The 51,553-nt window shown below is 36.2% G+C and overlaps 7 protein-coding genes across 9 annotated transcripts; 3 read left to right on the top strand and 4 right to left on the bottom strand.

The window, feature by feature from the left end:
- The first annotated feature begins 316 nt into the window (after positions 1-316).
- On the top strand, positions 317-1,831 carry LOC103324073 (uncharacterized). The gene is made up of 2 exons (XM_008226108.3): positions 317-604; positions 1,489-1,831. Exons 1-2 carry the CDS (start codon positions 461-463, stop codon positions 1,720-1,722), a joined length of 378 nt encoding a protein of 125 aa, XP_008224330.1. The 5' UTR covers positions 317-460; the 3' UTR covers positions 1,723-1,831.
- A 13,864-nt stretch (positions 1,832-15,695) lies between these two features.
- On the top strand, positions 15,696-18,744 carry GLTP1 (glycolipid transfer protein 1). Its single transcript, XM_008226107.2, has 8 exons — positions 15,696-15,865; positions 15,988-16,040; positions 16,265-16,394; positions 16,627-16,682; positions 16,977-17,107; positions 17,218-17,353; positions 17,931-18,062; positions 18,527-18,744. Exons 3-8 carry the CDS (start codon positions 16,277-16,279, stop codon positions 18,560-18,562), a joined length of 609 nt encoding a protein of 202 aa, XP_008224329.1. The 5' UTR covers positions 15,696-15,865; positions 15,988-16,040; positions 16,265-16,276; the 3' UTR covers positions 18,563-18,744.
- A 1,423-nt stretch (positions 18,745-20,167) lies between these two features.
- On the top strand, positions 20,168-22,665 carry RIC5 (ROP-interactive CRIB motif-containing protein 5). 2 transcript variants are annotated; one of them, XM_008226105.3, is made up of 5 exons: positions 20,168-20,534; positions 20,738-20,922; positions 21,215-21,315; positions 21,412-21,484; positions 21,702-22,665. In XM_008226105.3, the coding sequence occupies exons 2-5, from the start codon at positions 20,865-20,867 to the stop codon at positions 22,175-22,177; spliced, it is 708 nt and encodes a 235-aa protein (XP_008224327.1). In that variant the 5' UTR covers positions 20,168-20,534; positions 20,738-20,864; the 3' UTR covers positions 22,178-22,665. The 2 variants fall into 2 exon arrangements, with proteins under 2 accessions (XP_008224327.1, XP_008224328.1); XM_008226106.3 differs by having other exon boundaries at positions 20,778-20,922.
- Positions 22,666-22,876: 211 nt separating this feature from the next.
- Positions 22,877-24,680, bottom strand: LOC103324203 (polyubiquitin-like). 2 transcript variants are annotated; one of them, XM_089047456.1, is made up of 2 exons: positions 24,073-24,680; positions 22,877-23,924 (listed from the first exon to the last, which is right to left on the bottom strand). In XM_089047456.1, the coding sequence occupies exons 1-2, from the start codon at positions 24,154-24,156 to the stop codon at positions 23,049-23,051; spliced, it is 960 nt and encodes a 319-aa protein (XP_088903582.1). In that variant the 5' UTR covers positions 24,157-24,680; the 3' UTR covers positions 22,877-23,048. The 2 variants fall into 2 exon arrangements, with proteins under 2 accessions (XP_088903582.1, XP_008224465.2); XM_008226243.2 differs by having other exon boundaries at positions 22,877-23,927.
- A 142-nt stretch (positions 24,681-24,822) lies between these two features.
- On the bottom strand, positions 24,823-27,238 carry LOC103324202 (polyubiquitin-like). The gene is made up of 2 exons (XM_008226242.2): positions 27,055-27,238; positions 24,823-25,962 (listed from the first exon to the last, which is right to left on the bottom strand). The coding sequence occupies exons 1-2, from the start codon at positions 27,133-27,135 to the stop codon at positions 25,051-25,053; spliced, it is 993 nt and encodes a 330-aa protein (XP_008224464.2). The 5' UTR covers positions 27,136-27,238; the 3' UTR covers positions 24,823-25,050.
- A 1,665-nt stretch (positions 27,239-28,903) lies between these two features.
- LOC103324201 (polyubiquitin-like) lies at positions 28,904-32,042 on the bottom strand. Its single transcript, XM_089045862.1, has 2 exons — positions 31,335-32,042; positions 28,904-30,178 (listed from the first exon to the last, which is right to left on the bottom strand). The coding sequence occupies exons 1-2, from the start codon at positions 31,413-31,415 to the stop codon at positions 29,264-29,266; spliced, it is 996 nt and encodes a 331-aa protein (XP_088901988.1). The 5' UTR covers positions 31,416-32,042; the 3' UTR covers positions 28,904-29,263.
- Positions 32,043-36,698: 4,656 nt separating this feature from the next.
- On the bottom strand, positions 36,699-41,233 carry LOC103324199 (P-loop containing nucleoside triphosphate hydrolases superfamily protein). Its single transcript, XM_089045864.1, has 6 exons — positions 40,419-41,233; positions 39,294-39,449; positions 39,098-39,205; positions 38,889-38,999; positions 37,355-38,788; positions 36,699-37,172 (listed from the first exon to the last, which is right to left on the bottom strand). Exons 1-6 carry the CDS (start codon positions 41,058-41,060, stop codon positions 36,888-36,890), a joined length of 2,736 nt encoding a protein of 911 aa, XP_088901990.1. The 5' UTR covers positions 41,061-41,233; the 3' UTR covers positions 36,699-36,887.
- Between the last annotated feature and the right edge of the window lie 10,320 nt (positions 41,234-51,553).

Raw genomic sequence — 51,553 nt, forward strand, 5'->3', positions numbered from 1 at the left:
AAAATCTTAGGTGCAGTGATAAACGTTTTTAATCACTTGAGTAGTAAGTCTCTTACACGATATCATTGCATTTTGAGTCAAGGGGAATGAATCACTTCTGAGCTACCTAATCCTTCTAGTGGTTGGAACACTAAATGAATAACCATCTCATCCTTAATGGTTTGTGATTTAAACATGAAATCCATGGTAACTAATGATGGAATGTTCTCATCTAATTTTATGCATTAAAGTTGGGTCATTGCACAGTGGAGGGCAGTAAGGAATCTCTTGTATAGACCATATATGAGGACTGAGGACTGAGGGGCGGCATTTTATGACTTTTCATCCTTTCCTTTCAATTTTATTTGCATATTAGATACTTATTCCTTAAAAAGATAAGGAGAAAAAATCTAGTAATCCTTTTAAAAGCTATAAGATGCCCCCTCTTCTCTCCATGCAAAACCCAAATACATACTGAAAAATGGGAGAAGGAGAAGAGATTCATGTAGCTGAAGATGAGAGAGTGAACATTAGTCTTAAGGACCTCTCTAAGAAGCTTGAGGAATTTGCCAAGGCCAGAGATTGGGAGAAATACCACAGTCCCAGAAATCTACTCCTTGCCATGGTAAATAATCTTCCTCACTACTTCTCCCTGAACATATATATATATATATATATATTCTCCGATGCGGACTTTCATACGTTATTACCGTGCAGACATCATATATTTTCTACTACCTCTCCCTGTTTACAAACTATAACATCCGCACAGTAATAATGTGCAGACACCATATGAGATGTTTTTGTTAACCATGGCTTTATGTCTCTTCTATGTCGTTTTTGCACAAAAGGGTCATGCAATCTTCTCTATATTGTTCCATTTGTTGGATCTCTTTGTAGATAAAGACACATTTTTTTTAGACATGTATGAAGGGTCTCTTGTTGGTATAAGCTACATGAATTACCTTTCATGAAAGTCCAGACTCAGAATTTTAACGAGCAGTAAACTGTAGCTACAAACTTGGCAGGTCTGCCAAAACTTCGATGGCAGATATATTAAAGCAACTAGTTTGGGCTGCTTGCACCTGCTGCCATGTTCATCCACATATGGCTGCTGCTAAGGTTGTGCTTTAACAGTTTCTGCAAGATGAAACTGGGTTTGCAACTTCAGTTTTGCATCAAAGCTAAATGGTTCTTCAATGTGCCACGCACTTTGGTGCAATATTCTTTGGCATAATAAACATTTGGTAGGCTAAGGCATATGGGGGGTTACAAATTACAACTTACATGTGCGCCCAAGGTTTGGAAAAGCTCTTTCATGTCATCTTGTTTATGAAAGCAACACTTTTAGCAAGATTTGATTGCATAGAATCATACAAATCCAAGGCATTCATGTATATGAGTGGATGAAAATATATACAAACTAAAAATTAAAAATAATAATAAATTCATGGTTGATATACATTGATTCTTGATGATGCCAAATAATATATGGTGATGTGGTGGTAGGTGGGAGAGGTAGGAGAGCTATCAGAAATATTCCAATGGAGGGGAGAGGTGGACAAAGGGTTGCCAAATTGGGAGGAATCAGATAAGGAGCATCTGGGAGAAGAGCTATCTGATGTGCTTCTATACCTCATCAGGTTGGCTGATATATGCGGCGTTGATCTTGGTGATGCTGCCTCCAAAAAGATTGTCAAGAATGCAATCAAATACCCACCCAAACCCAAACTCTCCTTCTAATTCCCCCAACCAAAAAAGAAGAAGAAGATGATGACTTGTATTTGTCTATTTTGCTTGATGAGCTTTACCTTGGATTTTAATAAAATCTTCGTATGAATTTAGAATGGAATATTTTATTTTCCTCCTTATTTTTCTCATTGGCTGATGGGGTTTTATGTTTGAATGATTCAACAGATCTATCAATACCTTTTTTGTTTTTAATTTTTTTTTCCTTTCTTCTTTTTGGGTTTAGGGAGTGTGCATGAAACTATGGAAACAAAAAGGAAAACAAAGAAGAGATTTTTAATTTCCTTACATGAGATGATAGGCAAACTAAGCAAGTTAATTGGTCTATCATTAGCTCAAATAGTAAAGAATATTTACCCTTGCAGTTAAGGCTCTAGATTCAATTCCCTCTCGCTTCGCTAGTATCGGTTGTATCCCTAATATTGGTTGTATCAAAAAGCTAGTTAGTGAAAAATGAAATATGGTTGCAAAATAAATAAAGGGTAAAGTGCCGAAAATCCCCATAAACTATAATGCTTGTCGAAATGTCCACCATGAATTATTTTTTCAGCCAATTTAGCCCTTATAATAAATTGTATTGCCAATTTAACACCTACCATCAAGTTTCTACACTTCCATCCAATTTTCCATCAATTATAAGGGTAAGTTTGTCATTTTACAAAGTACAATATTAATAAAAATGTAAAAAAATGTAAAAACAAAAACAAACAAAATTCAAAATAGAAAAAAGAAGAAGAAAAGTAAACCAACATATCACTAACACCACCCCCCTTCTCCTCCTTTACAAGAAACTCAATTTAGCATGTAACCTTTGAAACTCAAATCACCCAACCTAGCTGATGCCGTTGCAGACCATCAAGCCATGGTTTGTAAATTTCTAGACTCAAAACCCAGAAAAAGGAAGGAGAAGAAATCCCTAAGAAAGCAAATAGTTTGAAAAATTAGAAAAAAAAAAACTCAACTTTATTAAAGAGATGGAGGCCAACCATACCCTCAATACACTGCATCCCCATTCTGATTAATTCCTTCATAAAACCTCAGCTTAGCTTCTCTAGCCTTCCCTCATCATCCCACATCCCATCATAATTCACATCATCATCATCATAGTAATCCTCCAATTCACCAGCCACAAATTCCCAGGCCAAATACTCAAAAGCATCCGAGAATAAGAGGCCCTAAAACCTTCAATTTTGGGTACTTTTCCTTGAGGAACTTGTCCTCAAGTTGAACATCCCAACACCCTCTCAAATCCAAAAACTCGAGCTCGGTGCATCTTGAGAGTATTTAAATAGCGTTTTTTATGCTGATAAGATGGTATGCCATATCAAGGTGCTTAAGCCTAGGCATTGTGGTGGCAATGGCATGAACCTTCTCATCCATCAACACCACCCCACCTTCTCCTGCTTTATTAGAAACTCAATTTCGCCCCCAACCTTTGAAACTCAAATCACCCAACCCAGCTGATGCTGTTGTAGACCATCAAGCCATGGTTTGTAAATTTGTAAACCCAAAACCCAGAAAAAGGAAGGAGAAGAAATCCTTAAATGTAACATCCCGACCCAAAATATCTTTATCCGTTAATTTAATTAATTTATTAAGTTTTGAAATTACAATTTTGCCCATGGGGGTAGGGGTAATTTGGTCACTTACTAATCCAAAAGGATTTGGGGGAAATGACTGGTACCATTATGTAGATCATGTTGATATGAGCCCGTAGACACGTAGTGGGCTTGAATCAGAGTTGTAACGAAGAAGTTATGACCAAAACAAAAGTAATGGCATAACTGTAAATAATTCAAAAAGAGTTTGATAAAAATATGAAATTCTCTCTCTCTCTCTCTCTCTCTCTCTCTCTCTCTCTCACTCCACACGGCTCAACCACCACTGCCACAAGATACGCTGAAAATTAAGAAAAATAGCAGGATTTTACGTAAATTTTCCAACGCTCATTTCGAACAATTCTGGGCACCAAATCTTATGATCTAGGTATTCTTTTCCATTCTCTCAATTTGATCTAGTTGCTGGTTGGGATATTTAGGATCAATTTATGCATTTTGGTTGGTCAAATAAGAGATAGAAGTTTTGGCCATTTTTGGCCCCTTGATTCAGGCCACCTCCGGCCACTTTTTGGGGTTGGTCTAAGAACAAAAATTGCTCCACTCAATGTCCTGATCATGTAGGTATAAGTCCTGACCGATGGTTTGGAGATTTTCCAATTGCCAGAATCGCTTTAGACACCCATGCGATGCCGGCCCTATGGTGGGGTGTGGGCACTATTTTGGTGTCCCTCTTGGTCCTAAAATAATCCTCATATCGTCCCGAGCATGAAGGTGTGCTCGGATTTGAATTCGGTTATCCTTCGACCGTCGATTGGATATTGCATATTAGGCGTTATCTGGTTCGACATGTTCAAACCGTTGGATCAACGTCAATTTCATATATGTTGATATAGGAATCCCTAGAATTGTGTAGAATTTCACGGATCATGAATCGAAGAATCGGATATTCCAATTCAATAACTTATGGCCTGTTTGGGAGTGCTTCATGAACAATTAAAAGCGTTTTCGATAACCAAAAGCGCTTCTTAAAGCGCTTGATGAAAAGTTTAGAAGCGTTTTGGGCCATTGAAGCGCTTTCGAGAAATACATGTCATGTGCTTCTTCAGGAAGCACTCCCAAGTGCTTTTCCAAGAAGCACTTCGATTTCTTATGAAAATTTCAACGCTTTTATAATAAAAGCTCTTTTTGTAGAAGCATTTATAAGTAGAAGTGCTTCCTAGAGAAGTAGTCCCAAACGAGCCCTTAAAGTTTGTGTTAAACGATAACCGTCCGATTGTGCGAACTTACAAGATGTGTATTCTAAACCTTGTGGAACCCATAGGAACTTCCGGATAGAAAATCGAAGGTCTTAGCCTTATGGGCCTGGTTGACCCAATTTGGAAAGTTTGACCGCTCGGTTGACTGAGCATCTTCCGAGGCTATCCCATCATCCAAAACATGTAGTTAGACTTTAGGAATGTCTCGTTCCTCGTGCACTTACTTGAAACCTGAGAAACTAGGATTTTAATTTAAAGTTCCCATTCAAAGCGTTTTATATTAATCTCGATCTTGTATTCTGAAATAGGTACTCTGACCACTCCTACACAGCGGAACCCTCTCGGGTCAGGCAGCGTGGGACTATTTGTGAGTGTGACTTTGTTTTCAAATAATAAGCATTGTTTTATGATGGAAAAACTACGCATATTGATTTAATGGTTTATTGAATATATTATATATTCAATTATGGAATTTAATATTTTTTTAAAGTATTGGCATTATATTTGGGTTTTGACATATTTGAGTATCTTGAGTTTATATATTTGGATTTTTAGAATTTCTATCTATGTTTGGCTATGTGTGGGGTACGTGGGGTGTTGATGTGAGATTATGGAAAGAAAGTGGGTTTTAGTATGCAAGTTGAAGTGCTATACGCACTACCCTATGTACCTCCCCGGTTACGAAAATTATGGAATGGAATTGGAATGTTGAGATACTTTGATATGTTGGAACCCGGGCACCCTTGGCGAGGTGTTTCATAGACTCTTAGTGGGGTTAATCTACTCGCGTAGGACTTGTCACATGCGTACGAGTATTGAGGATTCTGGTGTACATGCTGGTGAGCTTAGTCCCAATTGGACGACTCGTTCCCTAGCCACATGGTCAATTGATGATTCTTCCATGTGGACTAGTCAAACAATCCCCCGGTTGGATTGGTTCCCAAGTACAAACTAGATGGTATCTTACTTATATATATATATATATAACTATTTATTCATTATTATTTATCGGTGAGGATACTTCCTCGCTCGCCATGCCAACATGCACGTTTCTCAAGAGAATGGTTTGGGTATATTGAAAAGGTTTGATTGGGTTGAGATACCTTTATGGGATTTCGGATCTCATTATGGTTTTGATTCAACTATTTATACATATATGGCTATTTTGGTTTTGAATGCATATGGTTTCAGCATTGTTTTCTAAACGGTGGGATTATACTATGTTGGTTTCAACTGTGAACTAAACTTGTTTTTGTCCACGCAACACTTTTCTGTTTTACGCCCCCTAGACAGTAGCTATATTCAAATCGAGCAACCGAGCCGAGATGTCTACTTCAACTCGAGCTTCTGTAGGGCTCGTTTATTCATTTTATTTCCGTTGAACTTTGCTTTCTGTTGTAATTTGAACTCAGTTAGATATGCTCTGTTATTACCATGTTAGGGTTTGATTTGTGAGGCCGAAGGCCTTTGTTGTAAATGGTTTAATTGTTTATGATGCATGCTGCCTGTTGGGATATTAATTGTGTTTTTAACAGGTTGAGAAATTTGGGAAATGTCCAATTTTTAGGGGAGACTGCAGAATTTTTGGTAGAAAGTATCTGCCTTTAGTAAGTGGGCCCGCCATTGGTATGATGTAGGAAATATCACCGGACTCGTCCCGAATTCCGAGGAATTTGGGGCGGGTCCTGTCACTAAACCCAAATTGGTTTGTTTGAGAACATTGCAAATTGGTTTGCTTAGAAAAACATAGCAATGTCCATGGCAGTGTTGTAGAGGTGGGTATATCTTCAAGACCTCTTTCTCCACCTCCATTGTTGCTCTTTCACTAGAAAAACCTTGCAGATATGGAATTGTAGAGAGAGGGTCTGGGGGATGGGGTGGGGAAGACGTTGATTGCTAGGGTTTTTTTATATTTTTTATATTTTTTGCTTTTTTAGTTTTTAAAGATTTAATTATTTTTAACAAAAAATTGGATGAAACTATATGGAAACTAATGGCAGGGGCTAAATTGACCATTTAAAATAGTCTGATGGTTAAATTGGCTGAAAAAAAATAATTTATGATGGACATTTCGACAAGCGTTATAGTTCATAGGAGTTTTCAGCAGTTTACCCATAAATAAATAATGCTCCAAAGCTTCCATTTGAGCTGGAGCAAACATGGTCTTTGCCGCTTGCCAGCCTGCTTTCTGATATTGATGAAAGTCAATGGGCTGGAAAATACTTGTCTTAATCATTTGTTGCAAGTCTATTAAGTAGAGCCATTCACTTTGCCCACATCTATCATTGGCCCAAATCCTCTCTCTCTCTCTCTCTCTCTCTCTCTCTCTCTCTCTCTCTCCCTTCTTTACTTTTTTTTATTTTGGGGAAGGGGTTTTCTTACAAACTGTCATTGTGTCATTGGGGTTCGAATTTAAGAATACTGGTTTGCAAATTAATGCCAATTTTTACTGGGCTAGACCTAATAAACTCACAATTCCTCAATTGCCAATGCTTATTATTTTGATTCAAAAAATGAAGTTTAACATATAAGCTCTTTCTCTTTTTCAACTCCCATCTTTCTACAACTTTAACACATACAATAAAATTGTGATACTTTATTAAATTTTCCTCACTAAAGTTCGTTTCTTCTTAGGGTTGAACTTACTAGAAGTTTTATTGACCACAAGGCCCAAGGTAAGATCATTGTAGACCCTACATATATTTTGATCTAAGGGGAATCTAATTTGGGGAGCTTCTATAAGAGCAACTCCACCCATTTGCCCTTAGCCATGGCAAAGGGGGAGCTAGGGCAGCCACTATTCACGTGAATAGTGGTTGCCCTTGCAAATAATATTTTGTGTTTCCACCCATTGCCATGGCTAAGGGCAATTACTTCATTTTTTTTGTTTTTTTCACAAATTTTTTTACCTCAATAATTAATTTGGATAATATTTTCGGATAAGATTTCCGGGTTTCTACGTGTCATGACTATTCATAATCGATAAAAAATTTCTGAATAAGATTTTTGGGTTCAAATTTCGGATGAAATTCAAAATTCAAAATTCAAATAAATTTTTGGGTTCAAATTTCGAATGAATTTCAAAATTCAAAATTCAGATAAATTTGGGTTCAAATTTCAGATAAGATTTTCATCCAATCAAATCAAGCCACGTGACATGTCTATCTTGCCAAAATTTTCTATAAAACAAGAGGCTCAGCTTATACCTCTCACAACACATCTTTCTACATTTTCATTTATTATAGTTTAGAATTCATACTCCATTCATTCTCAATGGAAGATTTTAGGAGATGCTTGGAGAGGCAAGAGCGAGAAACAAATGAGAGAAACTGTAGAGCAGATGAAATCAATGAGCTGCAGAGACAAGTCGATGAACAAGTTGTCATAGTAGTGGCTTTGCAAGATGAAGAGAACCAAGGTAGCCGCCATGGTTCACAAGTCGGTCGCCGCCCGAATGTGGACAGACATATGCATTCTCGAGGTAAAAATCTTTTGGAAGATTATTTTATCCCAACTTCTTTGTACTCTGATGTTGATTTTCGAAGGCGATTTAGAATGCAACATCATTTGTTCAATAAAGTCATGCATAATATTTGCAATTATGATGCATACTTTGTTCAAAAGTGTGATGCTACTGGAGTTTTGGGCTTCTTCCTGAGCAAAAGCTTACATTGTTATATGAATGTTGGCGTATGGAGCATCTGCTGATCAGGTAGATAAGATTGCCCGGATGGGGAAGTCCACTACGTTAGAGGCTTTGGTAAGATTTTGTGATGCAGTTGAAACTCTGTACACTAGGGACTACCTGCGTAGACCTACTCCTAGGGACCTCCAACGGCTTCTACAAAAAGCCAAAGCTCGAGGATTTTCAGGAATGATTGGTAGCATCGACTGCATGCACTGGCAATGGAAGAATTGCCCAATTGCCTTGCAAGGTGATTACGGAAATAGAAAATGCCAAAAAAGTATCATCCTGGAAGCCGTTGCTGGCTTCGACACATGGGTTTGACATGCCTTCTTTGGAGTTGCCGGATCCCAAAATGACCTCAACGTGTGGGTCAATCCCCAGTCTTCAATGATGTATTAAGAGGCCAAGACCCCAATATCACCTATCAAGTCAACAATACAATCTACCAGACGGGGTATTATCTAGCTGCGGCTCGTATGTTTGATGAGGAGATCCTCAGAAGCATTATGATGACTTGCATCATCCTTCATAATATGATTGTGGAGGATGAGTACAGTTATGATGCTTTATAGGTCTATGAACCGGATCTAATGAACACGGCCTTGACACGGATTTATGAAAGGCCCATAAGGCCAAGTGGAGAACCGTTTGAGCCAGAACCGTTGGTGAGGGATGGTCGTTTCATGACCCGGATGATAGATCGATATACAGAGATGCAATCTTCGTATATTCATGAAAGGCGTCAAGTTGAATTGATGGAGCATCTATGGGCTGTGAAAGGCAATGAAGATGAATGATGGAGCATGGATGCTTTGGTTATGTTTTATTTAGTTTATGGTTTGGTTGTGTTGTTTTTTATTTATTATGGTTTGGTTGTGGTTTGTTATTATTATTGTGCCTTGTTTGTAGTTTTTTTTATTTTAATTTTGTTTTGTTTGATGTATGGAATATGTTGAATAAAAAGGTATTTTATTGAATGCCTTGTTTATTAAATAAAGAAATCCAATACAAGTCATTAAGAATTACTACAACTAAAATAAAATACATGAATTACAACAACTTTAATAGAAAACATGAAAAATACAAATACATAAAAGGTATGCCAACTAATTTAATGGTTTTCATCATTTAACCAATCCGTGTTGTTAGGCCCATCATCCCGGAAAAGTCTTCTTCTCATAATATACCTTCGTTCTAGCTTCCAAAATTATTTTGTTTTAGGGGAAATATGGCTTGTATCCATCGCCATGATTTCCCGATCCGTCTTGTCCATATCTTTTTTGCGCAAATACTCCATTTCTCGTGCATACTAGGCTTGAATTGCCATCTCGTTATCTTGGTCTTTCTGCTCCATTTCAATTCTTATGTCGTTCTGCTTTGCAATGTCCTCCAAAAACTTTGAATTATTATTGCTTGAATTACCCGCTTTCTTTGCCTCTGCAGCCTTTTGGCTAATGGGCCTCAGGTCATTTTCGATAGGTGAGTCTTGACTCATAGGGGAATCGAGAGGTGAATCTGATGTCGTTGAATCACGGAGTGGCGTTTCGTTTAACACAACGGCAGGACCCGTGGGAATAATTATGAAGCGTTTGCAATATTTCACCACCTCCCAACATTCATGATGGTTGAAACTTTTTTTGCCACCACTGGTTGCACCGAACCACATCTGTGCTTGAATCATCTATTTAACAAAAAAAAGGAAATGCAAGAAATATTTAAAATATATTGGATATGCAAGTAACAAAAAAAGAAGAATGGAAATGCAATTAACCTTACAAATAAATTGGAAGTGCAAGAAATATTAAGAAACAATTGGAAATGCAAGAAATATTAACAACATATTGAAAATGCATGAAATATTAACAACATATTGGAAATGCAAGAAATATTAACAAAATATTGAAAATGCAATAAATATTAACAAAATATATATATTAGGATATTAAACTTAATAAAACGAAAATTACAAAATACTTATCTCGTTAGTACGATTTTCCCCGCTTCTATACTTGTCATCGCTTTTGCCAAGGCATCTCTCCATTTTCCCAACTCTTTATTGAGAATTTTCCACATACTAGACAATGTCATTTCCGTAAGAGTTCGACCCCAGAATTTTTTCACAAAATTCGGCATGAATTTTTTTCCACATATGAAAAAATTTCATCTCATTGCCTTACACGGGACAATGACAAACTTGGAGCCAAGCCTCACATAAGGAAACATCTTCCATGATGCTCCACGCCCTTCCGGTTTCGATAGAAGAAGCCATAAAAATAAGAAATAAAAATACAAGGTGAAATAGAGGAAAATGTTGAGTAAATAGTGAATAATAGTAGAAGTAGAATAAAATGTATGAGGATTGGTGTTGAAGGTAAAGGGTATTAATAGGTATTTATAATTAAAAAAAAATCAGAATTTTTTAGTATTTTTTTTAAAAAAAATTCTATTTTTTTTTCATAATTTTATTGCCAAAAAATGGCAATCGTTGGATTGGATTGGAGAAGCGATCATAGCGGGGCGTGACACGTGGCTTCTTCTCGTTGGAGATTGCGCAGCGCTAACGTCGGCTACGTCGCATGATGTCACAACACGCGGGCTCGACCTCGAATCGCCTTGGGCAGCCCGACGTGGGACCCACTCCCGGCCGGACTTGGGCTCACCCGAATGACATTTTTTTCCCAGCCTTTGGCTCAGTTGGCCGGTGGAATGCTTTAACGAGGGGGATTTGGGTGAGAGGGTTCAATGTGGGGTTCAATTCAACCATTCAATCATTAAAAAAGTTTAACTCTAATATTTTCTCTCTCTTGTTGGATAGTGAAATTGAAGTTTGAACCCTTCCCACAACCCCTCACCCACAAACCCTTCATCATAACATTTCTGTCTAACTTGATACATTGATCAACTAACGATTTGTAGGTATAGGCTTGAACCGATCCACCACCCCACTTTGATCGGTTTATCCGACCTAATCTAAATCATTCAGGATCTTAATATTCATGATTATGCAAAGGTAACTTCAATTGGAGAGGTTATGACTTATGAGGAAGATAAGAAACGCTTTTAAGGGCTTTGATGTGGCTCCAGTTGGAAGGGCAGGTGGTTTAAGTCTTTGGTGGGACACGTCCGTAGAGGTAGAGATTTTATCTTCCTTGTCAAATGTTATATGCTCTCAATTTCAAGTTATGAACACAGGGGACAAGGCCCACTTCACTTGGGTGTATGGAACACCATACAGAGAAGAAAAGAATGCTTTTTGGCACTGGATGGAGAATTCTCTGATCCCAACCACGATGCCCTGGTTCTGTGGAGGGGATTTCAATGAATATTTGTGGTCTCATGAGAAGCGAGGTGGAATTGTTGCCTCTCACAACCGACCTAGATTCCTCCACAATTTCATGACCAAAATGTCTTTATTTGATCTTGGTTTCAATGGCCCAAGCTTCACTTGGAGAGGCAGAGCTCGAAATGGGGATCTTATCCAGGAAAGGATTAATCGTGCCTTGGCAAATGCCACATGGCAATCAGTTTGGCCTAACACAATTGTATCTCATGGTGCGGTTCTAGGCTCAGATCATTGCCCTCTAATCATCAACACTGATCCCAAGAGATACATATGCAAAAAACTCTTCAAATTTGAGGCTTATTGGGCTAAAGAGGATGAGAGTTATGATCTTGTAGAAAGAAGCTGGCAAACATCTATAACGGGTCCTTGGATTCGGTTGTGGCAGCACAAGTTGAACAATTGTAGGAACCAACTCCAGCAGTGGAGCAAACAGAAATTTCAAAAAGACCATCTGGAGGTGCAGCAGCTCATTCCTCCACTTGAGATTTTGCAAGAGAACTGGGAGGATAATGTCATAGAGATCCAACATCTCACAGCAAGGATCAATGACTTGTTGGAGAATGAGGAATCCTACTGGAAACAACGCTCTCGCATAAAATGGCTCATGGAAGGTGATGCCAATACAGCTTTTTTTCATCAAACAACTATCCAAAGAAGGCGTATGAATCACATACACCGGATAAAAAACAGCGATGGCCTTTGGGTGGAGACTCCAATCTTGGTTAGACACGTGGTGGATAATTATTTCAAAGACCTTTTCACCTCAGGAGGCACTCGTGATTGGGGGGACATTCTCAACTGTGTTATTCCAGTGGTAAGTGATGAAGCAAATGTGGAATTATGTTCACAAATTACTGATCAAGAAGTTAAAGATGCTGTTTTTCAAATGGGAGGAACAAAGGCACCTGGGCCTGATGGTTTTCCTGGTATTTTCTATCACTCTTATTGGGAAACGATCTGCAATGATGTTCAGGGGATTGCTGCTGATTTCTTGAGGGGAACTTCCTCCCCAATGCCTTTAAACCTCACCCACATTGCCTTGATCCCTAAGATTCCCAACCCTGAGTCTGTTTCTCAATTCAGGCCTATTGGCTTGTGTAATTTCTCTTATAAAATATTGTCCAAAGTCATGGCAAATAGACTTCAACCTCACATGGCTACCATTATTTCCTATAGCCAAAATGCATTCATACCAGGGAGACAAATACAGGACAACCTCATTATTGCCCATGAGATTTTCCATTATCTGAAACTTAAAAAGTCAAAGAAGCATTTCGACTTGGGGGTGAAATTAGACATGAATAAAGCATATGACAGGGTGGAATGGGACTTCCTTGAAGCAGTGATGCTAAAAATGGGTTTTGCGGAATCTTGGGTTAATCTTATCATGAGTTGTGTGAGATCAGTTGAGCTCTCTGTGCTTATTAATGGGCAGCCAGGCCACAAGTTCAAACCATCCAGAGGTCTAAGGCAATGAGACCCAATCTCGCCTTATCTCTTTTTGATTGTAAGTGATGTTCTTTCCTCATTGATACGAAGTGCTGTTTCTAATGAGCTCTTGCAGGGTATTAAGATGGGTAATAGGGCCCCCACTTTATCCCACCTTATGTTTGCGGATGATACATTGATTTTCCTAAAGGCCTCCACACAGAATTGCAGAAATTTGGTCATGCTCCTCAACGCCTATTGTTATGCATCCGGACAGCAGGTGAATTTCTCCAAATCCACCCTCTTTTCAGTCCTCATACTCTTATGCATTTGCGTGAGAGCTTGTGTAATATCTTTGGCATGCCTGAGGTTGAGGATCCTGGAAATTACCTTGGCTTGCCAACCGTTTGGGGGAGGGCCAAGAAAAATGCATTATCCTACATAAAAGATCGGATTCTTTGCAAAGTTGATAGGTGGAAGCAACAACTCCTCTCACAAGCTGGTCGAGAAGTCTTAATAAAAGCTGTGGCACATGTCCCTACATATCCAATGAATATCTTCTTGTTCCCCCTCACTTTTTGCAAGGAGATTGATTCAATTCTTGCAAGATTTTGGTGGGGTCAAACTGGTGACAGACGACGGGTTCACTGGATGAGTTGGGAATCTCTTGGTAAATCAAGAAGGGATGGCGGCTTGGGTTTCAGAAATACTCATGAGTTCAACCTAGCCCTGATTGCAAAACAATGTTGGAGATTAGTACATGATCCTGATTCTTTGTGGGCTCAAACTCTTAAAGCTAGATATTTTCCTAATACTACTTTTCTTGAAGCAAAAAAAGGGGGACGTGCCTCTTGGGCTTGGGCAAGCTTATTGCAAGGGAGAGATTTGATAAAGAACGAGGCTCTCTGGCAGGTTTCGAATGGTGGTTCTGTTAAGATTTGGGAAGATAATTGGATACCATCTACTCTCAACATGCGTCTTACTCCAAGAACTAATTCTCCGGTGGATGCTAATCAGCGGGTTCAACATATCATCAACCCCCAAACAAACACTTGGGACTGGGGCTGATTCGGCACTTAATCACTGACAATGAAGCACATGCTATTCAAAAGATTCGCCTTACTCCTTCTGGTGAAGATGATCGCTTGGTCTGGCCTAAAACAAAAACAGGGGATTATACAAAGTAAAATCTGGGTACCACACACTTCATGAAACTTCTTGCAAAAGGCGACCTCGAAATCCTTCTTCTTCTTTGTCCTGTGATAAAGATGTCCGAAGCTAATCTGGAATTTAATTGCTCCCCCACAAATAAAAATTTTCTTTGGCGAGCCTTGAGGAACTGTCTTGCTACAAAGGCTAATCTCTTCCGGAGGAAAATTGGGACGTCTCCTTGTTGCCCCATATGTGGTGACAAAAGCGAATTTGTTGAACATTTGTTGCTTCTTTGTAACTGGGTAGAGCCTATCTGGTTTGGCAGCTATCTAAATTTGCGAATTGACAAAGGAACTATCACCACTTTTGATAAATGGCTTTTATCCCTCTCCTTGAGTTTGAAGGAAAATTCGGGTGACAAGGACAACATCATGACTAGTGTTGGTTACATGTGCTGGTACATTTGGAAAATGCGATGCAAGATGGCTATCGAATCTCACCCACTATCACCAATGGCGGTAATCTATGAATCTCAGGCCGCTTGCAGGAGCTACCTTAATGCTCAAGCCTTGAAAAACGCAACTCGCAGATCCCCTGTTCTTGTGGCTCAACCCCCCCAATTTTGGTCCCCTCCTGCTAATGGTGTCGTAAAAATTAATGTGGATGCTTCTTGGAAACCAGAGCTTCATTTGGCAGGTATTGGAGTGGTATTACGTGATTCTAGTGGAGCTTTTGCTGCTGGCCTTGCTTGCTCTGTTGAAGCAGAATGTACCATCGAAGCGGAGACTCTGGCTATTATGGAAGGGTGTAATTTTGCCATCCAACAAGGGCACACTAGAGTAGTCATTGAATCTGATTCCAAGGAGGCCATATCTTGCCTAAATCGTTCAATCCCAAGAGGTAGGTGGCAGCTCTATCCAATCCTTCGTAGCATCAGGAACTCTTGCTCTACCTTTCGGGATTGTAACTGGTCATGGGTCCCTAGGACCGTAAACTTGGCAGCAGATCACTTAGCCAAGTTAGCTTTGTCAAGGATGAGCCTTTCTATTTGGGTCAACCGACCCCCATCCTCTTTGATTGGAATCTTGGACAAAGATGGTCTTCCTTGCCCCCCAATTCACAGCACTTGAGGAATGCTAGATTAGATTTCGACGTCCTCTGCCCATCTATGGCACCGTCTGTTTCTTTTCTTTATCTGGCATTTCTGCTTTATCTTGTATCTTAATTGGTCTTTGGTTGTGATGTATGCGTGCTTGTAGTCCCCTCCTAATTGGACTCCTGCTTCCGTATTTGCTTGCGCTTTTTGCGCCTTGGTATTGATTTCCAGCTTCCAAAAAAAAAAAAAAAGATAATTTCATCGGGAAGAAGGAAAAAAAGATGCAACAAAAAGCAGCAACAGTACCAGTAACAGTAAAAGTCTACAGATAAAAAAATTAAAAATAAAACATCATAACGGCCACAAAGCCCTCTGGCGTACAACATGTCGTATGCCAGATGCCGCGGATTCGCGCAATTCACTCACCCAAATCACCAAACGACACAGTCCCAGCAGTCAATTAGTCAAATCCTTTCCCTTCAATCACTTGAGGTTTTAAAAATTGTTCACTTCCCAAAAGGAATTCAATTTCAATCCTGATCCCAATCCCACCACCACCATTTCTCAAGTCATAGAAGAATTCGATTCTCTCGTAATTTCTCCAATTCCGCGAAGGTTTCCCATTTTCGGAATATCGAATCCAACCCACATTTCCTTCCTCTTTTTTGATTCGTTTATCATCATTTTTATTGTTGTTTTTGGTTTTGATCTTCACCATTTTCTGTGATCTTACTCAGATCCAAGCCATCCGAAGCTACCCAACTCTGCAAATTGTAACAGCAGCTTGCTTGTAAGCTCCGATCTTTTTCTCACTCTCTTTGAATTATACATGCGATGATCAAGTTATGTTGTAAATTTGGATACAGTGTATGTTCATCTGGAACTTGTTTTAAAATCATTGGTTTTAGTTGAAATGTTTTGATTAAGCTGTTTATTGATAAAGATTGGAGCTTGCTTGCAAAATTTACTTATTTTTTTGGTATGTGAATTTGAAATGATGATGTGGGTACGCAGTGAATTGGGAAGATGGAGGGGACTGTGTTCGCTCCTGCCTTGGAAGGATTCAAGACTGTCAAGTCTGATGCAGGAGAGATTCTGACCAAGCCTTTCTTGGAAGTGTGCAAGCAGATTCTGCCTGTTATAGGTTCATCATTTCTCTCCTCCCTGTTTTGTTTCGATCCCAAATTGCTTTAACCTCTTTGATTCCAAAACTTTGAACCAGTTTTCAGTTTCCACAATGCATGCCTGTCGCTTGTACATGATTTTTAAGCATAATGTTTTCTACCCATTTGTTATTTTTACAATACGAGCTTTGTGCTTTGGATCTGGGCATGACCCTTTGACTTAACAAGTGCAATTACAAATTCTGATGCCAGATAAGTTTGGAGCTGCTATGACCCTTGTTAAATCGGACATAGGTGGTAATATAACGGTAAGATATGTTTCTTTTACATGTATTTTTCACCATTCGTGTTCGTTGCCAGTTTAGTACTTCTTCCTGCTTTTGTGATTCTCGGTTAACTTGAATTATTTGTTTTTAGTAGTCATAGATATGCTTTGTCTTGTCTGACTTGGATATGGCAATGCTAATCTACCCATTTATGCATCAATTTGCTTAGAACATCTTGTAGGTGATATATTTGTTGAAAGTAAGATAATTTTTTTTTTGTTCATTGAGTTTGAATGCCCATCAGTATTCTCACTTTCTTCAATTTTGGCTGTGTAGAGATTGGAATCTAAATATTCATCGAATCCTTCCAAGTTCAACTACTTGTACAGCTTGGTGCAACTTGAGGTTGAAACAAAAACTGCAAAAGCATCATCCAGCTGCACCAACGGTCTTCTTTGGCTGACAAGGTGAACACTATATATAATCATTAACTCGTGTTTTTCTCAATTTTATGCCTTTGCACATTGTTGAAATGCAATACCTTATATATATGATACTATTCTTGATTTATTTTCAGAGCCATGGATTTCTTGGTGGAGCTGTTTCGGAACTTACTGGATCATCCAGATTGGACAATGTCACAGGCTTGTACAGATTCCTATGGCAAGACCCTGAAAAAATGGCATGGATGGCTTGCTAGTTCAAGTTTCAGTGTAAATGTCTTTGATGCCCCTTCAATTATTTGATGTGCAACCATTTTTCATACTGGCTTTATCCTTTGACTGTCTCATGCTGGACTCTAATAGAATTATGGTGATTATATTCTAAAGTAGATTGCTTCCCTTTCTAAATGCTTTACTGCTTAACTTTAGCATTGTTAATTATTTGGCCCTGGATGCATTTTTATATACTTCTCATGATCACCATCTTTCCTAGCTACGCTTTGATGCTAGTTTCTAATTCAAGAATTTAGCATGTAAAAAATACAGAACTCATCTGAAAGCATGAAGCTATTGTATTTATTAAACCTGAAAGCATTTCTGTGTTTCCCATATTAGAGAAAAACCTGCTCTTTAGTATAGTTTCACTGTTTTGATAAAGGATATTTTTGAATACCTAAGTACCAGCAAAGTTCACTTAGCTTATCCACTGATTCATAATTACTTGTACTCTATGATTTAATTAATATTCAGTATCCCCGCCTTTTTCTTTACTGAAAGTCTGAAAGAAATTGCAAACAAGAACTTCATTTTTGTTGAAATTTGGACTTATTAGTCTCTGTAATGATAGGTTGCCATGAAGCTTGCTCCTGACAGGAAGAAGTTCATGGAGGTGATAGGAGGCAATGGTGATATCATGGGTGATATAGAGAAATTTTGTACTACCTTTACGCCTTTACTTAAAGAGAATCACAAGTTTTTGGTAAGATAATTTATTATGTTGCAGAATTTAGTGAGATCGTTACCTCTTTAACATCCTTGTTGAGTTTTGAGATTGAAGGTTGCCATATATTGACCACAATAGTTGGGTTTAATGACTGATAGATGTTTAAGAGGAGAAGTTGAAGGAAAAGATATATTCCATTAATTAGCTACATAAGGTTTGCTTTTGGAAGCTTTAGTGCTCAATTTTGAAGTTATCCAGCTGGTATGCTTGACCCAGTCCATTTTATTGAAAAGTAAAGCAGGTGGTTGTAAGATTAGTGAAACTCAAAAGGCTGAAATATTGTCCATTGGTTGGAAGGAAAGTTCCATAAGTTGCTTCGGTTGTGATGCCGTTGATTTTCTACTTAGAAAAAACAATGAGAAAAAGAAGATAATAAATTAATAACTCATTTGTTATTGTAAACTGCTAGTATGCTGACGAACTTTTACTCTTTAACACAGGCTAGTGTTGGCATGGATGAATTGAAGGCTTCATGAATGAGAAGGTTTCCTGATGAGAGGAGGCTTGTGCATTCGGTTGCCTTGCCTTCCATTTCCTTTCCTTGGATCATGTCCTTGTGGCCTAATCCTTCAACTTCAAAGATGAAAAATAATGCGACTTTTTCCCGAATTCATATGGCTATTTGATTAATGTTTTAATGCTAAATTTTTACTTATAATTGGTTGTTACAGAGTCGGTTATTATTATTTGGTTCCATATGTCTTGCCTGTGCGGTGGAAAGTTGTTTTCTTCCCTGCTTCTTTCAAGTGTGTTGAGGTTGACCTGAGAGGGTTCGAATGAAACTATGTTGTACACAGCAAAGATATCATAGAGATGGGTAATTCAGTATAATCAAATGCTAAGGTTATATAAGCATGTGCCTTAGGTTCTTTTGTTTGTACTTTTTGGTGGCCGGTGACTGGGATGGGCTTGGTAGTCTGGCGTCCGAACCCAACCAATGCCGATGAAGATCCGAACAGAACGGATTCAAACTTCTCCTAGAATAGTTCATATTTCGGAATATTCAGATCTATAATTATCTCCTCTCCTAGAATAATTCATATTTCGGAATACTCGGAGTCAGATCTATGCTTATTTTCAACTCCTCGAAGCATTTTTCCTCATCTCAGGGTGCTAGGTGTATGGAATTTCTCTATTAGAACAATGTAATTACATGTAGCTAAACTCTGTTAATTTATCAAATGTAGATCCCCACTCTCTAATCAAATTCTTCATGGCTAGTTTCAACTGACCCAAAAACATGGCTACTTTCCATTGAAAAAATAAAAGAAAGCGGTCCCGATGGATTCCTAGGTTTGAGCGCCTCTGACGTAGACTGGCAAATAGAATTCTTGAAGGCACAGACAGATGAACAAATTTTTGTTTCTACTCGTAACGTTGTCATGTAGTGTTATTACTCCGTATGGTACAATATAGTCGACAAGTTTATACTTTAGGGTGTATTAATAATGAACGTGTTCTCTAGAATGAGCTGAAACTAAAACGGAAGTTTTCAATTGTACCAAAAAGAAAGTTCTTTCTGTTCCAGTCTTTTCTATGCATGGTAATTGAAAATAAAAAATGTATCCTTTTATTAGAAAAAAAATGTAGAAATTGTTTATATTTGAGTGATTAGATCTGCCATGTCATCGTTGTCTTCCATTTCGTCCATTGTACCATGTCACCAATGGGGTGTTAGTTGGATTGGCCCAAGCTTTCGATGTGCTGGTCCTGGATTTAAGTCTCCATAATACTCGTGTGAGTTTTCCCCATCCACTTCCTAATTTTGGCAAAAATAAGAAGAAAAGATTAGACCTACCGTGTCATTGTTGTCTTCCATTCTGTCCAGGGTAATTGAAAATTGAAAATTTAAATTTAAATTAGTTTATTATAGAAAAAAGAATATGAACAGATTGTTCTATTTGAGTGATTGGTACGTCATGGTTGTCACACAAGTTCTAGAGGAAGAAGATATACAAATTAAGATGACGAGATGTGAGCTAGTAATTCCACAATTGCCACACAATTGTTTTCACCAACCGCTTTTCCCGCGCATTCACTGAAAAACCGTTAACAAGCCCCCTCCACCCAAATTTAGCCTATGGTCCTCGCCATTTCTAGTTCTATCTCTCTACTTTCCCACCCGAAAATCCGGTGAGCAACAGGTTTTGATGACCGGTCACCGGGAATGAGCACTGCATCGCCACCGGGCCATCCAACAAAACCGATGCTCTCATTTCCACTCTGATTCTTTTCGGATTTGCCAATTCAAAAAAATTTCTGGCCCCATGGCATCACAATCAACAATTGCAAATTTTTATTTGTAAATTGTTTGAGAGAGATGAGACCGCTCTTTGCACTGTTGGATTATATGGGTACGCTTGGGAACACTTACCATGATGTGGGTTTGAGATTGCAGGAGCTGGTTGTATCATGCTGATGCCTTTTTCTCTGCCTCTTCTTCTCAAGGTACACATAGTTCTTTTTCCTGTCACATTTTTTCTTTTGGTGTTACATTTATTGGGGATCAATTTGGAAAAATAAATTATAATAAAAAATAATATGGTGATGTAGCAACTAGCAGCTGAATATTCTTTGGGCAGAGGAGTTTCCAAATGGTTTTTGATAGTATATATTTATTCTTTTCTCCTTCTTGTGGTTTCCATGATCAGGAGCTTGTCATATACATTCTTGCTTTCTTTGTATTTGAAGTTGAGAATAAGCACCATTTCTACCAGCAACTTAATTTCCAGCTGAAGGTTTCTGAAGTGCATGTCCTAAAGCACTTGAGCCAACAAAATGGCAACCAAGGTGAAGGGCCTCTTGAAAGGCCTAAGATACATTTCACATATGTTTGGTACGTGCGATTTCTGTTGATTTTTCCCTAAATTCTAATAATTTTCTTTTTCAAGTTTTACAAGGTCTTGTGGCATAAATTCCGGTTGGGTTTTTCTGCATGTTTTTCTTTGGTCGGCGAGAACTAATGATAGAAAATTTTGCGGGTTTTTTTTTTCTTTCCAGTGAGAAATCATGAGCATAAATTTTCTTCTTAGTTTAATCTCTCTTCATTGTGATGTAAATAATATTTATTTTAATAGAGATTGAAAAGAAAGAGCAAATTGATTGACCCAGTGGTACAAATTTTGCAGAAGAGAAAGATGATGAAATACAAATTGGCTTTCCCACGGATGTAAAGCATGTTGCACACATTGGATGGGATGGTCCTTCTGCAAATAGTACGCCGAGCTGGGTAAACCTCTCTCTCTCTCTCTCTCTCTCTCTCTCTCTCTCTCTCTCTCTCTCCATGAAACATACAATTGCAACTACATAAAATTTCATCTTGCAGATGAACGATTTCAAATCTTCTCCTGAAGTCTCATCCGCTGGGCAACTGGCTATTAAAGAATTGTCCTCCCAAGGTTTGCTTATTTTCTAACACATCTGTTCACTGTATGATGTTGACGCTAATAGTTCGTATTGACAGTTTGGCAATATAACATGTCACTTTTAACGTGAAGTTAAAATTGATCATATTCTTTCTGTAACCTTTTTCTTGTTAACTCCTGTTATGTGGAAATGCAATCAACAAAAATGTGCAACAATTCACATTTGAATGTTGTATGCTTCTCTATGCAGATATGCATAAACCTGGCCAACAATTGGTGGTGCATCGAAGTGACATTCCAAGGTCGAGGCGCCATTCGCCTACAGATGAACCTGAAAGTTCCCCCACCAAGAAGATCTCTGATGGACCAAAGAAGCATTCTAGGCGCCACCGCTCCAAGGATGGAGTAATGGATTCCCCTTCTCGAGAGGCTAAAGAAGGTAGTAGCCGTCATTCAAGAAGAAGCAGGAATTCTAACAACCTTGGATCTGAATCTCCCTCACAAGATCCACCTGGGATACCAAAACAAAGGAGGAAAAAGGGTTCCTCTGAAAGCGGGTCAGCAAGATCATCAAGAAGGTCATCAAGATCCAAAGGCCAGAATTCTATGACAGATATTTCATTGGAAGGTTCAGAGCATGGATCCAAGAGTGGTGAGAGTCCAATGCACACAGTTTTGGCAGGAGAGAAGGGTTCTGAGGGATTTTCAGGAGGGAATCTTAACTGATGGCAGAAAGGGAGGTCTTAACATAACCCTCTAACTCAAAGTGTGACTTCTGCTGGCTTACTTCATTGATCATTTTTATTTTTCGTCATCATGTTGATATCTGTGACTTGCGAAGCTCCAAGTGAGATTTGAGAAGTTGGTTTCCAATTTATGCACTGTCTTACTGCCTAGAATACATAGAAAAGAATTTGATGAGTTGAATCCACAACAGCCTGGTGTTCAGAGAAAGCTTCTTGGTTTTCATGTTGTTTCCAAGCCAAGTATTTATGCCAAATTACTGTTCCAAACTCACATGTGAAGTTCTTCTGCAGCCTAAAGATTTCATTCTGGTGCCAACTCAAAATTCAAATTGAAACAGAGGAAGCAAATAGCCTTATTTCTTGAAGGAGTAGGAGATCTCTGACCCAATTTAGGTCGGATACAAATTAAGTCTCTGCAGGACATTCATCTCATTTACCAAAGAACTTTTGAGTGTTGCCATGCCATAATTTTTATGCAATTGTTCTTGCAAAAAATGATTTCATGAAGGAATCAAGAATAAAATTCCATCGAATTTCTATCGTTTTAATGAAATGTAATTTAAGGAATTCAGATTGTTCCCAAAACTTTTGTTCCACGTGAAGCAAAGCATATTCATCACCAAATGAGTTCATCAAACTTTTGTAATATGAAAAATTAAGAAATGCAAAAAAAATTAAATTTGTTGCGAACATATGACGACTTGTACCCTTTTTCTATATAAAATCTTTCACTGGGAACCACTATACATCTTCATCAAACCCAAAGGAATATATCTAACAGCGCCCTTATTACAGAAGTTCAACTCTTGCTTGCATTTCCTCTGGTATCATGAATGATAGTGGAATTTGGTTCACCAAGCCAAAACCATGTGGAGAGTGGAGTCTTTCTCGATGTTGTATCTTGCAAGACACCATTTATCTTCAAGGCGTTTTCCAGAAAATACAATACTCTGAAAATGAACTGGCACTCTAACCTTACAAAATATCTTGTCCTTCACCTCTCTGACAGTATTCGACCGTGCCACATCAAGCGTAATGGTTTTCCCATTCCATGTCTTAATAAATATCTGAATCCAAGAAGGCAGCACCTCTAAAGTGGAATTTTCTTCAATGTTGTAGAAAGCCAAAGTCTTGCAATCCTGCAGCTCATTTCCTGCATAAATCATTCTACAATCAGCAACAGGACATCCTATAAAGCTCTCAACAATTGCTTTGACATCCCGGAGAGTGTACAAGACCTTAACTTCAACCTTGACAATCTTTCCATTTGGTGTTTTCACAAAAATTGGCATAACATCTCTTGGATTAAAAATCATATAAAGGGTTGATTCTGTCCGTATATCAAGCAAGGCCAATGTCCGATAATCTTGAAGTAGTTTCCCACCATAAACTAAAGTGTACTGGTCTGATTGAATTCCCTCCTTCAACTGAATCATGGATTTGATGTCATTGATGGTATAGTACCCTTTTGCTTCAAATACAATGGTCTTCTGATTTGATGGAATTTTCACATATATTTTCATTCTCATTGAATTCTGATGACGTATATGGTAACTGGGATCCTTTTGAATTCCTTGATCAGCTGGTATTTGGCCATCGTGAAGCCAATTACTACTATCATCCAAGAGAGACTCCTGAAGCTTTTCTGAATTGCTTTCCTTCCTGTGTCCTACGGATTTCTTAACGCTCAGAGCTACTTGTTTCAAGACCTTCCACAGTATATTCCTCTGCTACAAAGAAGAAACAAATCTTGTGAAGCTAATTTCAATCATATGAAGGATACATAGGACATTGTGAGAGAACAAAAAAGAAAGAGATGACTTTAAACTGTTCCAATGAAAAATAATATGTACGTAAATAAAAGGCAATAACAACCTTTTGCTGAGATGAACCTGGGTAACTTGATGGGAGCGTTCGGTATCCCCGGCGTGAGGGTCTACGAAGTCTCAGTGCTTCCATTGGAAATTTTCAAGACTTGAGTGATTGTTCAGATTGCCAGGTTTTGGCAAAACTTTATAGTTCTGATGAAACTCAAGAGTTTGAAGACTCCCTTATGTAGAGTTCTTTTCTTTAACAAACACAAATAGAATTCTTTTAATATAAATCTTTTATATTGTTTATTGGATAAGTGCTTCTCAGTTGAATAATTGGTCTTTAATAATAATGAAACAATTATTTAGCCTAGGCTCTAGCCAAAGTCTTCAATTTGGTTCAATTTTAATACAAGTTGGTAGGTTCACACAAAGCACGGGTATTGTAAAAGAATTTGGAAAATCAATAGAATAGTATAGTAATAGTCCAAAACTAGACACTGACATTTGAATGGAAGGACAAAAAGAAATCTCTAAGAATTTCAACTCTCTTTGTACTTCAAATAATTTATTGATGGGGTTCAAACTGAGTAAAGAAAAAAGAATTTTTGAATCAGGAACTACTGCAAGATTCAAGTATTCTGATTTGTAATAATTCATGTTGCATATAAGAAAATATGACCACACGGATTTTTTTTACTGATATTGTGCTTACGGCCAAAGTTCTCTCATTTTAGACCTTTCTCGAATTATCATCCAAATACTGAACATAAAACTCAGTAAGTCAAAAGCCATTTTTAAAAAAGAAGGAAAATGCAATTAAAGCAGGTTTGTTTTCCTTCTTAAGCCAAGATCCACATGTAGCAACTTGTTCTGTTCAGGCCAACATTGCACATACCTACAGTGAGCTCTGCACAGTTGTACCCTATTCTAAGTACATTGCATTTCAAATTAATCTTTTCTACATAACCTCACCTGTGCCAAAATATAGTTGCTGCTGCTAATCTGCAAAAGATAGCTAACCACGCTAACCTACGACCCTCTAGACAACGTTTGTTGACAGAACCAAACTAAGGGTGGAGTCCTTCTGTATGTTGTAGCTTGCTAGATCCCGACCATTAATAAGAAATTTCCCACCAAACAAAAGCCTACAATAATAATAAGGCTTCGTAGACACTTTAAGCTTGCGAAAAACCTTGACCTTCACATCTTCAACAACATCAGACTGCTTCACATCAATAGTTAGGGTTCTGCCATCAAAAACTTTAACAAATATCTGAAACAAACGAGGTGACATCTCCAATAAGTATTCATCCCTGATGTCATAAAAAGCCAATGTCTTGAGATCCTCAAGCTGATTTCCGGCATAGATCAGATTCTGATAACTGACTGAGACACCTAAAGTGTTCCCAACTATGTTTTTGACATCATTGACAGTGAACAAGGCTCTAACCTTGAGTTTAACAGTCTTGCCTGATGGTGATTTCACAGATATTGAAAGGACATCTTTAGGAGCATAAATCATTTGCAGGGTTGACATGTTTTTGATACCTAATGAGGTCAGAGTGCTGTCCTCTTCAAGTAATTCTCCACCATATAAAAGAGTAAACCGATCCGATGGAATCATCTTCTTGGCCTGAATCATGGCCTTGATGTTTCGGATGGTGTCATGAGCTTTTGCTTCAATCTCAATGGTGCGCTGACTTGATGGTAGTTTGACAAATAATTTGATCCAGACAGTATTCTGGATAACAAGATGAACAGTGGAGTCCCTCTGAACTCCACAGTCAACTAGACTTTGGCAGTCCACGAGCATATCACCACCCAAGAAGAGCTCCTGATGATTTTCTGGAAATCCATACTTCTCACATAACATTGCTTTAAGATCTTTTATCGTCTCAGATCTCTTGACCGTTAAGGCCACAGTTCTCATAATCTTCAAAAAAATATTAATCTGATACAAAGAAAAAGATAAATGTACTTCACCAAAACAATACTATAACAAAGACCAAACCGAAAACGTTAATTTGCAATATTTTTACAACCAGAACAATTGTTCCCATTATCCATATCAGGTTGGGCCATCAATAATATACTAGTAAAGAAAAAGGAAAAGCAGTCAATATGTCACACCACGCAGCAATGAATGAGCTTACAAAATATTCTAACACCAACTGTGGCCCGTGTTCCAGGGAGAAGACTCTAGGATATAGACATCCATGATAAGGCCTAACGTCTAATACAAAATTACCATTCTTCCTTGAGAGTCTAACTCTAATCTCTGATTAATAAAAACTATATATATATATATATATATATTATTTTTCAAGGACCGTAGGAGGGCATAACAGAAATATATAGATCATACAGTCTACAATTCACATTAAGGAGTACTTAGCACACAGAATATGTTAATGACTAGGCCACTGGTAACATTATACGAATGCAGGGGAGCCTAATGCCACAAAAGAGAAACCAGATTTGAGGAGATAATCGAGCTTTCTAGCCTAATAGAAACTCTACCGGAGATTCAAAAGCTATAAAAAAAAACGCCAACAGGCAACCACAGCACACAGTTACTACCAATGCAAAATTTCTTAGAGTGAACATTTGGAGTCTCCAACCCTAGACTAAATTCAAAAGGAAAAGTTGGTTTAAAAATAGAATACTCATGAAGTTGCTATTTTGGAGATCAAATGATAAGGTCGTGGTTGAAGTTCAGAATTTCTGGAAATACATAATGTTAGTGAAAAGTTCAAAGTTTTTTCATAGGAAACAAAATATTATTCATAGATTGTAACTTCTTTTTGTAGGAAACAAAAATATTAGTGAAAGATTCTATCTTGAATCTCTAAAGTATAAAGAATGTGTTATGACAACATTTTCTACTTTGTTTTCTGTTTTTCTCTATTTTATGGTAAAACCAATCACAACGAAACCAGAGACTCGGTGATCAGTATCAAATCACTAATATACAGTACACAAAATGAAGAGAAAACAAAATAGTATATAAAGCAAAGATGAAAGGTTGAAAATCGTTAACGACCTCTTCTTCTTGGCTTGAACTGGACTGGTGGTGTTGAGTAGAAGAAAGTACTGTTGCAATCCGACTACTGCTGGCTGCCATGACTGTCAAACCCTGCTGTCTCTGTTTTTTTTATAACCAAGGCGGTAGAGAACGAGAGAAATTTGACAGACCTCTCTGTATTGTTTGGAGACTGGAGTGATGCTCCTTAATGGGTCATTTATTTATAAATATATATTTTTTAAAGGGAAACGAAAAGGCTAAAGAGAATTAAGGTCATTTTTTGCGGGGCCCCCTACAACAGTCTTCACTCGCTGGGTAGACCCTCTTCCCGTTGCTTGCGGTTATTCCATCGATTTTTTTTTCAACTCCAGCAGATACATCACCAATGAACTACGAATATGGTGAGCATATCCCAGGAGTATGTAAATAAGGAAAAAAAAATACACTATAACAACTTAGGTGGCATGTTGTTTATCCATTTGCCTAATGAAAAAAGTTGGTAAGTGAAATGACAATTTTCTCTGCGGGTAAAAGTTCGTTGGAATTCAACCCTAATGGGTCGAGTATGAAGGATAAAGAGATCGATATGGGGAATTTTACAGTTATGGTGTTCGAGGAGGGGCGGGGATAGTATTTTGAATCCACAACCCGAACGCGCACACACACACACACACACACAGATATATATATATATATATATATATATATATATATTATAGAGTCTTATAAGTTAACCTCCCGCCAATATGTAAACATTCTTATATTGTCTTATAAGTTATAAGTATACATTTTTGTTGGTTTTTTCTTCCGTAATGGTGCGGGTCAGGGAACCCCTTCCCCAATGAAGACGGGATTAGGAATTCCCGATATGAATATTGTGGATATGAAGGCGGGGATGGGGATGAGAATAGTATACCCACCCCCGATTGAACCCATTGCCAGTGCCACTTCAAGGGACTAGACAATGCAATTGTACAAACTATTATTATATTATGAACTTTTATCTTTTACATTTATTATTATATTTTATAGAAAGTATGAATGAGTGTATGTGATATTTTATCATAAAATGCAAGTGGCGCCCAATATACCTATTCATTTTGAAGTAGTCCACATTGCCTTGTTGGGGAGAGTGTATATTTTACTTACCTATTACCTTTTAGCATGAAAATGCTGATGTGTCAAGGCAAATAAGGTTTGCCTACTCTTTTACTTCATCCCTTGAAGATGCTCATACATGTTTCATTCCATTTGAATTGCATAAACATGTGTTTGCATAGTTAATTTCCAATCGCTTTGTATTTACCCGTATTTTCTCTAAAAACAGACCGGACCCGCACTGCTCTTCTTCTTTCTTTTTCTACTGTCACTTTTCCCTCTTTCTTCCTTTTTTTCTCCTCTTCCTCTTCCTCTTTCTCTCCTATCTTTAATCAAACGGTGCTTTTACTATCATAGCATCTGCCTCTTCATCTTTTCAGCTCTACCAAAGGCAACGAGATCAATGATTGAAAAGTTTTACTTCCAAGCCGTTGGTCACTTGTTATGGACTCAAAAGATTCTCAACCTTCCTTGACAAGTTTCGATAAAAGACAAAAACAAAAACAAAACCTTCCTTTATAAGCAAGCCCTCTTCACTACATGCGGTTAAGTATAGCCTATGAGAATGGGATTGAATCGCCCTTGTAAAGAAAGGCTTCAAATAATTAAAGAACAAGGACCAAAACAATTCACTTTAGGAAGATAACACACTACATTGCACGTGAGAATCACGTGAAAGCTTTAACCCAACATGAGCCTTTGGAAAGCACAATCTAGGAATAGATTGTACTGCACTATCAATTGGATGTTTACTCCAAAAGGAACACTATTTCAAGCAAAGATCTTAAATTTGAGACAGAGTCTTTATACAATTTTCATTTACAAAAAGAAATATGAAAGAAAATGAAATTAGAGGGACACAGACATGATGAGGCACAATCAAAAGAAACATATTTATATACAAAAGTTGCACAATTTAAGTTTGATCCTACTTTTTGGCTTGAACATTGCACATACCTACAGTGAGCTCAGCACAGTTGTACCCTATTCTAAGTGCATTACACTTGAAATTAATCTTACCTAGATAATCTCACATGTGACTCATCATTTCTCTAACCTTACCTGTGCCAAAATATTGTTGCTGCTGCTAATCTGCAAAAGATAGCTAACCACGCTAGCCTACGACCCTCTAGAAAATGTTTGCTGACATAACGAAACTAAGGGTGGAGTCCTTCTGTATGTTGTAGCTTGCTAGATCCCGACCATTACGAAGACGTTTCCCACCAAACAAAAGCCTACAACAATAGTAACGCTTCATAGACACTTTAAGCTTGCGAAAAACCTTGACCTTCACATCTTCAACAACATCAGACTGCTTCACATCGATAGTTAGGGTTCTCCTCCCATCAAAATCTTTAACAAATATCTGAAACAAACGAGGTGACATCTCCAATACATATTCATCTCTGATGTCATAAAAAGCCAATGTCTTGAGATCTTCAAGCTGTTTTCCAGCATAGATCAAACTCTGATAACTGACTGAGACACCTATAGTGTTCCCAACTATATTTTTGACATCACTGACAGTGAACAAGGCTCTAACCTTGAGTTTCACAGTCTCTCTTGATGGTGCTTTCACAGATATTGAAAGGGTATTTTTAGGAGCATAAATCATTTGCAGGGTTGACTCGCTCTTGATACCTAATGAGGCCAGTGTGCTGTCCTCTTCAAGCAATTCTCCACCATAGACAAGAGTGAACTGATCCAATGGAATCATCTCCTTGGCCTGAATCATGGCCTTGATGTTTCGGATGGTATCATGAGCCTTTGCTTCAATTTCAATGGTGCCCTGACTTGATGGTAATTTGACAAATAATTTGATTCCGACAGTATTCTGGAGAACAAGATGAACAGTTGAGTCCCTCTGAACTCCACAGTCAACTAGACTTTGGTAGTCCATGAGCATATCACCACCCAAAAAGAGCTCCTGATGATTTTCAGCAAATCCATACTTCTCACGTAACAGTGCTTTAAGATCTTTTATCGTCTCAGAGCTTTTGACTGTTAAGGCCACAGTTCGCATAATCTTCAAGAAAACATTAATCTGCAACAAATAAAAAGATATATGTACTTAACCCAAACAATACTATAACAAAGGCCAAACCGAAAACCTGCTTAATTTACAATAATTTTACAACCAGAACAATTGTTCCCATATCCGGTTAACTAGAAAAGAAAAGAAAAAGGAAAAGCAATCTATGCTTCACACCACGCATAAAGAATCAATGAATAAGCTTATAAAAGATTCTAACACCAACTGTGGCCATCTTCCTTAAAGAGTCTAACTCTAATATCCTATAAATAAAAAGTCTATTTATATTATTTTTCAAGGACAGTAGGAGGGCATAAAATAAATACACAGATCATGCAGTCTGCAATCCACATTAAGGAGTACTTGGCATATGAAATATGATACATAGGTAAAAGAAATGACTAGGCCATTGGTAACATTAGACACATTCCAACAGCAAATATAATGCAGGGGAGGCTAATGCCACAAAAGCGAAACCAAATGAGATAAGTCCTCCTTTTCTTTGAGGAGATAATCAAGCTTTCTAGCCTAATAGAAATTCTACCAGAGATTTAAAAGCTCAGAAACAACTCCAACAGGCAACACAGCACACAGTTACACCAATGCAAAATTTCTTAGAGAGAACAGTTTGGAGTCTCCAACCCTAGACTAAATTTCAAAGGAAAGCTATTACATTTTTCTTTGTTGCCATTTCATAAAGTTGCTATTTTGGAGATCAAATGATAAGGCTATGGTTGAAGTTCAGAATTCTTGGAGATACGTAATATTAATGAAAGGTTCTAAATTTTTCATAGGAAACGAAAATATTAGTGAAAGACTATCTTGAATTTCTAGAATTTAAAGAATGTCTTATAAACTTATAACCACACAGACATGCATATAAAGAATGTGTTAAACAACCACTGAAATATTATGGACTTGACTGAGCATACAAATGAAATGCTTACCAACTCCCAGAGAGACATAAAATGAAATGCAGTTTTACACTCAAAATAAAGTGAATGAAGAACACATAAACCACATTTTCTACTAAGTTTTATGGGAAACTAATCACAAGGAAACCAGAGACTCAGTGATCAGTATCAAAACACTAATATACACAAAATGAAGAGAAACTAAATTATATATAAAGAAAAGAACAAAAGATGAAAGATTGAAAATTGTTAACCTCTTCTTCTTGGTGTGAACTGGACGGGTGGTGTTGAGTAGAAGTAAGTACTGTTTCCATCCGACTACTGCTCGTTGCCATGACTGTCAAATCCCCTGCTCTTTCATTTTATTTGGTTTGAAACCCTAACTCTAAAACCAAACAAAGAACCAAGGTGGTAGAGAAAGAGACAAATTTGACAGACCTCTATTGTTTGGAGTTGATGTTCTTTAATGGTTATTTATTATCTCATAATTCTCTTTACATTTTCGTTTTTTTAATATGCGGATTTACACTTTTCGTTTTCCTTGTTTTATTATAATTTTTTGATAATGGAGATATTGTAAAAGCCCCTTGCTTTTATTTATTTATTTTTATATTAATGACATGTGTTCCTATCATAATAGGGTTACACCTAATCATCATTCTCAATATTTTTACATGCGTTTATGGGCATAACCATAGTTAATTATTTGCTTTGTATTTGTGTAACTATGGTTATGCTCATGGATTAAAGTGGTGATGGTACACATGTCAACTTGTCAAGTGTTAAGAAAGTTATTGAGAAAGGTAATGATTATACATATTGGGTTAAAGTAGAATTATTTGTTCGTTTGTTTTGTCATACAAACAACAAGTCCATGCTCCAACAAAACAAAATATTATTAGCCCACCCCTATGTAAATTCTTGGTTCCACCTTGTGAACCATGTAAGTCCAACTTGTTAAAATATGAAAACTATGAGAGAATATTTGTTTGTATGAATTTTCTATGTATTTCTCTCAATGTATAATGTCATATTTATAATACAACGGAGCCTTAATGGCCAAGTAAATAATAAATTCATATTTCTATTTACGATAGAAATCAGAAATTAAAGTAAATCAAATACAATTATAATGAGAATTCTTGGTGTGTAAGGAAAGAAAGTCAATAGTCCACAGATCACGCCAACACTTCCCATCACGTTGGTGCATAAATGTCGTTAATACCCAACTGGATCTAGTGAATTATGGAACGCTCTATTGGAAATCGCTTTTGTCAAAATATACGCCAATTGATCCTCGGACTTCACGAAAGGAAACTGAATCACTTTAGCCTTAAGCTTCTGTTTGATGAATTGTCGATCCACCTCAACATGTTTAGTGCAATCATGTTGAACCAAATTTTGTGCAATAGCTATAGCAGCCTTGTTGTCACACAAGAAATTCATTGTGGACGTGGGTTTACACTCAAGTTCAGTAAACAACTTGCTTAACCAAAAGAGCTCACAAAATCCTGTAGTCATGCCTTTGAACTCAGCTTCTACATTGGATAAAGAGACTACCTTCTATTTCTTGCTTCCTCCATGTCACCAAATTACCTCCCACGAATGTGAAGTAACCCGATATCGATCTTCTATCTGTTACACTGCCTTGCCTATCTGCATTTGAATAACCATCAATATTTAGATGACCATGTTTTGAGAACATAAGTCTTTTTCCGAGTTCAAACTTCAAATATCTAAGTATCCGAAGAATGCATAAATTGACTAATGATGCTCACCGCATAAGCAATGTCTGGTCGAGTATAAGACAAGTAGATCAATTTTCCCACTAACCTTTGGTATCTTTCTTTGTTAGTTGGAACTTGATCCGTATATTCTCCAAGATGATGATTCTAAACAATAGGAGTGTCTACAGGTTTGCAATCTAACATTCATGTGTCTATCAACAAGTCCAAGACATATTTCCTTTTAAAGAGAAATATGCCTTATTGTGATCGGGCCACCTTAATTCCCAAGAAATATTTGAGTCAACTTAGATTCTTCATCTCAAATTCAATAGCCAAATAGTCTTGTAGCTAAGATATTTCCTATTTATCATTCCCAGTAATAATCATATCGTCAACATAGATTATTAAAACTGTTACCTTCCCTTTCTGATGTTTCAAGAACAAAGTATGATCTGAGTTACTCTATTTGAAACCATTGTTCTTCATTGCCATGATGAACCGCTCAAATCATGCGTGTGGTGACTATTTCAATCCATACAACTCCTTTCGTAATTTGCATATTGTTTCAGTTTGAATAGTGTTATATCTAGGAGGAATGTCTATAGACATCTCCTCCGTGAGTTCTCCATGTAGGAAAACATTCTTTATATCAAACTGGTGTAGTGGCCAGTCCAAATTAGTTGTGAGGGATAACAAGACTCTGACTGTGTTCAATTTTGCAACTAGTGCAAAGGTTTCTTCATAATCTACACCATAAGTCTATGTGTACCCTTTCACCACAAGTCTTGCCTTGTATTGCTTGATAAATCCATTAGCATTGTGTTTTATGATAAATACCCATCTATATCTGACAATCATTTTTCCTTGTGGAAAACTTTTCAGTGTCCAAGTATGATTCTTCTCAAAATCTTTCATCTCTTTCCTTTATAGCTTGAACCCACTTAGGATCTTTCAATGCTTCAACAACCTTTGTTGGGATATAAATAGCAGACAACTGATGCACAAATGCCTTGAGAGGTTCAGACAGCTTCTTAGTGGATACATGATTCACAATTGGATACTTTGATGTCTTGCCAATATTAGGTGAATAACGATTTAGAGGCTCCCCAAGATTTTGCATGAAAGGTAATTGGTATCTAATATATTTATAATATATTACAAGTGTAGTAGTAGTAGTAGTTACCTCAAGGATATTCTCAGAAGATTGGTCTATTAGTACTGTTGAGTTAGATATGGGGTCTTAGCTTGTTGTTCTGTATTGTCTATATTTGTGGGACTTGGATTAGAAACATCATCGCAAGGGTCAGGCGGGTCAGGCGATCCATCGCTGTGAATGGGCAATTAATCTCTCTTCGGTAGAGAACAATCTCGTGCTCCATAGGCTAAACGATCTATCATCAGGTTTGGACAATCGATCATTTCTTGGTGGAGAGCAATTTCATGCTCTAGAGCTCGGGGCCATCAATCATCAGAGGCAAGATGACCGATCACTTCTGTACAGAGGCGAATTTCTTCGTTTTCCAAGTTGCTCCAATTATGCTTTTTACTTTGTATCTCCCTATGAAGCGTAGAATTGGATGTTGGGTCATGAAATAACATCTCGGATTCTAGAAAAGTCACATCCAAAGTGACATAGGTATGTCGAGTAGAAGGGTGATAACAGCGATAGCCTTTCTGATTAGTGACATAACCAAAGAAAACACAATGAAGCACACATGGATCAAGTTTCTACGTTTATTTTTGTGGAGATGAATGAAGGCCACACATTCAAATATTCGGGATGTGAGTACCAAAATAGAGAGTAGGGGCCCGTGTTGTGAAAGCACTTGTAAGGGAGTTTTAAAGTTCAATACACCAAAGACATGTGGTTGATCATGTAAATTGTTGTGACAATAGCATCATCCTAGTGATGACAAGGAAAATGAATGCCAATCAGAAGTGCTCGGACTGTTTCAAGAAGATGTCGATTCTTTCATTTAGCAACACCATTTTGTTGTGGTGTCTGAGGACAAGACGTCTCATAGATAATTCCACGTTGTTGGAAGTAAGCCTGAAAGTCATGATTAATCAATTCTCCACCATTGTCTAAGCAAAGAGTCTGTATTTGAGCATTGAACTAAGTTTTCATATTTTTGTGGAAAAAATGAAAACAAGAAACCATTTCGTTTTTATTCTTCAGCAAATAAAACCATGTCATTTGTGTATAATCATTTACAAATGTAACAAACCACCAAACGCCAAAAAAGCAGTGATAGGTGAAGGTCTCCAGATATCAAAGTGAATTAATGTAAACAGAGTAGTACACTTGTTGGTACTCAACGGATAGGGCACACGATAACTTTTGGCCAAAATATAAGTATCACATTTGAAGTTGGAGTCCTTGAAACCTGAGAATAAATCTAGTATAAGATGTTTCAGATAACTAAAAGTCGGATGTCCCAATCGACGGTGCCACAACCAGATTTTCTTTTATTTACTATCAGAGGGATGTGTCACATTGTTAGCTATGTCCGGACTGAAGTCATCTACATAATAGAGACTCCATTTGTTAGTACCACGACCAAGAATCTCCTTAATGTGAATATCACGAAGCAAATAAAAAATCAGGTAAATGAGTACAAAACAATTCAATTGTTTAGTAAGCTGACTAACGAATATCAATTTATTGGACAAAGATGGAGACAAGTAAAGTATTAGATAGTGAGAGAGAGAGAGATTATGAGAGTGCAACAGTGTCAGCCCCTGTCACAGGATAAGTAACTCTATTGGCCTTAGCAATACAAGTTCGTTGGGGTTGGATAGTATTCAGAAAATCATCAGGATCAAATGTCATATGATCAGTTGTACCGGAGTCAATTATCCAGCTCATGGAATCACTCTTATCCGAAGTATGGAATTCATAACCAGTACCATTACTGGTTGTATCGCGTTGTGTTCAATCTTTGAGAGTAGCCTACCATTTGGGGTAGCCATGCAATTTAAAACAAGTCTCACGAGTGTGTCTCGGATCACCACAGTATGTGCAATCTCGCCATGGGTAGGGGTCGTTAGTCGGGAAGTCATTATCTGTGCAGCAAAAGATGCATATGATACTGGTTTAGTAGGAATCTTGATCGAGATCGAGATCTGAGCGTGAGTCGGGGTTGAAGTCGGAGTCAAAGTGAGATCTGGGTCTGAATTAGAGACAGATTCGGGGTCAAGGTCGAGGTCATCGTCATAGTCGGGGACGGGGTCGTCAAAATAGGATCTGATTCAGGATCGGGTTTAGGGTCATCAAAATAGGATCCTTATTCAAAATCAAGTTTAGGGTCGAAATCTGCATTTGTCGGACCTTAGCCACTGGACACTCAACTCCGCTATGGTTGGTTGACAAGGAGATAAGAAGTCGTCGGTGCAACCTCCATGAGGATTGAATAAATACAAATTTATAAATAATCAACCCCCATAGGCGGGGGATTTGAAATAAGAGTCAGCAATTCCAAAATCGTCGTTGTGATACCATGTTTAAATATGAGAACTATGAGAAAATATTTGTTTGTAGAAATTTTATGTGTATTCCTCTCCAAGTCACGACAACACAACCAATCTAACAAAATCCCAGTTAAAAAAAATGATTTTCAATTTATTTATTTAGTTATGTATTTTATTTTATTTTTTTTGTTAAAACATTTGTAAATTGCAGCTGAATTTTGTTAGGATTTTTAGTTGTCCATGTGATGCAAATTTGGTGTTCTCTCACTCATAAATTAACGGATGACTTACATTGCATTGTTTCAAAATATTGGGTTAGCACTGTAATACGTGATCTTTTCAGTTCACTAACTTTCATAAGATGTACAGTACATAACCATACTGGCATATATACCAAAAGAAATTAGAGGGACACAAACATGAGGCACAATCAAAAGAAACATATTTATATATAGTGCACTTTCAATACACAAGTTTGATCCTACTTTCTGGGTGTTAAACAACCAAAATATGGTTGAAAGTTGCACTGTCTGAGTCTGACACAGGAGTTTTCATTACAAAAGTTGCAGTGTCTAAGTGCACTTCCTACAACCAACACAATCAGAACTACTAATGTCTCCTGACAGTAATATAAGGAGTAGAACCTAAGTTTGGTGCTACTTTGGGTGTCATACAATCACCTTGGACAGCGAAGCAGGAACTTGGGGTGAGTGGTAGTCTATTTTCCATTGATTTCAATGGGAGAGGACTTAAAGGGAGCTGACTTGGGCTTTGCATTCCCTTCAGTGGTCTCAAGCTAGCAAGGTAGCCATTTGATTTATTGTTGCATAGAGGAAGCTTAGTGGCCTGAATTGTTGCTTCCTTCTCCTTTGGTACTGAAGCTCCAGTGGGGTCCTGCATATATACACAATAGAAGTTTGAATCAAGTGTTTCTTAATCACAGAGATGCACTATATTTCTTGATTTATAAGAAATTTTTTGTAAATAAAAACAACCATGTTAGCATGATTGTCTTAGTAAAGTTTTCCATTTTTCAAGATGAGACCAACAAGCTAGAGAATTTAGAAATGACATACCCCAAGCATGAGAAAAGTGAATGCTTGATTGTCTGCACCAAGATAAATTTCAATCAACTTTCGCAGGTCAGCAAGGCTTGCATCTTTTACAACCTTAAGTGTTGTAATGAACTTCCCTGGATTCTCTTTTGAAGCCTCCCATTTCACATAAACTTCAGTATCTGCATCAGTGACCACATCTGAAGGGTTGTAGTTCTCCTTGGAAGCCAATGCCATCTCATCACATACTTGACTTTTGTTTATCTCTTCTGTCAGTTTCTGCTCATTTTCTGATTTAACTGATGCAACAGTAGGTGCTGGACTTGTCACATGTTGAGAGAGCTCTCTGTAGTTTCCACAGAGTGTAAATATGTTGCGGATCCTGACAAGCCTATCATCTGGTCCCCCCTTGCCATCTTCTTCCCCTGGATTTCTGCTTGGCCGATTCACAGTTGGTGTATGTTGATAATCCTTAGGTAAAGATGTCAGGGATCCTATATTATAATTACTCTGGAGGCTAGACCCATCAACCATGCACACTCTCTTTTCCTCTATAACTTCTTTCTCCACTTCTTCAGCTTCCACATTTTCCTTAAGTCCTTCTTCTTCTTCCATTTCTTCTTCCTCAAAAACAGTGCTTAGGCATACCCTATCAGCATATTTTGGTTCAAAAGAATCAATGTTTACAGCATTTACAATACTGCTGTCAGATTGATAAGCAACCCCACCTACATATTTCACCTCACGAGCAAAAGGTTCTTGATCATCCATGTCCAAATCCATTGACTTTACCATTCCTCCTGCATCATCACTGGCATAGATCCCTAACAACCTTTTGGCAAACTGGGTTTCATCATGGTCCTTTGTCCCACTCTCCTTATCATTTCCATCACCTGAGCGGCATAGCTCAAGCTCAATTTCCTCCAACCGCCGCCTCAGCATTTCAACTTCCTGCTGCTGCTGCAATATCCTTTCTTCCATTCTCCTCCTCTCCAATTCAACAAACTCATTTGCCATACGCTGGCATTCCTCCAACTTCTTTTCCAACTCACGTTTCAGAGTCTGGGCCACTTCAGTCACCTTCAAGTTGATTTCTTCCTCCTTTTTCCCAGATCCCGTCCCTTCCATAAGCTCAAGTTTAGCTCTCAGTGCAGCAACCTCTTCTTCTTTCTTCTGTAACTCCCTGTGTGCTTCATTTCGCTCTTTCTCTTTGAGCTTATTTTCCCTTTGCAGTTTAAGGATGAATTCATCCATGGCAGCAATCCTTGATCCTAAAATAACAGCTGATGAATCTTCAGTCCCAATTTTATCCTTGATTGGCGTATGAGGGCCACGGACAATACATTTTGCTTTTGCACCATATTCAAGGGTGGAGATTGTCTTGTGTATTTCCTTTGGGTCTGGGCTTGCACACAGTACCATTAAAATTTTTGTTTTATCATCTTCGAAAGAATCCTGCACAAAAAGAACATGGGAACTGTCATTCACATACAAGGTTAGAGGGCAGGGCACCAAATAATCCTTAGTAACTGACATTAGTGTGAATAAAAGTTACCTGTAGAAGCATGGTCAGTTTGCTGTCTCTGAAAGGCACATGAGAATCACCATTGGCAATGGATTCAACCACTCTTTTGAGAGCAATGTTTCCTTGGTTGATCTTTGCAGTCTGTGAATTCAATATAACCATAATTTCACATTTGTTACAATGACAATGAAAGTGCTGCATACAGTATCAGCATAAATTAAGCACCACCAAGACATTACCTGCATTTTTGCCTCAAATCCAATTTGGCCAGCTTGCTCAATATTTTCAGAGCCAGCCATGTCCACAAGCATCAAGCGTCCTCCTACTGTTGGGACATCAAGGATTATCTGTGCAGAAATAGAAAGCAAGTTATATCCAACTAGTGCCAAGACTTGGGGAAGAATTATCATATATTTGAAAGTCCAAGGATCCTACCATGCAATGGCTCCGAGAACTTCTTTCATTGCAAAGAGTACTCTTAACAATCCTTCTCTTCTCCACTTTCTGAATCTCTTTGGAAATTTTCCCAGCCTCATTTCCAGAAATGTAGGTTGCATTCTTTGCCTTCTTTCCCATCACTTCAAGCCTAACCTGCAGGTACAAGTATTAGTGCAGAAAAGAGCAGCAAAAAGAATATTCCCCTCTATGATTTTTGAGACTAAGCCACATCCCTCATACAATATAACCTTTATCATCATCATCACGAGATGCTCCCTCGAGAGTCTTGAGATTTTTATAACGAGTTCTCTCTAATTTAAACCAACACAACCAACTCAACCAAATTTACAGGGAGCCAACACAACCAACTCAACCAAATTGACAGGGGCCAACACAACCAAATCTACAAATTCAAGCTTGCACAGAAAATCCATTTCCATATCCAAACTTACAGTTCTAAACACAAAAAACATTTGACAGAAAACTCATAAATAATTAAGAATTCAGTCAAAGAAAAGAGACCCAGTTAATGTAATCATCTTAGAATTGGAGCCATTCCCTCTAATTTTAGCCTACACAACCATATCCAAATATCCAGACTTGAACAGAAAACTCATCACAAGTGCTGTACTCTCAAAAAAATGAAAACAGTCAGAAATTTTACTTCTCTCCAATTTGAGCCAACACAACCTTACAGTTCTAAACACAAAAAACATTTGACAGAAAACTCATAAATAATTAAGAATTCAGTCAAAGAAAAGAGATCCAGTTACAGTAATCATCTTAGAATTGGAGCCATTCCCTCTAATTTTAGCCTACACAACCATATCCAAATATCCAGACTTGAACAGAAAACTCATCATCATCACAAGTGCTGTACTCTCAAAAAAATGAAAACAGTCAGAAATTTTACTTCTCTCCAATTTGAGCCAACACAACCAACTTAACCAAAATCAACAGTGAGCCACATACAACAAAATCTAAAAATCGAAACTTGCACAGAAAACCCACTCAGGCTTACAGTTCTAAACACAAAGAACAATTTAAAAATAAATAAATAAAACTCATAAATCATCAAGAATTCAATGGACAAAAAGAAAGATACCCAGTTAATGTTATCACCTTAGAATTGGAGCCGTTGCCCTTTGACCATCCAAAGCCGAATCCTCCGCCACCATTGCTTGACAACAAATCATAAATCTCCTCATTATATATCTCCAAAACAGTGACCTGCACAAAGGCCCCAGCCATAGAACCCGCACAATCATCTTCTCCACCATCGCCAAGAATGTCTTTCAGCGACCTGTACACAATCCCAGGTTGCTTGCAACACCCAAACATGGTGTGACTCTTGCCTGAACCAGTAGGACCGTACATCATTATTGTACATTTTTCACCCAATTTCACACTGTCAATCCTGGACTGAACAAACTTGCTGTAAAACGACCCCAAATCGTCTTCTTCCGATAAAGAAACCCCGTCGAGAGCGAAATCTCGGTACCCAAAATCAGCACGGACACGAATACTCTGCTTTTGAGGATTGATCTGAAGAACCGATGTTGGTTGTGGTTCTTTTCGATCTGGGTAATCTCGGATTCGGGCTAGGACTTCAACTGGGTGCTCTGCGGGTGGTTCTTTTGCGGCAGAGTTAGGGTTTGGAGATGGGTGTGCTTTCAAGAACTGGAGACGCTGCTTGGATTGTGGGGTCTTCATCAGAGATGTGTGGCTGTGATTGGATTTGGAAGAAGAAGGCGTTGGAGCCATTACTACAATTAAAGATTCAAGATCAGTTGCAGACAGATCTTGAAGATGGGGGGCGATGAGAGAGAGAGAGAGAGAGAGATAAAAATGGAAGGGTCCTGGAAAGGAAACGAAGACAAAAGGAATGAAATTTCAAAATGAGGGCTCTCAGAATTCTATTCAAACTTTGAAACAAAAATCTAGCCGTTATGATTTGTAACGTCTAGTTTTCTTATTTTGTTTCTTCTTCTTTTTTCATATTTTTTTTCCTTTTTGTCCTTTCAAAAATTGACTTGTGAAAGGTGGGTCAAGTCATTTCACATTGGGCAAACCCGTACCTTTCAGAAAGTAGATTTCGTAACGTGAGTTCTTTTTAGGAACATTTTCTTCGTCATTGTTTTCTTCTTCTTCATTTTTGTCCCAAAGATATACAAGTTTCCCAGCTACAATATTAAAAGTGACAGCATAATATAAAATTTCTAAGGTTTAACGTTGACCATAATATGTTATCTTTTGAGGTGCCCTTTTTGAAAATCCCAAATCAAAAATCCACACTCTTATAAACGTGTTTATAAACAAAGCACTATTACCGTTTTGTAAGTGTGGTTAATATTGGAGAGTTGGGCCAAGCTTTGGATTCGGCTTTCATTAATAATAATTATATTAATCATAGACTTGGGCAATGGGCCATGGGGCTCTTGGGCTATGAGAAAATTTAATTAAGACACCTAAATGAAAATTATATTTTTTACTTTTGCATATTTGTTCTCTTAGTTTATAAATACCATAATATTTTTTACTTTTGCATATTTGTGCTAAAGATAATAAGTTTATATTTATTCTCTTAGTTTGCTGCTCACAGGGTATAGCCGCCCGGCCATACTTTAAAATATTCTGTTTTGAAGTATAGAGGAGTACAGTCGCGCGGCTATACTATTCCAAGGTTATGTTTTAACGGTATAGCCGTTCGGCTATACTGTTTTTATTTCTTTTTTATTTTTTATTTTTTATATTGGAAAATTTTAAAAATATAAAATTATATTCTTCACTTTTGTATTTTGGCCAACTCCTTTAATTTAATACATGTAATTAAGTAATACCTTAGCCTTTTTTTAATTACTTTAATTAGTAATTATTATTTCTTTAGAGAATATTTAAATATTTTACTGATTTCGTAAAATTACTTGGTAAATAGTAATTAATTGTTTTGAACTGTTTTGTGGACTTTGTTTATGGTTCTTTGATATTGAACAATCATTAAAATACATGTGTAAGCGTACAATACGTGTACTATATGTTTGCCTTCATTATATCGAGTCTTTAAGACGTATACGAAAAACGGAAGTATTATTGAAAATTACGTGTGCACGCTTATCAAATGGGGAACATGCTAAATTCTTTATGCGGGTAATAACTCTGGAAAAGAAAAAGAATTAAAAGGGAACAATAGCTATACCTTGGTAATGGCCTAAACGTAATGGATAATACTCTTGACTAGTTTTATAAATACCATAATATGAATTTGTGTATTTTAATCACTTTAATTGTTGCATATGTTTTATTTATGGTTTACTTTGCGATTAATTACTCATTAAGAATTTTATTGACTTAAAGATAATAAGTTCATATTTATTCTCTTAGTTTGCTCACAGGGTATAGCCGCCCGGCCATACTGTAAAATATTCTGTTTTGGAGTATAGCCGTACGGCTATACTGTTCAAATATTCTATTAGGCGAGCCGGTCGGGCTATACTGTTTTTATTTATTTATTATTTTTTATATTGGAAAATTTTAAAAATATAAAATTATATTCTTCACTTTTGTATTTTGGCCAACTCCTTTAATTTAATACATGTAATTAAGTAATACCTTAGCCTTTTTTTAATTACTTTAATTAGTAATTATTATTTCTTTAGAGAATATTTAAATATTTTACTGATTTCGTAAATTACTTGGTAAATAGTAATTAATTGTTTTGAATTGTTTTGTGGACTTTGTTTGTGGTTCTTCGATATTGAACAATCATTAAAATACGTGTGTACGCGTACAATACGTGTATTATATGTTTGCCTTCATTATATTGAGTCTTTAAGACCTATACGGAAAACGGAAGTATTATTGAAAATTACGTACGCACGTGTATCAAATGGGGAACATGCTAAATTCTGTATTCGGGTAGTAACTCTTGAAAAGTAAAAAAAATTAAAAGGGAACAATTGCTATACCTTAGTAATGGCCTAAACGTAATTGATAATACTCTTGACTAGTTTTATAAACCCCAAAGTCAACTTTTTGGGTGTGTTTATAAATGGGTTTTGAGTGTGTGTAATGATGGGTTTTGGGTGTGTTTATATGTTTAAATAGTGCTTGGGTTTTTTTATAATTTCAACCCCCATTTTGGGAGTTTTAGTGAAACTCCATTTTATAAATACCATAATATGAATTTGTCTATTTTAATCACTTTAATTTTTACATTTTTTTTTAATTATAGTTTACTTTGCGAATAATTAGTCATTAAGAATTTTATTCACCTAAAGATAATAAGCTTATACTTATTCTCTTAGTTTACTGTTCACAGGGTATAGCAGGGAGGCCATACTTTAAAATATTCTGTTTTGGAGTATAGCCGTACGGCTATACTGTTCAAAGATTCTATTAGAGGAGTACAACCGCGCGGCTATACTAATCCAAGGTCAGGAACCGCAAATTGAATTTAACGGTATAGCCGTTCGGCTATACGGTTTTATTTTTTTGTTTGAAATTTTTGTAAATATAAAATTATATTCCGCACTCTTGTATTTTGTCCAACTCCTTTAATTTAATACATGTAATTAAGTAATACCTTAGCTTTTTTAATTACTTTAATTAGTTATTATTATTTCTTTAGTGAATATTTAAATATTTTACTGATTTCGTAAATTACTTGGTAAATAGTAATTAATTGTTTTGAATTTTTTTGCGGACTTTGTTTTTGGTTCTTTCACATTGAACAATTATTAAAATACGTGTGTACACGTACAATGCCTGTATTATATGCTTGCCTTCATTATGCCTAGTCTTTAAGACGTATACGGAAAACTGAAGTAGTATTGAAAAACACGTATGTACGTGTATCAAATGGAGAACATGCTAAATTCTTTATACGGGTAATGACTCTGGAAAATTAAAAGAAATTAAAAGGGGACAATAGATAGATACCTTGGTAATTGCCTAAACGTATTGGATAATGCTCTAGACTAGTTTTATAAATACCACAATATGAATTTGTGTATTTTAATTACTTTATTTGTTGCTTATGTTTTATTTATGGTTTACTTTGCGATTAATTACTCATTAAGAATTTTATTGACTTAAAGATAATAAGTTTATATTTATTTTCTTAGTTTGCTATTCACAGGTTATAGCCGGTCGGCTATACTTTAAAATATTCTATTTTGGTGTATGGTCGTACGGCTATACTGTTCAAATATTCTATCTGAGGAGTACAGCCGGTCGGCTATACTATTTTATGGTCAGGATCAGCAAATTGGTTGTATAGCCGTGCGGCTATACTGTTTTAATTTTTTTAATTTTTTAGTTTTATATTTGAAATTTTTTTTAAATATAAAACTATATTCTGCACTCTTGTATTTTGGCTAACTCCTTTAATTTAATACATGTAATTAAGTAATACCTTAGCCTTTTTTTAATTACTTTAATTAGTAATTATTATTTCTTTAGTGAATATTTAAATATTTTACTGATTTCGTAAATTACTTGGTACATAGTAATTAATTGTTTTGAATTGTTTTGTGGACTTTGTTTATGGTTCTTTGATATTGAACAATCATTAAAATACGTGTGTACGCGTACAATACGTGTACTATATGTTTGCCTTCATTATATCGAGTCTTTAAGACGTATACGAAAAACGGAAGTATTATTGAAAATTACGTGCGCACGCTTATCAAATGGGGGGCATGTTAAATTCTTTATGCGGGTAATAACTCTGGAAAAGAAAAAAGAATTAAAAGGGAACAATAGCTATACCTTGGTAATGGCCTAAACGTAATGGATAATACTCTTGACTAGTTTTATAAATACCATAATATGAATTTGTGTATTTTAATCACTTTAATTGTTGCATATGTTTTATTTATGGTTTACTTTGCGATTAATTACTCATTAAGAATTTTATTGACTTAAAGATAATAAGTTTATATTTATTTTCTTAGTTTGCTATTCACAGGTTATAGCCGGTCGGCTATACTTTAAAATATTCTATTTTGGTGTATGGTCGTACGGCTATACTGTTCAAATATTCTATCTGAGGAGTACAGCCGGTCGGCTATACTATTTTATGGTCAGGATCAGCAAATTGGTTGTATAGCCGTGCGGCTATACTGTTTTAATTTTTTTATTTTTAGTTTTATATTTGAAATTTTTTTAAATATAAAACTATATTCTGCACTCTTGTATTTTGGCTAACTCCTTTAATTTAATACATGTAATTAAGTAATACCTTAGCCTTTTTTTAATTACTTTAATTAGTAATTATTATTTCTTTAGTGAATATTTAAATATTTTACTGATTTCGTAAATTACTTGGTACATAGTAATTAATTGTTTTGAATTGTTTTGTGGACTTTGTTTATGGTTCTTTGATATTGAACAATCATTAAAATACGTGTGTACGCGTACAATACGTGTACTATATGTTTGCCTTCATTATATCGAGTCTTTAAGACGTATAACGAAAAACGGAAGTATTATTGAAAATTACGTGCGCACGCTTATCAAATGGGGGGCATGTTAAATTCTTTATGCGGGTAATAACTCTGGAAAAGAAAAAAGAATTAAAAGGGAACAATAGCTATACCTTGGTATGGCCTACCTTGGTAATGGCTACTCTTGACTAGTTTTATAAATACCACAATATGAATTTGTGTATTTTAATCACTTTAATTGTTGCATATGTTTTATTTATGGTTTACTTTGCGATTAATTACTCATAAGAATTTTATTGACTTAAAGATAATAAGTTTATATTTAGTTTCTATTCACAGGTTTAGTTTGCCGGTCGGCTATACTTTAAAATATTCTATTTTGGTGTATGGTACGGCTACTGTTCAAATATATTTGAGGAGTACAGCCGGTCGGCTATACTATTTTATGGTCAGGATCAGCAAATTGGTTGTATAGCCGTGCGGCTATACTGTTTTAATTTTTTTATTTTTTAGTTTTATATTGGAAATTTTTTTAAATATAAAACTATATTCTGCACTCTTGTATTTTGGCTAACTCCTTTAATTTAATACAGGTAATTAAGTAATACCTTAGCCTTTTTTTAATTACTTTAATTAGTAATTATTATTTCTTTAGTGAATATTTAAATATTTTACTTGATTTCGTAAATTACTTGGTACATAGTAATTAATTGTTTTGAATTGTTTTGTGGACTTTGTTTATGGTTCTTTGATATTGAACAATCATTAAAATACGTGTGTATGCGTACAATACGTGTACTATATGTTTGCCTTCATTATATCGAGTCTTTAAGACGTATAAAACGGAAGTATTATTGAAAATTACGTGCGCACGCTTATCAAATGGGGGGCATGCTAAATTCTTTATGCGGGTAATAACTCTGGAAAATAAAAAAGAATTAAAAGGGAACAATAGGTATACCTTGGTAATGGCCTAAACGTAATAGATAATACTCTTGACTAGTTTTATAAATACCATAATATGAATTTGTGTATTTTAATCACTTTAATTGTTGCATATGTTTTATTTATGGTTTACTTTGCGATTAATTACTCATTAAGAATTTTATTGACTTAAAGATAATAAGTTTATATTTATTCTCTTAGTTTGCTATTCACAGGTTATAGCCGGTCGGCTGTACTTTAAAATATTCTATTTTGGTGTATGGTCGTACGGCTACACTGTTCAAATATTCTTTGAGGAGTACAGCCGGTCGGCTATACTATTTTATGGTCAGGATCAGCAAATTGGTTGTATAGCCGTTCGGCTATACTGTTTTAATTTTTTTATTTTTTAGTTTTATATTGGAAATTTTTTAAATATAAAACTATATTCTGCACTCTTGTATTTTGGCTAACTCCTTTAATTTAATACATGTAATTAAGTAATACCTTAGCCTTTTTTTAATTACTTTAATTAGTAATTATTATTTCTTTAGTGAATATTTAAATATTTTACTGATTTCGTAAATTACTTGGTACATAGTAATTAATTGTTTTGAATTGTTTTGTGGACTTTGTTTATGGTTCTTTGATATTGAACAATCATTAAAATACGTGTGTACGCGTACAATACGTGTACTATATGTTTGCCTTCATTATATCGAGTCTTTAGGACGTATAGTATTATTGAAAATTACGTGCGCACGCTTATCAAATGGGGAACATGCTAAATTCTGTATTCGGGTGGTAACTCTTGAAAAGTAAAAAAAATTAAAAGGGAACAATTGCTATACCTTAGTAATGGCCTAAACGTAATTGATAATACTCTTGACTAGTTTTATAAACCCCAAAGTCAACTTTTTGGGTGTGTTTGTAAATGGGTTTTAGTGTGTGTAATGATGAGTTTTGGGTGTGTTTATATGTTTAAATCGTGCTTGGGTTTTTTTATAATTTCAACCCCCATTTTGGGAGTTTTAGTGAAACTCCATTTTATAAATACCATAATATGAATTTGTCTATTTTAATCACATTAATTTTTACATTTTTTTTAATTATAGTTTACTTTGCGAATAATTAGTCATTAAGAATTTTATTGACCTAAAGATAATAAGCTCATACTTATTTTCTTAGTTTACTGTTCACAGGGTATAGCAGGGAGGCCATACTTTAAAATATTCTGTTTTGGTGTATAGCCGTACGGCTATACTGTTCAAATATTCTATTAGAGGAGTACAGCCGCGCGGCTATACTAATCCAAGGTCAGGAACCGCAAATTGAATTTAACGGTATAGCCGATCGGCTATACGGTTTTATGTTTTTGTTTGAAATTTTTGTAAATATAAAATTATATTCCGCACTCTTGTATTTTGTCCAACTCCTTTAATTTAATACATGTAATTAAGTAATACCTTAGCCTTTTTCTAATTACTTTAATTAGTTATTATTATTTCTTTAGTGAATATTTAAATATTTTACTGATTTCATAAATTACTTGGTAAATAATAATTAATTGTTTTGAATTTTTTTGCGGACTTTGTTTTTGGTTCTTTCACATTGAACAATTATTAAAATACGTGTGTACACTTACAATGCATGTATTATATGTTTGCCTTCATTATGCCTAGTCTTCAAGACGTATACGGAAAACTGAAGTAGTATTGAAAAACACGTACGTACGTGTATCAAATGGAGAACATGCTAAATTCTTCATACGGGTAATGACTCTGGAAAATTAAAAGAAATTAAAAGGGGACAATAGCGATACCTTGGTAATTGCCTAAACGTATTGGATAATGCTCTAGACTAGTTTTATAAATACCATAATATGAATTTGTCTATTTTAATTACTTTATTTGTTACTTATGTTTTAATTATTGTTTACTTAGTGAATAATTAGTTTTTAAGAATTTTGTTGACCTAAGGATAATAAGTTTATATTTATTTTCTATGTTTGCTATTCACAGGTTATAGCCGGTCGGCTATACTTTAAAATATTCTATTTTGGTGTATGGTCGTACGGCTATACTGTTCAAATATTCTATTTGAGGAGTACAGCCGGTCGGCTATACTATTTTATGGTCAGGATCAGCAAATTGGTTGTATAGCCGTTCGGCTATACTGTTTTAATTTTTTAATTTTTTAGTTTTATATTTGAAATTTTTTGAAATATAAAATTATATTCTGCACTCTTGTGTTTTGGCTAACTCCTTTAATTTAATACATGTAATTAAGTAATACCTTAGCCTTTTTTTAATTACTTTAATTAGTAATTATTATTTCTTTAGTGAATATTTAAATATTTTACTGATTTTGTAAATTACTTGGTAAATAGTAATTAATTGTTTTGAATTGTTTTGTGGACTTTGTTTATGGTTCTTTGATATTGAACAATCATTAAAATTCGTGTGTACGCGTACAATACGTGTACTATATGTTTGCCTTCATTATATCGAGTCTTTAAGACGTATCGGAAGTATTATTGAAAATTACGTGCGCACGCTTATCAAATGGGGAAGATGCTAAATTCTTTATGCGTAATAACTCTGGAAAGGAAAAAAGAATTAAAAGGGAACAATAGCTATACCTTGGTAATGGCCTAAACGTAATGGATAATACTCTTGACTAGTTTTATAAATACCATAATATGAATTTGTGTATTTTAATCACTTTAATTGTTGCATATGTTTTATTTATGGTTTACTTTGCGATTAATTACTCATTAAGAATTTTATTGACTTAAAGATAATAAGTTTATATTTATTCTCTTAGTTTGCTCACAGGGTATAGCCGACCGGCCATACTGTAAAATTTTCTGTTTTGGAGTATAGCCGTCGGCTATACTGTTCAAATATTCTATTAGGCGAGGACAGCCGGTCGGCTATACTATTCCAATGTCATTTTAACGGTATAGCCGTTCGGCTATACTGTTTTTATTTATTTATTATTTTTTATATTCGAAAATTTGAAAAATATAAAATTATATTCTTCACTTTTGTATTTTGGCTAACTCCTTTAATTTAATACATGTAATTAAGTAATACCTTAGCCTTTTTTTAATTACTTTAATTAGTAATTATTATTTCTTTAGAGAATATTTAAATATTTTACTGATTTCGTAAATTACTTGGTAAATAGTAATTACTTGTTTTGAATTGTTTTGTGGACTTTGTTTGTGGATATTTCGATATTGAACAATCATTAAAATACGCGTACAATGTGTATTATATGTTTGCCTTCATTATATTGAGTCTTTAAGACGTATACGGAAAACGGAAGTATTATTGAAATTACGTACGCACGTGTATCAAATGGGGAACATGCTAAATTCTGTATTCTAGTAACTCTTGAAAAGTAAAAAAATTAAAAGGAACAATTGCTATACCTTAGTAATGGCCTAAACGTAATTGATAATACTCTTGACTAGTTTTATAAACTCCAAAGTCAACTTTTTGGGTGTGTTTATAAATGGGTTTTGAGTGTGTGTAATGATGGGTTTTGGGTGTGTTTATATGTTTAAATAGTGCTTGGTTTTTTTATAATTTCAACCCCATTTTGGGAGTTTTAGTGCTATAATATGAATTTGTACAAGGCCTTCAGCCATCTAAACAACCTCCATTGCTTCCACCACCTCACAATTCAAGGTAAATTCTAACTCTAAACCTAAATAACTTGAATTGAAATTGAATGTATGATTATATTATATTGTTTTGATATATTGGATGTTTTATTTATGAATTTGTTGTGGTTAATTGGTATAAATTTGGTGTTCTCTTTAATTGATTTTACTTATTATTTTGATTAATTTATGTAGAATTATGGAAAGATTTTTTAAGAGGAAGTCATCATTGGGTAGTTTGGATAGTGTGGGTAATTCAAGAACTTCAAGTTCAAGACAAAGTGAGTTAGATGGGGCTTTGGCTAATCTTACTAAGAATTCGTATGATTGAGTATGATACTAATATTAGAGATGAGGTTCGAAGAGCATATCTACAAAAGGACCTTGTCAACCTAGAGGTCATTCTTTCCCACAAAGTAATATCTCGAATTAATCGACGCTTCATTCCCCAATGGTTTGATGAATTTGATTGGTTGAGTATAGTGTATCTAAAGATGCTGCATTTTGTCTTTATTGCTATCTCTTTAAATCCAATTTTGAGCAAGTGGGTAGTGAAGCCTTCATGGAGCAGGGTTTAAGAATTGGAAGAAAGGGAGAGAAAGAATGAAGGTGCATGTTGGACCGGTTGGTAGTGTTCATAATAAAGCTAGAGAATGCTACAAACTTGATGAATCAAAATACACATATTGAAACGGGTGAGCAAACACTCCGAACAAGCTCGTGTGGCATATCGAAGATGCTTAATTGCTTCAATCAAGTGCATTAAGTTTCTATTGAGACAAGGTCTTTCTTTTCGTGGAAATGATGAAAGTGCCACTTCAAGCAATAGGGGAAATTACTTGGAGCTATTGCAATTCCTTGCAGACAATGATGAGAAAGTTAAAGAAGTTGTGTTGGAATATGAGACGTGAGTTGAATGGCCTCAAAACAAAGATTTTGAGAGAACAACCTTGTGCATACTATGTTCATTGATTTGCTCATCAACTTCAACTAGCACTTGTTGTCGTAGCAAAGAAGAATATTGATATTGCCTCTTTCTTCACAACCACTAATAGTGTGGTTAACCATGTTGGAGCGTCTTGTAAGCGGCGTGATGCACTTAGAGCACAACTTCAAGAAGAGCTTGTGATAGCTTTTGAAAATGATTGTCTTATGTTTGCATCAAGAAACAAGTCTCAAACGTGCGGTGACACACGATGGAGCTCACACCATTA

The sequence above is a fragment of the Prunus mume genome, linkage group LG2 (assembly GCF_029339155.1).
Source record: "Prunus mume cultivar Tortuosa linkage group LG2, ASM2933915v1, whole genome shotgun sequence".
NCBI classification, from domain to species: domain Eukaryota; kingdom Viridiplantae; phylum Streptophyta; class Magnoliopsida; order Rosales; family Rosaceae; genus Prunus; species Prunus mume.

Coding starts and splice junctions, on each gene's coding strand:
- LOC103324203 (XM_008226243.2), bottom strand. CDS start 24,156: ATGGAAGCACTGAGACTTCGTAGACCCTCACGCCGGGGATACCGAACG. Junction 23,928..24,072: donor CAGGTTCATCTCAGCAAAAG/GTTGTTATTGCC, acceptor TCTTCTTTGTAG/CAGAGGAATATACTGTGGAA.
- LOC103324201 (XM_089045862.1), bottom strand. CDS start 31,415: ATGGCAACGAGCAGTAGTCGGATGGAAACAGTACTTACTTCTACTCAA. Junction 30,179..31,334: donor GTTCACACCAAGAAGAAGAG/GTTAACAATTTT, acceptor TATTTGTTGCAG/ATTAATGTTTTCTTGAAGAT.
- GLTP1 (XM_008226107.2), top strand. CDS start 16,277: ATGGAGGGGACTGTGTTCGCTCCTGCCTTGGAAGGATTCAAGACTGTC. Junction 16,395..16,626: donor GCAGATTCTGCCTGTTATAG/GTTCATCATTTC, acceptor TTCTGATGCCAG/ATAAGTTTGGAGCTGCTATG. Junction 18,063..18,526: donor AAGAGAATCACAAGTTTTTG/GTAAGATAATTT, acceptor TCTTTAACACAG/GCTAGTGTTGGCATGGATGA.
- LOC103324199 (XM_089045864.1), bottom strand. CDS start 41,060: ATGGCTCCAACGCCTTCTTCTTCCAAATCCAATCACAGCCACACATCT. Junction 39,206..39,293: donor GTTCTCGGAGCCATTGCATG/GTAGGATCCTTG, acceptor ATTTCTGCACAG/ATAATCCTTGATGTCCCAAC. Junction 38,789..38,888: donor AACTGACCATGCTTCTACAG/GTAACTTTTATT, acceptor CTTTTTGTGCAG/GATTCTTTCGAAGATGATAA.
- LOC103324202 (XM_008226242.2), bottom strand. CDS start 27,135: ATGGCAGCCAGCAGTAGTCGGATTGCAACAGTACTTTCTTCTACTCAA. Junction 25,963..27,054: donor GTTCAAGCCAAGAAGAAGAG/GTCGTTAACGAT, acceptor TCTTTGTATCAG/ATTAATATTTTTTTGAAGAT.
- RIC5 (XM_008226105.3), top strand. CDS start 20,865: ATGGCAACCAAGGTGAAGGGCCTCTTGAAAGGCCTAAGATACATTTCA. Junction 20,923..21,214: donor ATACATTTCACATATGTTTG/GTACGTGCGATT, acceptor CAAATTTTGCAG/AAGAGAAAGATGATGAAATA. Junction 21,316..21,411: donor CAAATAGTACGCCGAGCTGG/GTAAACCTCTCT, acceptor TTCATCTTGCAG/ATGAACGATTTCAAATCTTC.
- LOC103324073 (XM_008226108.3), top strand. CDS start 461: ATGGGAGAAGGAGAAGAGATTCATGTAGCTGAAGATGAGAGAGTGAAC. Junction 605..1,488: donor GAAATCTACTCCTTGCCATG/GTAAATAATCTT, acceptor ATGTGGTGGTAG/GTGGGAGAGGTAGGAGAGCT.